Raw genomic sequence first — 72089 nt, 5'->3', positions numbered from 1 at the left:
GAGTCAAATGCCCATCTCTCTTGGAAGCCCATGGAAGGCTGTTAGTATATAACCATGAGCAACGGGGTTGCTCTGTCTTTACAAAGAAGTAGACAGTGACATAACTGAAATGATGCTAAACTATCATAAAGCCACATGAGCAAAGAAGTCTATCATCCTCCTTCTCTCACTGTGTCTTCTCCGGGGAATATCCACGCAGTGTGTTATGTCAGTAATACAGCAACATCATCACTAGCTAAGTTAGAGAGAAGAACATCTCACAGGGATGGATACTTTTCTGAGAAAATGCCATCAGGTTGTTTTCTCACTTGATTAACTACAGAGTATCTGTACACAAAGCAAGATGCTCAAGTCCTTTTAGATAACTAGCTGTGTTGTAATCTCACACTGACCAGTATGTCATTACTTACTAGACAGCTTCTACTCGATCCCTCTTTGAAAAACAGATGTTATATGCAATTAATATAATACGTGCTTATGTATGTATCTTTCATACAAATTTTGTGTGAAAGTTATTAAGCCAAGAGACTTTAAACGACTCCACTGAGGCCATTCAGTAAGATATAAAGCAGAATTCAGGCTCTAAGCAATCTAAATAAGATCACATTTCTGTTGGTTTCTTTGTTTTAATTACTGTCGAGTATTTTTAAATATTTATTTTATTTTTAATTATTTATATGTGTGTCTATGGGTGGGTATGTATATGTGTAAGCAAAGATGTCTGTGGAGTCTAGCAGAGGGCGTCAGATCCCCTGGAGTTGGAGTTGGAGGTGGTTGTGATCCATCTGGCATGAACTGAACGCAGGTCCTTTGCAAATGCATGCTCTTAACCATGGAGCCATAGCTCCAGCTCCCAAAGCTCATCTCTTTTTTTTTTTTTTTTTTTAAAAGATTTATTTATTTATTATGTATACAGTGTTCTGCCTGCAGGCCAGAAGAGGGCGCCAGATCTCATTACAGGTGGTTGTGAGCCACCATGTGGGTGCTGGGAATTGAACTCAGGACCTCTGGAAGAGCAGTCAGTGCTCTTAACCTCTGAGCCATCTCTCCAGCCCGCAAAGCTCATCTCTTAATCTGAATGACAGGTCTCTAGACTCACAATGGCAGATATCAGAGACCACTCAAGATAAGTTAGGAGGCAGCAGGCTGGGACCACTAAGGTCATTCTTCACTGGTCTAGTTGCCTCAAGTGTACTTTACCAGTATAGACAGACAATGAGAAGGATGCACACACTCTCCACTGCACTGTTCACCTACGTACAACCCCAGTGACTAATATAGGATAATAGAGCACAGAACCCAAGGATAACAGCTTTGAACTCCTGCCCATCCCAAAGGCACAGGAAATGGACTCCACAAAGTACAGGATTCTTCCCATATGCATCTCAGGACTCCTCAAAACCACGGGCCAAGGTTCTTTCTCCTTTTATGGCGTAGTAAACTGAACTGCAAAGAAGTTTAGTAAATAAATGAAATACTCTCTGCTGGGGCTCTAATTTGTTCTTGTTCTGCAGGATTCCATCACTTCTCACAAAGCCCCTGACTCTTTGTGGGTCTGTAAGTCCCCCATTAAATCACACCCATTGGCACGGGCAGCCTCTAAAGTGCCAGTTCTCAGGGAGTGAGACACAGGTATATCAGAGCCAGCCCAATAACTCATCCAAGACCCCTGCAGGCTGAGGACAGACAGAGCTATTTCCTTGTTACGAAGGGAGCAGCACTCAGTGTTGCGCACACACCATGGCAGTTAACAAATATTAAACATTTATACTTGACTTGAGAGACTCTCTGGGTAATTTTGCCGGCGCTCTCCCCTAGCTGTTTTTCTTAGATTAAAACTTTTCGTCAACATTCCAAGGGCATTCATTCACTGGTGCCCAGGGGCCCCGTAATGAGAGGGAGCGCCACTTTGGAGTCAAACTCTGCCAAGTCTAATACTAAAAGTAGGTGAATGAGACTTGACTGCCTCCTAAATTGAATGTCTGTGGAATGTTTTGGACCTGAAACTGAGCCCAGAACAAGGTCTGCACGGTAACACTCACTAGGTGTCACTGTTTGACAAACCGTCTTGCCAGCGTCATTAGGGAAATGTTCATTTTGGCACGAATTGTCTATGGAAAATGCAATTAGGAAAAAGCTGTGCAAGTAGCCATTAGAAACTGAATAACCTGCGTTATTCCTTTTATCCAGATTACACTTGGCTCCTAAGCTGATCTAAAGCTCTGCTGGCAATAGCTTGCAGACGGTCATGGTAGCCTCTGGGGTACATAGTCTGCTTAGAGGGTGGCAAAAGCAGGCCAGGGCATCCTGGTTCCTTACCCATTTTTTCCCTCCTTACAACTTTTATCACTTTCTGCACTGTGCTCTGTGGCCACCCCTAATTAGTGAGCCCAGGTCTCCCTCCTCAAACACAGGCATGGCAAGACAGTCTACCCTGGAAGAACTGCATTCTAATATGAATTCTTGATTTGAGCCACTTGGCAACAGAACAGTAAAAGATTTTGACTTGTCTGGCATGACAATGCACCCCTCTCTCTCACAAGGCAGAAGCAGGCAGATCTCTGTGAGGTCTAGGCCAGCCTGGTCCACATATTAACTTCCCTGGTCATCCGGCTCTGCATAGTAAAGCGCTCTCTCTATACACACACACACACACACACACACACACACACACACACACACACACACACACACATACATGTGTGTGTATGTATGTTTGAATATATGTATGTATGAAATTCTTGGGTCTTTGTTTATTTCAAGACAGGATTTCTCTATGTAGTCCTAGCTGTCCCAGAATTTGCTCTGTAAACCAGAGCTCAAACTCAGAGATCCACCCGTCTCTACCTCCTGAGTGCTGGGATTCAAAGCATGCACCACCATGCTTGGCTATGAAATTCTTGCTTTATGAAGTGTACTCTGCAACAAATAAATAAAAAATAAAAATAAGGTATACCTTGCCCTACATGGTCATGAGAAGAACAGGGATGAGTGAGTTTTTGGTGGAACACATCACTGAACCAGCTGATGTAAAAACAAAAGCAAAAGAGCCAGGGAAATGATCATCTCAGAAAATGGCATCAAGGCAGAGAAGCTGGTGAGAGCCGGTGCTTTAAGAGGCGAGGGCACAGAGTGGGATCAAGCAGGGAGCAAGTTCAGAAGAGCTGGAGAATAGTGAGATATGAGATCAGAACAGAGACACCAGGGGGTGAGGGTGAGCACCAGTGAAGACAGACACACTCAGAAAACTGGCAGAACAGTCCAGGTGTTAGAAATGAAGCAGCGTAGCATGTATTTTAAATGTATAACTTCAAGTGACTTACCAATCTATTTCCTTTTTTTTTTTTTGAATATGGGAAGACAATGAGCGAAGAAGAGTTCTTCAAATGACTTTGATGTGAGCATCTGGCACTATTTTCCGTGCTAGAAATGACCAGAGGGTAGAGGAAAATAGTGTGGAGTAGCTGGGAGGCAGAGGCATAGTCGGGGTATGCCAACTTTCACATCTCCAAGAGAAGACCCTGAGCAGCTCATCTCATCTACAGATCGGTAGGGTACCAAAGAAATTGGTTGGTTCTTTCATCCATCGCCTTCAAGCACTAGATAGTACAACAGAACAAAAGTAAGAAATTCTGACTTGCCTGGCATGGTGGAACATGCCTTTAGTCAATGTTCCCAAGGGGAAGTTTAGGCTGGGCATACAAATTAAGGAGCTGTCAGTATAGGACTATACTGTGTGTGTGTGTGTGTGTGTGTGTGTGTGTGTGTGTGTGTGTGTTATCTGTGTTGTTTCTAGGTGTGTTTTTGTGTGTTTGTTACTAGAAATCAAGCTAGAGATTTGAGGATATTAGGCAAATATGCTACCATACTGCTTTATCACCAGCCCTAAGAGACTAATTAATGAAGAATAATTATATCACTATGGTTAAGCATCCTGTTGCTATTAATTATTATGTCATGGCATTATTCTCTTAAAAAATGACGGGACTAACCCCAAATATCCTCTCTGTCTCCCCACATCCTTCCTTCTTCCATTCTCCATTTGTTCATCCTCTTTCCTGTGATAAGACTGTGTTGGCCACTCTTGACTGTCAACTCATGGTATCTACAGTCATCTAGGAGACACACCTCTGTGTGTATTTTGAGGGTGTTTCCACAGAAGACTAACTGAGAGGCAGTATATTTTCTCAGAGCACCTTCCAATGGGTACCCAGATATAAAGAGATCCAAGGAAGTGTCTCCCACCTGGCTTCGCTTCTTCATAAGTAACTACAGTGTGTTGCCATGGTTGCTGCTGTTCCTGCCTTTCAATGTGCACTGACCACTGGCAGCTCTTTATGAATCTTCCAGGCTGTTAGCACAAGGTTGGCATTGCTGAGGCCCTCAGCTTCCAGACTGAACAACCACAGGGTCTAGCTTCTTCAGCCCGCAGATAGCCTCTACCGCATAAGCCAATCAAATGAACCCACCTTTATGATACATATGTTCCATCCCTTCTGTTCTTTTAGATAACCCTACCTAATACAGTTACAAAGTTCCTGGCAACTTAAAAAAAGATTATAGTCAATATATAAGCAATATAATTCAGCTTAAAACACACAAGTGCTTAGCATGTTCTCTTTCTTTCTTTCTTTCTTTCTTTCTTTCTTTCTTTCTTTCTTTCTTTCTTTCTTTCTTTTTTGTCTGCTGACAGAAGTCAATTTCAACTCCACATCATAAGCTTTTCTGAGCAGTGCTGCAGTAACCATGGGGATACAGCTACTTTTCCTCATGCTGTTCTCTTTCTTCTAGGTCTGCCCTCAGCAGCTGGATTGCTGGATTGCATAGTTGTTCCATTTCCCATGTTCTCAAGAATGTTTGCGTAGCACAGGTGACAGCTGTAAGTAGCTGAAGGAACCTGAGGGTTCCTATCTTAGGTAGGAAATAAGCATCACATGTGGAGCAGTTGTTCTGAGGTAGTCTCCAAGGCCAACCCCCAAATAAGTAAAAATATAGACATTTTTTATGAATACAATGCACTTCCGTGGGAATGAGTCCTATTAACAAATTTTCATTTTGAGGACATTTATTTTGCTTACAATGGAGAATCTGGAAAAGACATCCCAACAAATATTTAACCAGAATGTAGATAGGTTAATTTTCCAGTGGTAATGACTTTGCAATCAATAATACCCTTACAAGGGGCTGGTTTGGGAATAGCAGGTGAATATGAAGGGAAATTTTGTATTTCCTTGTTCCATATGTGTTTTTTTTATCATTTCAAGGAATCAAGATGCATAAAACAAAGTTCTACAGGGTGTGTTAAAACGCATGGTATAACCAGACATATTTCCAAACTATGGTGGTGCATGTCATCCTGACCATTTTAATCACTTTGCCAACTTCCTGTGAACAGTGCTTTATGGTCTTCTCACTCCCCCCCATTTTTTATAGTTCTTATAGGTTGCCTATCCCCATTCCATACCAACAAACCCTTACCCAAAGATATGCTCTGCCACCCATGGCACCTGTATAATCAGCTCAGTGTCTTACCCAATCTGAGTTCAATACCACATTTTATAATCACTTCATTCAAGGCCGTATTTAGTATCCATTAAGTCACAGCATCTAATGGTCCCCTTAATCTAATCTTTTGGCTTTTGCCTGGAAAATGACAAGGCTTTGGCAAAGCTTCCAGTTTCTCCACTGGGCTGATAGATTATTTTCTATTTTAAGCAGTCAATTTAGAAACAGTTCTTAGAGAATTTGGCTCTTTCTAAAAGGCATCATCAAGAAACTCTCTGCTCTGTTTTTAGTCATTCTTTTGTTCTTGTCAACTGGACCCTGTGCTGTTTCCACAAAAACAAGTCTTCAAATGTCAAAATGTAAACAATAAACATTGACTGTGATGAGATTTGGCTTCACCTATCTTTCATGCTATAAATTGACTTAAACATTTTGGCTACAGGAAAGTAGTCTGTACACTTGGCTGCTGATATGGAAACTGGAAGGTGTATTCGCCAGGTACAGCCATACAAGCTGGACTGGAGAATGACATGATTGCAAGATTGGCTTGGGAACCCTATAGCCTGAGCAATGGCATCACTCATGCAGAACGGACCTGGCCTGTGATCTAGGTCTTCAAGCCAGTAGCTTGGCTGCCAAGAGATGCTGCACACAAGAGGCAGAGTGCTCACTTAACCCTTCAAGCAAAAGCACGATGCATGGATGTCTGGATTCTTATTCCATGACAGCTAGAAATGTAGCACATGTATTAAAAAGCCAGAAATTATTGCATGAGAGTAGATGGACAATTAAATATTGTGTCAAGGACTAGAAAAGAAATCAAAAGGCATATGTGTCCATCAAGGAAACAGAATGATTGTGATGGGACAGGGGAGGTTGATTTTAAACAATTACCGCATATAATTGTAGGATCTGGGAAGCCCAAATTTTGCAGAGCAAATTGGAAAGCTAAAGGCCTTGGTGGACTATTGTTGCAGTTTTGAGTCCAAAGACAGTCTGGGTGCAGAGTTTCTCTTTATGGGGTACTTCAGTTTTGTTTTGTTTTGTTTTTTCCTCTAAGGTCTTTAACTGACTGGATGATGCCAACTCAATTATAGGTGATAATTTACCTTATTCTATCTACTGATTTAAATGTTTAGTCACATCTAAAAAAGACCTCCACAGTCAAGTCTAGACTGATGTTTGACCAAACATCTGGACCCTGGGTGCCACAGCCCACCCATGTTGACATATAAAAAGCATAACGAGCCTTATTCTAATTCTTGTATTTATTCATTTGAAAATATTTACTGGGTTCCTAACCAAGGCAGCTTTCTCTCCTAGACATTCTTGGTGCGGAAGTGGAAAGATGTTGATGGGGCCCTTGCTCTCACAGAGCTCAGAGCTCAGCCAGGAACATAAATTAGAAAGAGAGAGAGAGAGAGAGAGAGAGAGAGAGAGAGAGAGAGAGAGAGAGAGAGAGAGAAACCCATAAATAGGGCTTTACCTACTGAAGAGTAATTTGAGCATAATTCTGAGAATAGTAAGGGATAATTATCTTGATATTCTAAAAGCAAGTGTATACTTTCTCATGTACAGATGCATATAATTCAATGTATAGAATATTCAATCATTTAGTTTAATATTATTAAATACTTGAATGTCTCAGAATGTGCTAAATTTTGCAATTCTTAAAAAAAATCCTCTTTTCTTTTAGATTTATTTTGTGTGTAAACATTTTGCCTGCATTTTTGTAAAACTGCTCCACATACATACCTGCTGCTGTCAGAGGTCATAAGAGAGTATCAGATCCAAACAAGATGGTTTTACATCACCATAGGGGTTCTGGGAATCAAACCCAGAGCCTCTGTGAGAAAAACAAATGCTCTTAACTGCTGAACCACCTCTTTAGCTCCAATTTTTCAATTCTTAACACAACATGGATTGCAAATGGTGTAATTTTCATCACAAAGGTATGAATGATGACAACAGTACTCATCTACAAAGAACCAGTTTTCTCCATAAACACATCTGTTTAAGTGTTAAATTGAGCAAAATATGTGAAAATTGGATTGACTGGAAAATAAACTGAAGATGATTGTTTATACCATAAAAAAATCTATAAAGATTTGTAGTGCAATTATTTTGAAGAGCGGTGTCCTTAATGATTCTGAAATACAATTCTACTTGAAAGAGTGTGATTGGCAGACAATTTTAAAGATTTTATCAGTTGCATTCAGAGGGGTACATGTGCCCAGCTCTCCGTTCTATTTTGAAAGGATGGTTTGTCTTTCCGAAGACAGATCAGGTTTAAGTGGTTTTATCATTTGAACACAAACTAATTTCCCTCAATAAATCGGATCTTTATAATGGAGTATTGATTAATATGGTTTTTAGGATAAAGTGTTTTTTCTCAAATGACCACCTTAGTGGTCACTATAGAGACAATAATTTAGTAAAGCTGTGTCTTATAATCACATCATCTGTATTCCAGCATCAGTGGAGTCTAAAGGGATAGTTTAGACTGTGGTGGAATGAGGAGAAGTTGGGAAGAAGGAGGACTTTACTATCAGAAAGACCCGAAGGACTTCACTCATTGGGGAGCATGTGTAGATTATTGAATACATCCTTCCTTCGCTGACTTAACAAATACCTTTACATCTGGGGAAAGATAGAATGTAGGAGTAGGTGTGAGCAATGAAAGTTAGTACAGAAACACTTATACTTTGGAAGAGGTTATCAAGGGACAGTAGAACAGGGGCTAGAGGGAGGGGAAACCCAAGGAGCTTATTGACATTGACTTCAATTCTGGCTACTTATTGCTGATGAGGAGCTAACATCAAGCTCCACTTTCTCTTCATTGGTGCCAGTTGGTCAAGTGGTGATCTTTGAGTCTGGGTCTGGCATCTGTACTCCCACATCAAGAAGATGGCATTCATGTGAAGTCTGTGTGGCATGCTGAAGAGTGGTGTGGGTGAATCAAGTTAACCGACAGTTTAGGAAGGGAGTAATTGCTTTTCAATAGGAGTTCTTGGTGCCCTAAGAGTTCACAGCAATAAACTGAATCAGCTGGGTGGTGACTTTCCAGAAGTCGCTTCTCTGAAATGGGATCAAGAGTAGAACTAAGCCAGGTGGCGGTGGTGCATGCCTTTAATCCCAGCACTCGGGAGGCAGAGCCAGGTGGAGCTCTGTGAGTTCGAGGCCAGCCTGGTCTACAAATCAAGATCCAGGACAGCCACGGCTACACAGAGAAACCCTGTCTTGTAACCCCCCCCCCCCAAAAAAAAAAGAGTTGAACTAAGCATGGGGTGTGTAGTTCATGCAGTTGGAACTGGTTTTGCCCTGGAAAAATGAACTGAGATGTGACACTTTAGCAGAGTCAAAGAAGGGTCCCGACCACAGAGTCCAGAGGTATTTAGGGGTTAATGTTTTTGAGTAGATTCAGTCTTCTGGGTAGATCAACAGAAGATGAAGGTGATGGAGATCCGTGATTACTGAGAATACCAAAAGATAACACCTGGATCTCACTTAACTCTCCTTCAGCTCAGAAGAGGCCCCCGGGGATGTTCTTTAACCATCATTCAGTTTGCAGGCTCTTGGATTTCCAAGCTGATGATGGTGCAGGAAACCAGAAAGGAGGACCCAGAGCCCCGGGAACAGGGCAAAGACCCAGTAAAGAGAAAAGCCATCAGCATCCCCAACAACAGGCAAGCGCCCAGAGGGGCCACCAGAACCGTGGGAGTAGGACACCGCATCCCCATATCAGGGCATCATCCAAAGGGCTACAGGCACCCTTCAGTGGGGCAGGGTCTGGCATCCCATTAGAACCCCTCAGCAGCGCAAACGTCCCATCAGGAGTGGGAGAATGCTGAGAAGATAGGCTGGAAGGGCTCCCCACAAAGAAACCCATGTCAGCTTACCTCTCAATCACCAGAATTCAGCACCATTCATTTTAAGTAATAGACAACGGGTGGGAAAGGAGGATGTGCAGAGCATTGCCGTTAGCAACTTCCAGCTCTTTGAGCTTTAACAAACAGTGCCTGCCTTGCTTTGCTTTTTAATGACATCATTGGCATAAGTTCCCAGAGAGTCAGGTCAGGATCTTCAAGGCCTGTAATCACTGGACTCTCAGTTGCCTTGTGTTAAAGATTCAGTGTCTAGTACTGAGGGTAACATTAATCATAGTTACATTTTTTTCTGAAGATATAATGCTTTCGGCCATTAGCAAGTCCACTTGAAAAACAGATACGTTTTCAGGTCTTACTGTCAGGGTAAGCTATGATAAATAAAGAAGGGGGAAAACCACTGAATATCTTAAAGGTAATAGAAATGATTCCTGATCTGGACAGGAATTTAAACTTCAGACAACTTAACTACTTAATCACTGACCTTGTACATCTGACTGAACAGCTTACTTATGATCTGATTGACAAGAATAAATGTAGCTCTCCACTGAGAGACACACTGAAGGAGTTCATTTTTATTTATCTATTTATTGTCTATATGCTTGTTTATCATCTGCCTACTTATCTATGATAGGTAAGATAGGTATACTTATTCTAAGAAATTGTTCTCCTGGTTTTTTGGGGGGTGAGGTGGAGAGAGATCAGGCTAGTTTCAAAATTTACAGCCTAGACTGGAAGGTTGGTACTCAAGTAAGAACTGATACTATGTGTGTTAGGTCATGCTGATTGTCAAGTGGACAGGATCTAGAATCACCCAGAAGACAAGCATCCAGGCACACTAGTGATTATCTAGATTAAGTTAATTGAGATGGGAAGGCACACTTTAATTGCTCATGGCACCATTCCAGGGACTGAGATCCTGAGCTGAATAAAAAGGTGAAAGCCGATAGGATGATAATTCATCACACTTCACTTCTGACTTTGGATGCAATGTGACCATCTGTGTGATGCTTGCTCCCCCATGGTAGAAAGCAGAAAGGTATATAAGGCATGAGGGCCAGAAACTAGAAGCATTTTGGCCTGGTTAAGCATTTTGGCTGGTTAAGCATGTGGCTGGTTAAGCTTTCAGGCTTATAGCAGCAGTTCAACAGACCCATTCTGGATGAGGACTCAGAGGCCTCCAGTCTGAGGAGACAAGACCAGCTGAGGATCTGGCGAGGTGAGATAGCTGTGGCTTGTTCTGTCTCTCTGACCTTCCAGTATTCACCCCAATAACTGGCCTCGGGTTTGATTTTAAAAATAAGAACTTTTAAGATTCCTGCTACAGACTTTGGATGCAATGTGACCATCTGTGTGATGCTTGCTCCCCCAGTCCCACAATGGACTGTATCTTGCCACCATGTGTAATAAACTCTTTCTCCCCCCAAAAGGAAGTGATTTTTTTTATTTCATGAGTTATACCATGCTACAAATTTGAAAGTCCTCACATGAAACAGGCTTTAAAAAGATTTTTTTAATATGGTATTATTGTACAAATATTTTGGACTAAGCATCTTATAAGAATCCTTTATTGGGCTGGGAGTTTCTTTTCTAATGCCTCAGTTTTATTTTCTAAGTACTTATGCAGCCATCCAAAATAATCTTTCCAGTGTTAGTAGCAAAAGGTCATCAGCATCTACGACCAATGTCACGTTTAAATGAACAGCCTAAAGTCAGGATCAATCTACACACTAGGTGGCTCAGGGCCCAAATCCACTTCATTAGAGGGAGGTGGTGTCATCCAATGCAAAAGAAATCTGTTGCATTTTTCCGATTCGGCTTCTAGAGGCTGTCAGTGTAGGAGTGTGTGTAGCGAGAACTGTCCATCTGATTTACTCATTTGTGTAGTTTGTAAACATGGGATACGTCCTTGCATCGACCTACTGCTTGGTATTGTTAAATGGCCTTATATTCACAGTGACCAAATAGAATAATTTGGACTCTCAAATAATTTGGACTATACTATAAAACAAGATTGTTTGGCCCCTAGACTCCGTTTGTAAATCCCTTGTATTTCCCAGGAGTCTATTAGAAGTAAGCAGAGTAGAGAGAAAGAAACAGTGACAAGGATGAGAGAGAGTCTGGGAGGGAGAGGTGGGAGAAAGGAGTACACACTGGAACATGTGCTGATAGGGTTAAGTGTCCTTCTGTAGTTCAAAGCTTACCGAAGATAAATGGGATTATAGTTCACACTGGATCCTGCTCAGAGCTTAGGTTTCTTATTGAGGATGAGTTTTTCCTTAAAAGGGCTGTTAGGGTGGGTTGAATGGTACCTCTTGAAATGCCAAGCGTTAAGTCTCCAAGCATAAGTACCCTGAAATGTGGCCTTATTTGGAAACAGGGTCACTACAGACCTAGATGGATAAGATGCATGGATGCATAGACAGTCCGTGAGTACACAATGGGACCGGAGCTCCTATAAAGATGGAGTCGGGGAGAAATTGAAGTGGATGTGGAGAGGGAAGGAAATATGGAGAACAGAGAGAATGCAGCCACTTGCAGAATGCAGCCACCACAACATACCCTGATACCCAGGAGAAGCTAACCGCCACCAATGGCACTTATTCCAGCTCACGGAGCTCTGCAAAAGCTGGTGTCATAGGAACCGCCTCATCTCGTGAACTTGGTTAGGGAGCAGATTTTCACCCATTTCCTAAATGTTTAGATACACTAGCACACTGAATATACTCAGACAGGGATAGTAGAGCCCCAGGCTCTACTACCGGGAGCTCATAGGCACTGTTTCAGGATGAAAGTAAGCTGAGGGAGGGTCAGAGGGATGGCTCAGCGGGTAAATGCACTTGCAGCCAAGCCTGACAACCTGAGTTCAATCTCTCAGACCCACACGATGGAAGGAACAGATTTAAGTCAGTTGTCCTCTGCTGTATACGCATACCTCTATCTCTGTATGACACACACAGTAAATAAATCTAATATTTGTTTTTAAAATATCACAGCAGAACATTTGCATTACCCAGTTGGGAAAAAAAGCTGGAGGTGAACACCATCGCCAAGCTTGTGAAGCTTCATCCAAAGAGGGCACAGGAGTCAGCCGGGCACTGCAAAGGCCACAGAACTTTTCTCAATGAACTAACGGCTTCATCTGTAGTTTAAAGTTCAGGAAAGATAGGAGCCACAGCCTCTGCTGTAGGTAGAATTGTTCGTAGGGTTTGGCTTACACAGAAACTGGAGCACAAAGGCCCGCTCATTCCTCTCGCTCAGTCATTCACATTCTTCTTCCTTGTGTAGGTATAGTTTACTCTCTTCCCACTATGGCTGTTGCATCCATATGGTAGGCTCCATGCCAAACACAGTTATCATGTAGGGAAAAGGGACCAGGGTGAAGCAGGATCCCATGAAAATGAAGACTCAGTCAGAATCACCACTAAATGTATCTGAAGCAAAAAGAAACTATTTTCCATTTTCACTCCAAGGCGTGAGAAACTGTCAGCAGTGTTTGAAACCATCTCAGCTGGTTTGAGTAGACAACCTAGAATTGTATAGCTGGCTGGTATTTTTTTTTTTAAAGTCTTACCATAGGTTTCCAATGAAGTCACATGTAAGATTCCTAGTCAAGAGACTGTGAGGAGGTAAAAGATCTGATTCTGCAGAATCTTGAGTCTGAACACTTATAATATGGCATGTGCTCAGAAAAAAACAATTCATCTTATAAGCCTATGCAACATAAATAACAATGAATTCAATATAGTGTGTGTTCTTTCTGCAAATAAAGCAAATGCTCACTTATCCACTAGAGGACAGTGTTTCACAAATTTTCACTCTTTTTTTTTTTTTCCCCAACCTGGACATTTCAAATGGTCAGTATCTGGCAAGTAATGATGTGTGGTGTGTGTTTGGGGGAGGAGAAGAGGAAAGCACTGAGGTAATTCTCATTGCTCCAAAAATGGTTTTACTTGGAATCATGAAAACAATATATATGAAGTCTTTATTTACAAAGCACATTTTAAGAACATTTTGGGTGCATTTGTTCATGTACATGGCACTTGGGCAGGCTGATCACATGTAGTTTATGTGTAGCCTCAGACTGTCATTGATCAGAATATGACAGAATGTTAAAGATCCATGTTATTTACAGACCCTCGGAAGCTCAACACTCAGTCTAACTGCATTATGCTTCCTCCATATTGGGTGGGTGGAGGAAAGACAACAGATTACAACTCAGTAATATTAGCAAACCAAAGAAATTTGATGTATAAAGAAAGATGTTGAAGAAAATGCACAGGTTTTAGTTGTTATCCTTGGACAGGAAGTAAATTTGAGGAAAGTTGAAGAAATTTTTCATAACTAACTCTATTTTTTTTTTGCCATCAAACTTATGGCTTTTATTTTTTCCCTTTTTTAAATTTTATTTTATAATACAATTCAGTTCTACATATCAGCCACAGATTCCCTTGTTCTCCCCCCTCCTGCCCCCTCCCCTTCCCCCTAGACCCACCCCCCATTCCCACCTCCTCCAGGGCAAAGCCTCGCCAGGTTGATCTCAGTCCTCGGGGGAGGCTTTGCCCTGGAACTCTATTTTTGTATGGTTGGATTTTGGTATATGAAGACTAATAATATAGGTTATGTGTTTAATGAAATTATGTGCATAAATTTATTTATGTGTTTAAATAAATTATTATGTGAGAAATGTCCTTCATTTCAAAAAGTTGTTTTTGGGCTGAACTTTAGAGTTCTTTGCCTTTCACAGAATTTGTTGCAAAGGGGCTCTGAAAGAAGCATTTTGTTAGTCACTGATACTGGATTTCAAAGTTGGGAGGAGAGAATGAAGTCAGCCTTTTTATTCTATTTGTTTAGTTAGAGAAGATGCAGGATTTCATTAGGTATCTAGTGAGTAGATACTTTTACCATCCACTTATTCTACATAAAGTGTTTTTTAACCTAGAATTAAGTTAATCACCAAAGTAGAAACTTATTTAGAATTAAAGTATTCATGAGATACAAATGAAAACAGTTACTCAAGCTTGACTTGTCTTTATTTTAGTGGAGACTATGATGCAGACAGCTACTGGGTCTTCATTCCACACGGCCTGTTAAAATGAAATGTCACCTGGAAAGATGGTTCATTTCCTCAAGCCACTGAGTTCCACGATGTGAAATCAAAGCACATATCCCCTCTACCCACTGTTATGTCCTTATTTTCCAATGCTTGCTTTCTATTTCCTTAGAAATGTTCTTAACCAGCTTAGCTTTCTGGAGGAAATTAGGAGGCTAGTCATTTGTGTCGTCTATCTCCCAAACAGTGTGCATGAACTTCCAAGATATGCTTTGTATGTTGAAGACTAGAAGGGAAGTGGGCCTGATTGATCTTACCCCTTCTAAGAAGTTTCCTTTCTAACTCAATTATTTAATGTCTGGAAGAGCTCTTTTAAAAAAAAAAAAGATTCCAAAGTGTATATTTTCTGTGGCCAAAAGCCTTAGCTATTTGGAACATCTACAAATGGTGGCCTGAATTACCGCTAAAGAATGAATAAAGAGAATATGATTATTTCTCATATTTTCATAGTTACCTAATATTAACTTTTCTCCTGATCCTTATGACTTGGATCTGCAAGTAACACGCACTTTGTTTGCTGGGACGGAGCTGGGTGAGTGAAAATGGCCAAAAGGGAAATCTGTGGCTTGGGAAGTTCTGTGAGCTTGATGGCTTAATAGCAGTGTGAGATAACAAGTCTAGACTATACAAATTGAAATGCTATTATATGCTTTAGGATAATGGGACTATCTGGAAAGTCCATTTGCCTAATTCATTTCAGCTCAAGCAAATGCCAGAAAACAACTGCAGGGTCCTAAGACATGTGCATGGATTCTGTCACTACGGGACACACGAGGCTTCAAATTAATAAACGTCACCTCTTGGTCTTATCTGTTGAAGCCCACAAATGATGCTCTTCATTTCTTCTTCACTGTATCATCGGGGATAATTTGAGCCAAGTGAGGCAAGATGAAGTTACCCATTCAGCTGACCTATTTGAGATCAAAATTGTGCCAGAAATGGATCAGGCAATGAAGTAAAAGAGCTCAAACTCTGTGCCAGGCCTTGGGGCAGAGTAGCAAGAGTTCATTGATATATTGCATCTTGGAAAACACACAAGCACCTAAAAGCCGAGCAAGGGGGAAACTGAGGTCATTGTAGGCTGACAACTGACAGGGCTTCCTCCACAGTTCCCATTCTCACAGAACTTCTTAAAACTACACCTGCTTTCAAATTCTCCTGGATTTCTCAACTCCCACTCAACGAAATGGCTTTCACTCTTGTTATGCTGTGAACAGTTTCATTGGTGTGAATTCCCTCATGTGTCCCCTCTATAAACATAACCCTATGCTTGATGACCGATTTCCTTTTTTAAAGGAAAACTCCCCCTTTCCATTTGTCTAATCATATAAAATGTGATTTTTTTACTCATCTTAATCCCTGAAATTTTCAACTAGTATATATTAACTTCACAAAATAATAGTCTTTACTGTGGTGTTTGTATACACATATATAATATGCTTTGATTATATTTAAGCCCCACCTACCCAATCTTCTCACCCTCCCTTGGTCTCCTTCCTCTTCTTTAAGACCCCACCCTTTTATTTTTATGCCTTTAAAAAAAACCTAGATTCGGAATATGATTTTTAATCTTTTCCATATCATAAAATAATCCCCTTGGAATTTCCCTGCATCACCTAGAAACTTACTCTCTTATCACCAAACCACACCAAAAAAAATTCCCTTCACAAAAAAAAAAAAAAAAACAACACAAAAAAATGCTTCCTTCAGTGATCCATATCCTTAGGATGTAATCCACATACCTAATGAGGATCTGTATCTCACTCAGGGTGCTATCAGCATGTCCATAGTGATCCAGATCCTCAGGGTTCCATTAGCACACCCACTGGTGATCCAGGTCCTCAGGGTTCCATTAGCACACAATAAAGCCACACTTGCCTGTGCATCAGAAGGTAGGGACTAGATAGGTTTCTGTACTCTACCCAAAAGCTTTTCACTCACTGAGCTTGGAGTGGGGGCATGAGCATATCTCTAAATCTCTAAATGTTAACTGTGAGGCCTGTACTTTGTGACTCAGTCCTCCAGATGGCATGCTCTATACTGTTTATCCAGTTTGCTAGGATTTTATATCTTTTATGAAGATAATTCACTTGTGCCTATACTTCTGTTACTCACTATCAGAGATCTCCTAACTTCACCTCCACCCTGAGGCTGACTCCACTAACATGCTACCTCTGCTCCATGGGATAGAGCCACCGACTTCAGTATGCCCAGTAGGATACACATATGGACCCCTTCCAAATGGGCCTCCTATTTGCATACTCATTCCTGATCATCACTAGCATCTGTCCACATGAACAAGCAAGAAATTTGCAATCATCCCTGACTTCCCTTGATTCCTACCCTCCTTGACCCATGAATAATGGCAACAGGTAGACTCTAACCTATATTCCTCCAAAATATTCTCCCACTCTCGTTTTCTCTAATTTCTCTCGTCTGTTATATCCACAGATACATCCAAACTGGGTTCCCTGCTTTGGTTCTCATCTACCAAGATCTAAAATTCATCTTCCTAAAATTCATGTGTCTTTCTTTTACTTAGCCCTTAAAAAAAGTTTCTGATGGTGCTGGATTTCCTACAACAGCAAAGTATGATGCCTTTGCATGGCATTCATGGGATCTGTCCCCTTCCCATCAATTCATGACTCCCCCTTTGTTTCCAGGAACATGGTTCAATGACCATTTGCTGTGCCTAGAAGCTATCACATGTAGCTCATCTGTGTCTCTCCTGCTGGCATCCCTGCTTCTGCTTCACCCCTCCACTCACCCAACACTTGCTAGCATCTAACTCTTAGCAGTCCCAATTGCCTCCTCTTGGTCTCTTCTGCCATTTTGTTTGCTACCTTGCAGAGGTTGTTTTTTTTTCTACCTGGAATTTAGAGCCTTTGTATATAAGATAGTCCACCTGGATGCTCCTTGAAGGCTTGAGCTATTTATCAGTCTTATCTGAAACTCCAGTAGTTCACAGTCCTTGGCATCTGGGACACCTGGAGAAATAATTAGTGTAAATGAAGTTCTCTGGCCAGATGAACATCAGAAGAAGAAGGAGGAGGAGGAGGAGGAGGAGGAGGAGGAGGAGGAGGAGGAGGAGGAGGAGAAGGAGAAGAAGAAGAAGAAGAAGAAGAAGAAGAAGAAGAAGAAGAAGAAGAAGAAGAAGAAGAAGAAGAAGAAGAAGAAGAAGAAGAAGAAGAAGAAAAGGCAGATGGCAGATGCCCATGAGCTCCCGGTCTCCAGCCTCTGTGGTTTCAATTGTGCACCTTCATTTCTTGTTTCCCAGCATTGCCAGAGCCCAGGTGCATGCTCACAGGATGCTAATGTGTCCTATTGAGGACTGTAGCGAAGGTTCTCAATTAACATAGAACATACTTGCTGAAACCCTAAAACATCAAACTTTTTTTTATCTTTTCTGTTGAGATAAAAATCCTGCTTTCTGGTAGAGCCAGGGTGTTCTGTCTCTTACATGTCCGTGAGTCTACAATAAAGACCTTCCCAGCTTTCCACTTCCATTTGTCAGGTGACTTAACCTGTCTGTGCCCCAGTCGCCTTTCTAAAATTTATACAGTGGTCTAAAAATTGTTCCTCAACTAGACACTCTGTGTTAGTCTCTCCCATTCTTGTTTTTTTTTTTTTTTTTTTGTTGTTGTTGTTGTTGTTGTTGTTGTTTTTCCGAGACAGGGTTTCTCTGTGTAGTTTTTGTGCCTTTCCTGAAACTCACTCTGTAGATCAGGCTGACCTTGAACTCACAGAGATCCTCCTGGCTCTACCTCCAGAGTGCTGAGATTAAAGGCATGTGCCACCACTGCCCGGTGTCTCTTCCATTCCTACTTGTAGCAATTTAAAATGGATTGCATATTATGTGATCATTAAAGAATAACTAATTTTAATGTTGGCTTTCTTGTAAAACTGTTTCAGAGGGCCATAGTGTAGAAATCCAGAGATTAAAGTGTCCAGCATGTGTGCGTGTGCGTATGTGTGTGTGCATGTATGTGTGTGTAATGTGGAGGGAGTAGTGTGTGCTCTCTCTGGTGTGTGTGTGTGTGTGTGTGTGTGTGTGTGTGTGTGTGTGTGTAGTGTGCTCTGTGTGTGTATGGTGTTCTCTCTCTCTTTCTCTCTCTCTCTCTGTAATTGTTATAGATACAAAACTGTTTTGAATATTTGGGCCTGGAATTGCTGAAAAGGTTCTTTAGAAGTACCTTCCTCATGTAAACCAACTTCTGCAGGAAAAAAAAATCTCCTTTGCTGGTACACATAGGAGATGGCAATGTGCCCTCATCACGTTCTTAATAAATGACCCAAGAGTAAATATGTGACTATATTAAAATTTGTGTTAGAACTACTTTATCTCCTCATTAGTAAAATTTATATCTTTCCATATCAACGAAAACATTAAATTGCAACTAGAAAAGAAAAAAGGATTAATTTGACACCCAAATCTAAGGTTGTTCAAACTCTTTGATCCACCCACATACAGATCTTAGTCAAAATACTTTTCTATTAAAATTTATTTTTATTCTGCATTTAGAAAATTTTCATTCTTTCTTTCAGCATTCCTGGATCTTAAGATAATTCCAAAATCCTACCCTCACTTTACACCCTGAAATTTGAGATTCTAAAGGGAATGTGAGCCACCAAGAGGTTAAATGGCTTTCTCAGGACCACACACCAAGCCAAGGTCAGAGCTGGGGTTAGAAATGGCAAGTTTCTCCATCCCTTCCCTAAGTGTTCCTCTCTGTTTCTTTAGGTGTAGGGACTGTGCCAGTCAGCAATGAGTGGGACTTCACAGTGTGACAATAAGATATTTAAAGAATGACCTTTTGTAGAAAGCATTTTGTGCCCTTTGTTTAAAATAACAAAAATATTCCCAACAAAAATCTTTTTTCTCTCCATTTGCCTGGCTTTGGACATCTGTATATTCTAACATTGTAGGTTACAGCCTCAAAGACTGTGGGTCCTTGATCAATCCTTCAGCGACATTCTTTTCCCACGGGTATCTTGACTGACAATTTGGTAGGAAAGCTACAGTTTATCTTCCACTAATAGTGCTAGGCTATAGTCATGGGAGATGACGTTTGAAAATATATACAACTAAACAAGAGTTTGCATCAGATTCAAAAACAACTCCCAACGGAGCAGGTTGCCTATGACCTGTGAAACTTCCTTATGAATGTAGTCTGTGCACAGAGCACAGGGATGGGGCCCCACATCACTAACCTGCTGTCAGAGCAGAACATGGTGCTCATGTGCAGAGTGCTTTATGCCATTGTCCATCTCTTAGCCCTCAGAACGTGAGCATACTGACTGACATCTGCCAAGAAAATGTTTTAGAAGACTGTATAAAATACATATGATTAAATTTATTTTTGAAGGTATTTTATTTTGATGCCTTCATCTTTTAATCTATGATTTCTAAAGAATCAGTTTCCTCTCTTTTATTACCTACTACATAGAAATTGCTACGTTATCAATGAAGTTTTATGCTATTTTATTATTTAATGATTTTTTTCTTTTACTTTTTCCTCCAAATTAGGAGTGGGGGAGGTTGTTGACGTGACTACATGACATTGTAGTTCAAATAATGACTGTGAGAGGCACTGTGCTAAATATGTTAAAACTGTTAGCCTATTTCCTACTTAATGAAAACATCATTTCTCCTTATGCCATCAATTCACAAAGCTGTCACAGGCAAGTTCATCTTTACTGTTTTAACTAGTATAGCCCTTCATGAATTAGTCCCTTTGACCTTCTCCTCTTCCTTTTATTTCACTTAATTGATAATTTACCAGGCATTTGATAAGAATAGGAAGCATTTAGACAGAACTGCGTGGTTCTCACACCAGTGGTTCTGCATTCCTGATCCTGTATTCATCAATCCCGGTTTCCTGCTGCCTCCTCTGAAGATTCAAGGGAAGCTAAACCACCCACAATGTCTCTTAGTTTTAAAGATTTCATATCTATGAATGCTTCAATTTTTGTTTACAGCAATGGTTCATAGCACGGTATTTGTGCTTTAAGGAGTGATATCATGTATGTATGTATGTATGTATGTATGTACGTACGTATGTATGTATGTATGTATGTATAGTACTTAGACTTAGCCTTGAAATTAGGAGATCCAACAATTACCCCAAAAGGTAGGGAGGAAGTTGGAAGGTGTGTCAAAGCTAAGTGGCAAAGCAACTCATCCTTTTTATCATTATGATGACGATGATTTTTGTGGTAGAATTTCTGCCTTATCAGCTGTAAAATATCAGCATGAACCTGATTTATAATCTTTATGGTAAAGATGCTACATCCTTTAGAGGCTGACATGAAAATAGTGCACGTGGCTACTTCTGACACGGAGGAAACAGTGGCCAAGTGTTGATAGTGCTTTAGTAGTCTTGCCAGCTCGGAGTGAAAAGCACTAATGTGCAGGTCAAAGTTTTATTTGGAAGAACTAAGTTCTAAAATATTAGCTTTAATGGAAGGGTGACATCATTGGAGTTGTAAATAAGAGTATGGTTTAATTGACTCATTAGTAAGCAGTTAATCCAGAGACCTTTGAGACACTGCTGGGGATCCCCCTCGGTCTGAGTAATGTCTGAACTCACAGCGGTTGTCCACAGAGAGCTTGTGCAGGTGGGTAGCAATATTTAAATCAAAGGCTCTTCTTTCTACCTGTCTAAACTTGGGCAGATCCTTACATGTTTTGAGGAAATGGGGAACATTGTTGTGAAATAGCAATGGTAGTTGAGTCCTCTGGGAATTTATGAGACAGAGAAGCCATGTCCACAGGAACTCAACTGGAAGCCCAACAGAGGGAGAGGCCACTGAAATGTCAGCTGTCACTGGTGAGCAGAGGGCACTGGTCTCCAAAGACTTTTCCTGGAGAAGTTGTCTCTTTTGTTTTTGAGGTAATAAAGCCCCACATATACCATAGAACTTTAGCACTTGTCCAGCATTGTTCTAGGATATTATGGAGCATGATTACTGATGCTTTTTCTGTTAACTCAGACTAAAGATGTAGTGCAGCATGCAAGCAAAAATAGCATTCACTTGAGATATTGGTAGAATATTTCAGGACAGCTGGAAGTCTCCAAATCAAGGAACTGAAAAGCTGCCAAGCTTTGGCTTACATTCATCAGGATCAATGAGGCAGTCTTGGCCATCCTAGAAATATGCTCTGTCTAACAAGAGCAATGCAACACGTTTTTAGTTAGATCACGATTGATGTGTGGATCTTCAAATCCACATGAAGGATACGTTTATTTTAGTGTGAGACATTCCGACTAATCAAGTGGATTTGTAGGACTCTATGTTTGTAGAGAAACTGGTCTTCTTTCCCAACTAATGACATCATTTGCCTTAGAAGGTGCTTGGAATCTCTTGAGCTTTTTTCCCTCACCCTCTGTCCTATCAGTCTTTCACATACATTCAGACCACTGACAGGGGCAAGGAAGGGAGAACAGGAAGTGTGGAGGCCCACAAAGGTTTCCCAGTGAGGTCTGAGCTTGCTTTACCCAGCAGAGCTGCATTAGAGGATTGCTTGACCATGTGCATGGTTTCTAGGTGATTGGAAGAGTCTGCACTTGGCTGAGCGAGGAAGAGGTCTTTTGCTCCACCCCTTGGCATTTCTGTAAATAGCTCTTTAGAAGAGACAAGATAAGGATCCAGATCGTCCTGAGGTTATCCTGTATTTCTATCTGTTTCTTTCCCCTCTATCCTTCTATCTAAATCTCTTATCCCTCTCTCCTCAAGAGTACCTTGGGGTAAGATGTGGGAGCTGGTCTGGTCTCCCAGCTGGCCTCCCACAGGTAAGAGTTGATAGCGTAGATTCCCCTACTGTAAGAAGAAGTAAGAATTACAGAAAAATAGCAACATGTACCAGTCCAAAATGATCAGTTCATGTTGACTGTGAAAGGCTGGGACCCCATACGAAATGTTGTATGCTTTGAGTTCCCCTTCCCACTGAACCAAAAGGAAGACATACTCCCATGGACATGGATATATAATTTACTAAGCTGAACAGCAATGTCTAAGTTCACAATCAACTGTGGTCAGAGGAAGTAGGAACGATACTGCCATTTTTTAAAGCCACATCTCAGGCTAGGAAGGTAGAACGCTACCAGAGCATTCAGATGGCCCTGGGTTCAATCTTCAGCATCAGAAGTCAGACCTTCCTAGATAAGCAGAGAAAGTGGTGCCCAAACTATTGGCTATGTTGTTCTGATTTGGTTTCCAGGTTTAGAGCCTAGCTTTCCTTTTTGTAATCTCCAGGGTAGAGCAGATTTGTTTTAATGCTAATTTATTGTCAGCCTTAAACTGATGTCACAGCATTGTTAACTAAGAAAATATGAAAAAGAGCCACTGTGGCAGCTGTTTCCAAGGTGTTGCCAAATATCAAACGATGGTGTCATGTTCATCCAACAATGTATTTTTTAAAGACAATTCTGTCATTTTTAAACAGCTTTCACAGCAATAAATAGAATATTGAAGGATGCTGCTGCTGTTACACATTAGGAATGACTCACGTGTGTGGAGCTGTGGATGGGGGATTTTACAGATCTTCTAAAATTGCATTCCCATGTCATCACTGTCCTTCATGGTTTCTGTATCTCAGCAAGCTTGCTCAAAGGGTCTAGAAGTTCCTACAGTCCTACCTGATGCCTTTCCCCACCCCCATGCCTTGCTATAATATTCTAAACTTGCCAAGGAAGGGGGGATTGCTCATATTATAACAAACACACAAACTTGTGCTGTGGGATGGTCTGTATATCAAATTGCTCTGATTGGTCAATAAAGAAAACACTGATTGGCCAGTGGCCAGGCAGGAAGTAGGTGGGAGAAGGAGAGAGGATAATTCTGGGAAGCGGAAGGCTGAGGCAGGGAGACACTGCCAGCCACCGCCATGACCAGCAGCATGTGAAGACGCCAGTAAGCCACCAGCCACGTGGCAAGGTATAGATTTATAGAAATGGATTAATTAAGCTATAAGAACAGTTAGCAAGAAGCCTGCCACGGCCATACAGTTTGTAAGCAATATAAGTCTCTGTGTTTACTTGGTTGGGTCTGAGCAGCTGTGGGACTGGCGGGTGACAAAGATTTGTCCTGACTGTGGGCAAGGCAGGAAAACTCTACCTACAAATGGCGCCCAACGTGTTGGCAAGAGTTTCCACCTAAAACCTGAGAAAAAGATTCTAAAACAGAACTAAAAACAGCTTCCTAATTGTCTCTCTCAAATGAGCAGCAGCTGCTGGTTTGAGTTACTGGCAGGTTCCTGGCGTGTGTGCTTGACCTGCAGTATGGCGGGAATGAGGCCTCTGCAAGTGGCACATTAAGCTACATGGTGGATTTAGCCTTTGCTAGTACAAAACAAAAAGAGGTTTCTGGGCTACACGCTGCTTTGATAGAAGCATAGACCCACTATTTCTAAAAATTAATGGCTCCCAAAGCTGGCGGAAAACGTACCAGTGTCATGTTGGGAAGCTGAAGTGGGCGGAGCCAGCAGCCACAGCACCTTTTCAGTCTTAGAAGGCTGCAGTTTAAAGCAATAGGCTCAAGGTAATATAAAACATAAGCCACATAAAGATGGCTACCACACAGAGAATCTGGATTATGTTCTCTTTGATATTCGTAACTGAAGAAAAACATTTGATTGCAAAAGCTGTAGAGTTATGCCAAAATGTATATTTTAAAGGTACCTTGACTTCAAAATTTGGATGTAAGTATATGTTGCTTTGGAAAGGAGGCTCTGTTTTTGTTTCTACAGAAAGCCAGAGGCTATGGATTTGTTCCAGATTAAGATACATCAGGTTTGACTAGCCAAGACCACCTGAAAGGTCTCTGATGACACCATGTCCCAGATGATCCAACATCCAAAATTGTTTCAAGGCAACTGGCTCAGACGATACAGCATCACGGACTACTCCATGATCCTAAAATTTTCTTTGTGTCCCCATAAGATACAGCACCCCCCTCCAGCAGAAAGTAGTAAGAGAAGCTACGCCCAAATTCCCAAATATACCAAGCTGGCTTTGGAGATGTGTAAAAGTTAAAACCTTCCTTATTTTTTTTAAAAAAAAAAAAAAAAGAAAAGGGGAAGTGCTGTGGGATGGTCTATATGTCAAATTGCTCTGATTGGTCAATAAATAAAACACTGATTGGCCAGTGGCCAGGCAAGAAGTATGTGGGACAAGGAGAGAGGAGAATTCTGGGAGATGGTTTACAGCTTGTGCTCTGGCTAATGGCTCAGCTCTCTCTGGTATAGCACCCCAATGGCTTCTTAGCACCAGACAGAATTCCCTCACCTCTAAAACTGATTTTTTTCTCACCTCTGGTAGACACAAAGTCATTGAAATTTCATATAAGAAGTTTTGCTGAGAATGAAATTGATGGGTCTAACTCCGCAATGTGAAAATCTAATTTTTTTCTTTTTTTACTTTGACTGACATGTTAAGTGTGTCCTCTACTGAGCATAATCCCAAAACAACATGAAAGTATTTTTAAGTAGCAATCAATATAAATCAAGTACCATTTTAGATATCTTTGTGATGGTTTATGTTCTCAACTTGACAGGATCCCAAGTCACCTTAGAGACAAATCTCTCTGGAACTATTGATGACTGGTTTTCTAGGTTAGATTAATTCATACATGAGGATTCACCCTAAATGGGCATGGCACCCATCTATGAGTTGGGGTCCTGGACTCAATAAAAGTTGAAAACTAGCTCAGCAGGTGAATTTGATGTGCTCTGCATCCTGATTGTGGATGCAGAGACCAACTGCCTTATGTGTCTGCCTCCATGGTGTCTTCAACATGAGGGAGTTCTCAAAGTAGAGGACAAAGTAAATCATTTCTTCTTTAAATTGCTTTGATTGGTATTTTGTTGTGGTAACCTGGAAGGTCATTAATATAATTGGTATTTACCACTGCAATTTTTCAAACATATGTTAAAGATATTCTTCCAACATAATATCAAATAATAGCCATATTTATATAGAACTAAGGTGTCCAAATAGTGAGATTCAAGTCTTTCCAGTATTATACCTCCTTTCTAATTTCTACACATGAGCTATGTAGACCTGGAAATTCCTGCCATCCAATCCTCTTTGTTCTGTATAATTCAATCTACAGAATTCTAGGTCACTGCAAGTTTAAATCCACTTCTGAACAATTGCATCCATAGCTGAATCTAGGGATTGTGGGGGTATCTCAGAATTTTGCTGACTTGCTTCTCATCATTGGTCTCAGTTCTGTTGTTACTATTTGAAGAGGTACCTTCTGGGCTCTGGAAGATGTCTCACTAGGTACTGTGCTTGACAAACAAGCATAGTGACCTGAGTTTGATCCTCAGCAGTCACATTGAAAAGTTTCAGGAGCTCTTGTGGGTGCCTGTAATCCTAGTGCTGGGGAGGTAGACCAGGATGCTGCCTGGGGCTTGCTGGCTAGTCAATCTGTCAATCTGGCCAAATTAGTGAGAGTCAATGAGAGACCCTGTCTAAAAAAACATAGGGTGGAGAGTGATTGCAGAGGACACCTGATGTCTCTGGCCTACACCACACACACAAACACACACACACACACACACACACACACACACACACACACACACACACTACACACACCACACAATACACCATACACACACAGCACATACATACAACACACACACACACACACACACACACACTACACACACCACACAATACACCATACACACACAGCACATACATACACCACACACACACACACACACACACACACACACACACACACACACACACACACACGGACAGGCAGATAGACAGAGACAGAGAAGTATCTATTGACCAGTCCATCAAAACTGGTCTCCGTTTAAGTTTTGACCCACTGCCTTTTACTTTTATCTCTAAAAAATACTTTCCCTCCCTTTTTAATTAGCTCTTTCTTCCATCCTCACTGGGACATCAGTTCCTTTCAAATGGAGATCTATCTTGTATTAGTTCCCCAGTGCCAGGAGCAATATGATTTACAAGTATTCTGTTGAACAAACAGGCAGATGGGTGGATATTTATGGAGAATATGGAGAATTCCTCTAGAAGCTAACAGTTGGTGACTGAAATGCAACCCTGGATTCTGTGAGGCCACCATTGGTCTGTGCTATCAAACAATAACATGAGATTCCTTTCACAGACTTTGCCTTGGGGAAACTTTCTGGACATGTGTTAAGGAACATTATTCAAGCAGTCCTGCAAAAGCCATTGCTATATTCATAGCAAGACTGAGACCAAACATATTCTTCTCTAAACCTACATAGAGGACAAAATTTTCTAGCTTGTCTGTATCAACAAAAGAGAACTTCTCTGGAGCATTTGCTTTGTCTTTCCAGACGTGGAACCTCACACAATTAATCATACTTCTGTTTTTGACTTGCTTGCAAGGATCCTCAAAGACAAATGACAGTCACACTATATTGAGCATAGTTTCTGTGAGCCAGGGCTGCAAAGGTTCTGCCTGTTCTAGCCTCATTTTCTGCTGAATCTCCATTTCATTCCCTGACTGCTTTTCTCTCTCATTTCTTATTTATTTGCCTTTTTCTGCTGTATGATTCTTTGTAATCGCATTGTTTGGAGCAGGCAAGGTGGAAATATGTTTTAAAGTGATATCCCCAAAGGCACTATGTTATTTTTGGATCTTATATTTAGACTGTGTAGGTGGGGCCCTGAGTGACACAGAGCCCTTGGGACATAAGCAGGTGTGCTGTAAAGATAAATTGGAAAGCGTCTCCTTTTAGTGACTTGTTTTTTTGGCTTCAATATTTAAGATGCACCATATGCTTGGACAAAATCATCTTCCTAAGAAAAACATTAAAGTTACTTTCTGGACATTGAAGTAAGCGAAAGCAAAACTCAAGACTGCTTTGAAGGACAGGCCTGCAGGGCAGGAGGCGTAAACACAAGCCCAGATGTCAGATGGTTCGGCACAGCAATGTGAAGAAATACTCATCTTTCTTTATTTACACTTTGCAGCAAATATTTTGCAAAGAGAAAGCAAAGAATGTTGATGTTCCACCACCGAGGCTTTAAACATAACAAGGTCCCCGGCTCCAAAACGTCAGGATTCCGTGAAGCATCCTCTGAGCTTGCAGAGCGACAAACATCTGGCAGTGTGCTCTCTGCTGCTCAGAATTATGGTTCCTAGGACCATTAAGGAAGGAAGAAGGCCCTGAAGTGTATATCCACTTCTAAAGTCTTCTCTAAACTGTAAATTTCTACATTAAGTTGTCATCATGCTTTTTTTTTAAACCAGAAAAAAAGAATGTGTGCATTTATACACATGCAAAGAGAAGCAAATACTCATGCACACACACACACACACACACACACACACACACAGGCACGCATATACACACACACACACTCCCCACACCTCCATGCCTACCCCACACAGACATACCTATGCACACATGTATACACAGACACAAACACGGCACACACATCCTACGCACCCCATGCACATCCACACACATACTTCCCACCCCTACCCTTCACATATATCCACATACATAATCCCCCACATACACACACACTGATACACATACAAACACACACCTTACATACCCACACACAACCCACACACTCATAGACACATGCACACTCAGACATACATAAACACCCCACTCCTCCACAACACACCTGCATATCCCACAAACACACATATATACACACATGCACACACATACACAAACACAGAAACAAAGAAACACGCACAGAAACACAAACACACACAGGAGTACCAGATTTTCTGCCGACTAAGTGCTTAAATTTTCTTCAAACTCTATTTTTTGATCACAGAACTATCTTCTACTCTGGACATTTGATAGTATGAAATGTCCTTAGTAGAGAGTTCACTCTTCTGAGAGTAGAAAGCAATCATCTGGATGTTGCTGCCAACTTAAGCTTCTTATTTCTGATTTTCTCTATAAATCACAGGGCAAGACAGTAAGCCATATGCTTAAAAAAACATCAAAGACAGATTTGGCTGTGTGTAACCGCCAGGACAAGCTTCATCCTACCTGTCAGAAGAGGACCAATGCTTAGATAGTACACACCGATAGACTGTGGGAAACTAGGGGAGGGAGGGTGCTCATGAATCACTGCCCAGTTACATCCTCCAGCACGTACTCAGCCAGCAAGGGAAGATAGCCTGATGGCATACATTTCACAACAGCGGTGAATATCTTATTTCATCCTTCCAACTGGATGATCATGCCACATTACATTTCACGGATGCTGTGGCTTTTCACTCTGAAAACTTGTTTTCTTCTTCTTCCAGATCCAAAATTTAAAGGAATTTAGCAAATGTCCAAAGAAAAAGTGAGGTACTAGGCTGCTGCAAACCAACCTATCAAATTGGGGTCTTTGTATATGAGATCAAAGAAACTGGGTGATAAGAAGAACAGTGCATACTCCGGGCATTTTGGAAGATTAGAAAAGATTATGCATCACAACAAAATTTTATCACTGTTTCTCGGTGAGAAGATATTCTTGGTCTTAAGAATAAGGACACTGACCTTTTGAAAACATTACAGAAATATGAAACATGCTCAGTATAAGTTTTAACTGAAGAACTAAAGGTATTAAAAACAACTGGAAAATACCTTGGAATGTGGTTGTATGCTTATTATAATACTTATCTTCTTTGGGGAGAGTTAACGAGTATGACCACAGAGCACAATGAGATTAACCCTTTTCTATTTTTTTTTTGCCAATGTGTGTTTAAGAACAGTTTTATTTTTAGAAAAATGTACCGCTCTATGCACTCTTTTATGAGGGAGTCAGTATGACAGTATCATGCCATATTATCTGTCACTATCTGCCTTAGCTGATTATTGCTCTTCCCTAAATTATGCCTTTGCAAGTAGACAATGAATTAGGTGATCATGAGCATAAGCAGAGTTGACTGACTTATATGAGGTCAAACCTAGTAGTTCCTCCTCTTAGTCCCATTTAGCTCTAAGGCACTCCCCCACAAGCCAGGGGGAGCAGGACAGCATAGATGCATGATGGCATCTAGCACCTTAGCTTTGTTCCTATTTAGTTTTGCTGTTAGAAGTTACACAGATTTTGTTTGAATACCATTAAATATAGGGTGCTGTTATATCCCCAACTAAAATTAGTAGGCTTTTAAATAGGAAAGAAATTATGCACACCAAATTCAAATCTTGAATCAAATCAAACACCCTAGACAAAAATCAAACTTCGGGACTGAACATGAGAACCTCCTATGTCACACGAAGCAGGAAGGAAGACCACAGGAATCTAAACAGTCAGTCTTCCTCCTGTACTTAGTCTGATTCCTCCTAGAGCATCATGTGGACATGATGTCTTGAAACACCAATGCCTTGCAGGATAGGACTGGTGCTTTGCAACTATTTCCTATGGAAATTCTGACTTACTCTAAGAAACTTGAAAAATCAATGGTAGTAATGGTTACATTCATTATGTCATTTAAACTAAGAGTGGGTGCTAATAGGGTATGCATTGTTGCTATTATAGGGCTGTAGCTATGTGACAATGTAACAATTCATTATTTATCGTAAAAACTAGACAAAGTTTATCAATAGTAACAGAATGAATGTGGTTTAGCTTTCATTTTTAAACCTATGCTCTAGATTTCCTTTTATAAAAATAGCTATTTCTATACCAAGCTAACTTTATGTTGGCTGACCTGTGCTTTCCAAACAGATTTGGAAGTTTGGGACTCATCTGGTATTGCCTCCCGTCATGTTGGTCTCACGCAAGGCAACTTCAGCTTTCTCTATTGCAGTTCTGCAGTCAGACCGCCACCCCATTGCTGGCTCAGCCTAAAAGGCCATTGTTTAGAAATGGCCATTGCAGAGGAGGAAACCACAGCCAGAAGCAATGCTGACATACTTGGGCCCTGGCCAAAGAAGACTTAGAGAGGACTTTTTCCCCCTCTTCATCCACAACATCTTTGAGATCAGAATGCAAACTGGAGAGGCAGACTCCTTGGAATTCAGGAACAGATTTGGCAGTTGAGGCTACAGGAATTTTCTGCTTTTTATAGAACTGTTTTAATGCTTTAATAGAAAAGAAGCACTCTGTTTATATTGGGAGACTTTCAAACACTTTTGTTTCATGGGCTTTTTATTGTGTTTGGAAAGCAATAACCCTCTCCCTGGGGTCACTTTTATGGGTGACAGAGCTTCAGCTGATTGTACCCAGAGATTGCTAATACTGTCTTTATTTGAAAAGGTGAAGTGTTTCACCAAAGTTTAATTTTGTTTCTATGATTAGAATTTCAGAATCTTAAAGACTGGGGGTAGTACTGCCTTATTTTACATTTAGGTAACAAGGATCCAAAAGCAGTTAAAATGCTCCATTCAGACAGGATCAGAGGGCCAGAAGCAACTCTCTGGAATGCTGATCTCACTGCTACCCCATCTCACCTCCTGCTCCCCATCTGGCTTGTCTTGTGCCTTCTCCACCAAAGGCTGAGGGGCACTAAGTGGAGTCACACACTTTACCTGCCCCCTATCCTTCAGGGTGTGTCCACTCACAACCATTGTTCTGCCCTGCAAAGAGTTTCAATCCAAAACGAAGGGAATATAGACATACTTTACTCTATCATATTAACTCATACTCCCCCACCACACATAATCATGCACTCTTTTTTTTTTGTAAAGTTTGGGGAAAGTTCAAAGTCCTCACACAGAAGTGCAGGGTCTAGTTTCTTTCTCTCCAAGGACATGTCTGCTTTCCCACTTCCCCGGAAGCCCTATTTCCAGTCAAGCCTTTGGTGATTCACAAGGGAAAATAACTTTCTGCCACAAGATGCACCTTCCTGTGCCCCTCCCCAAGTTCCCTTCGCTGTGAGCCACCCCCCCACCTCCCCACCCCCTCCCCCCGCCCCTTTCACTCTTCTCCAAAGATGCAAGTTTACAACTTTATCAAACTTCCTCCAGGCAGGGAAGGAGCCTATCTTATTCACTTTTCTGTCCTCTGGACATAATCGCTAGGTTTCTGAAACAAAGTGAGGAGGAATATTAAACCTGCCTTTAAGTATGAGAGGTGATACTGTTTAGCAGTTAAGAGGGTTAGCTGTATGCTCAGCTTCCTGAATTAAAACTTGGCTTCTTTAGTGTCCAGTTTTGGTTGAAGGTAGTTGGACTTTTGTCTTTAAATCCCTTGTGCATCAAACAGGAATCGTCATAGTGTCTGCTTCTTCGGCTGTGTTGAAGTTAATATTTGACTGAAATAGTGTTGCACGTACAATGGATGCTAGGATTACTAACACAACATCCTAGTTATCACCATTGGCATCATCACCTCTGCTGCACAAAGGAGCAAGTCTTTTCAACATAGTTTATTGAGCTGTAAATAGCTGCTACAAGAGAGCCATTTCCAAACAGCACCTGGAAACTGAAGCAAGTTAAATTCCCGAGCAATCTAGTCAACAAATGCTTTAAATATGAAAAAGTGCACTAGATTATACTCAGGAAGTTAGAACACAGGATAAATAAAGAGCCGTGTCTTCAAGCTCTCCATGTAATGGAAAATACAGACACATGCGCTGAAAAAAAAAATAACACTTTGGAAAACAAATGGAGACCACCCAGATGAAAAAAAGCAAAGGCTATTTATTTAGAGCTTGCCGAAGCAAGAGGGTCGGCCACCGTCACTTGTGCTTAGCAAACACAGAGTCAGGCAGAGAGTGAAAAAGCTTGATGAAGAGAAGAGGGGAGGCTCAAGTGTGTCTGAATGAAGGGTGCTGGTGGGGAAAGCTACAGCTTAGTTATACAGAAGCAGCACACCCCATGTGGTTGTGGTGGGAGGGGTCTATATTAGACTTCTCTGGTTGATCAGAAGTTGGAAGTAGGCATAAGGCAGCTCCCAGTTATTCAGCTAGTCAGGGTCTATGTGGGTTTGTCCAGGGGCTGTTGTATGACTTTGCACACCTTAACCAGAGAGAGCTGTCTGCATTCCTACAAGTCTGTCTTAGAGATCACATACTAACTATCTACATCTAGGTGCCGAATTCGTTTCCTGGGGCCTGCTCCAGGCGGTGGCTCACAGTCCTATTTTTACCTTCTAACGATTGTACACTATCTAGTTTCTTCCTTAACAGGAATCATTGTGAACCTGACGACCAAGGTGAATTCAGCTTGTGTGCATTATCTTCTGATCTTTATGAGTGCCATTTTCAAGAAGAACTCAAAATTTCAGAAGCCTATATTTCTGCCAGTTTCTACTGCATCCCCTCAGCTCCATTCTGTACCAAGACACAGCTCAGAGAAAGGATGACAAGGAAGAAACCACTGTTGCTTTGTTCCAAACGCTCGTTCAGTTGTCCTTGTAGAAACCCAGACAAGTTACTGAAACCTCGGTACCTCAGTGTCCTCACCTGTGAAGGAAGAAGAGGCCATAACCAGTTGGTAGTTCCAACCTTCCAAAATTGACAAAATTCCTTCATATTAATCTTCAATTTCACCAGATAAAGTTTAATATTTAGTACTGCACAATATTTTAAATAAAAAAAAAAACAGAAGAAAAGATCCACCGACAAGGCAAAAATACTTAGACCTAATGTATACAACCCTTAATGAAATGTAAGACTTTACCGAGAAATTATTTTTAAAAACTTGCATGCACAAAACATCTTCTAAGTCAGGAAAATGGTAAAGTGTCTGTTTGAACTAAATGTAAAACTACTGTACAATCTTCATGCTTTTGGGGGGGATATTTCATAGTTGACATGGTGTCTTATTTTTCCTATTTAAAATTGGGACAAGTTTGTTCTGAAGCTCTCATATATATGTATATATCTATATTATATACATACATACATACACACATACATTTGAAGTCAATTCAAAATATCTGGAAAAAAAAAGAGAGACAGCAGTGTCTGATCATCTCAGATCAGAGAGCTATAAAGGTAGAACTAGAGGGAGAGGATGGTTACAGGCAGTAGGTGGTTAAATGAACAGCATGATAGAAGAGATGGTTGTGTATAAAACTGATCTGAGTAACCGCAAACTTGACGTACTGTGGTGTACAAACTGTTGGACAAGAGAGACATACGTCACCACGTCGAACGGGGACAAGAGTCGGATGCTACGGAAACAGCGAGGCTGGACTTGTATTTCAACATACATTTCAGAGAGGTCGAAGTTTTAATCGTGAAGATATAATTTATTCCAGAAGATAAAGAGAGGCCCAGGAAGATTAGCCTCACTTGGTTTTTCTTCTTTGCTCCATCGAAAGCTATGCTTGAAGCAAAGACTTGAAACAGAGTGCAGGACGATTGGAGAAGAGCAGAGGTCGTGGGAATGAGGAATGGGGGTGGGAGAGGAAGGACAGGGGAAGTGGGAGGGTGGTGAATGAGATTAATGTATAGGATGCATACATGCGTGGGAATACTACAGTGGAACTCATTATTTCGTGCAATAATTTTATATGCCAATAAAAGTCCACCTGATAACTTATGCAATTACAATATTTAAACAAAGGTCATCAGTACTTCTACTGAAAAATCACAGAAAAACATGAACTGACTTTGTTACCTTGAAAGAGAACTTTCCAACAAAGTTACAAATTAAGGTTGAGCATTTCTTTCCTTTCCAGAGGACTGGAATTCAGCTCCCAGCACCCAGACAGCTCACAACCACATGTAACTCTAGCTCCATAATATCATGTCCTCTTCTGACCTCTGCAGACACCTTCACCACTACACTACACACACACACACACACACACACACACACACACACACACACACACACACCACTTTAAAATAAAATCGGTCTTAAACTAAAAAAAAAATGAAAATCATAAAGACAGATAATAGACAATATATTAAGATTTTTAATGGGGTCCAAAGCTGCCACAAATAAAATTTTCAAACAGTGAAATAACTAGGGCAAAAGACTTCCAATTCACATGAAGTCATGTGTTAGGTTGCTTATAAATAAATGTACTAGTTTGCTTATAGATCACCATGGGAAAGCAAAAAGAAAAGAAAAGAAAAACAATTTTAAAAGTAAGTATATGAGCCAGCAGACTTTGCTAGTAGTTACAAGCCCTTGTGGCTATTATAGAGGACCTAGGTTCAATCCCAGCAGCCACACGATGGCTCACAACTGTAACTCCAGTTCCAGGGGATCTGACCCCCTCTTCCAGCCTCCATGGGCATCCAGCATGTTGGAGGAGCACAGACATACAAATCTCTATAAAAAGGAAAAGTGCCATCATCAACAGGTAATATGAAAAGGTTAGAGGCTTATAATCATGTGGGGGGAAAACACTTTAAATGTAGCTGCTGTTCACTCTGCAAAGAAAATTTTTTTACAGCTTTGTTGAAAAATAATTCATGGTATTCATTTCGCCCATTTAAATTGTGTGATTGTTGGCTTTTAGTACGCAGGGACTCATGAAATGATCACACAATCTAAAATATTTTACCACCCCCGAAATGAACCCTATGCCCATTAGCACCATGCCCCCCCCATCTCCTTCCTCCCATACAGATTGGCTCCAGGCAGCCATTAGTAGGTTTTCTGCTGTAATGGACTTTTCTATCATGGCCATCCAATAGGAATGGGGTTGCATCTAAATAAATGATCACAATGTGATCCCCTGAGTCTAGCTTCTTGTACTTAGGATCATGCTTGTGAAGATCATCCATTGTATAGAATACACTATTTTATAGTCAATAATGCTTCATGTATTGTTTATGTAAGCTCATGGGCATGTCTGTTGTTTCTAATTTTGGATGCTATGAATATTCATGAACAGAGTTTTAGGGGGAAAAGGCACAAAAGTGGAACCATGAGTAGGTGTGATACTTGAGGAACTGCTAAACATTTTCCAAAGCAGCTATTAGAGTTTTTCATTCCCATGTATGTGCATGCGTGTCCCGTTTGTCTACAAATTAGCCAGTACTTGTCGATCTTTATATTAGAGATCTCATGCAAAGTGTTTGTTGAAATGAATTGTTACAGCCTGCCAAAGGATCACATTTCTGCAATTCCAGAATTCTGGAGGTAAAAGATGTCTAGCTAATGACTACATGGTAAAACTCATCCTCGAGAAACCAAACCAGACCAAACAAACCCATTATCATTTTTTTTTTCAGTTGGACTGTCTTTTTATCACTGAGTTCAGAGTTCTTTATATCTTTTCACAAATCCCTTGTTGGATAAATGATTTGAAAATATTTCCCCTTATTCTGTGAGTTGTCTCTGAGTTTTAAAATAGTTTCTTTTATGCATGCAACTTTTAATTTTGGTGAAGTCTATGTTTTTTTTAAATTATTTGTGTCTAAGTTGGAGTTTTCTACCTCAAGTTTATAAAGATTTGCCCTTGCCAGGCAATGGTGGTGCACACCTTTAATCCCAGCACTTGGGAGGCAGAGGCAGGTAGATCTCTGTGAGTTTCAGCCTGGTCTACAGAGTGAGTTCCAGAACAGCTAGGGCTGTTACACAGAGAAATCCTGTCTTGAAAAACCAAAAAAAAAAAACACTGAACAGGAACACTCAAAAACAAAAGGTACATTAGGAAAGGTATCATGGAATTAAGTAGGTGGAATTGTAAAAAAAAAAAAAAAAAAATGAAGAAACAAGAGGGCCATGGTTTTATGATGTCATCAGGGTGATGACTGAAAAGGAGTTGTGAGCCAATAGTCAGATGTCAACTGTGGCTTTGAAAGGAATGGCTGGTCCATCAGAAATTCATTATACATCTTTCCCCACAAATGACTTGTTTCAAATTATATCAGATACTAAATTGACTTAGCAGAGATATATCCAAATACTTGAATATACAATTCTGTCAAATCCAAATATATCATTTCTATTGCTTTATTTTTGTGCTTAAACCAAATTTAGCTTTTTCAGTGGATAAAGGAAAGTGTTTATATATTTCCTGGCAAATATTTATATCTCATTATATGTATTAGCTAACTGCTAACAAAGCATACAAGAACACCAAACAGATGCTTCAAACTGAGATAAAATGTTTCCCACCAAAAGGTAATTTATCTTGGAATAAATTCTATTCTGTGAGTAGAGAGTACTAAAATCAGACTCCTAGTCTCTTGTGAAAAGTTTTAAAGGCTACATTATCCCCTAAATAATAACTGTCTGAATGTCTGACCAGAATGTATTCCATCTGGTTGGTGGTTTAAGCAAGTAGAGACGTAATACAAGTTGTAGCAAATTAGGAACATTAAGCCACATAAAAATGTCATTTTGAAACTGTTAGGACATTCTCAGAAAACTGTGACTCAGTGAAATATGATGTGGAAACACCCCACCATAGGGGGTGGGAGAACCCCAGCTTCCTGCTCAGAGGCTTACACAGCAACTGAAGTCTCACTGCCTACACTCTGTCCCCTCGTGAGAAGATCACCAGCCACCTGCCTCTCAGCAGACAGAAACACCAGGCTGTGAGGCCAAGTCCAGATCCCCGTGCAGTCCTTAGTCCCAATAATGCTTTCCTGTGTGCCTGAAATTCAATTCCGCCATCTGCTCCAAAGGGCTGGAGATCCAGTCAACAACACCACTCGGTGGTGCTGAGTGGGCTCATGAAAGTCTCAGCTGGGAAGTGAGTTGTGTGAATAAGGTTGACTTACAATCCACCAAAAGCTTAAAATATGTAACAGAAAACTAATCCCTTTATTTTGCTAAAAATGAATAAACACTGTTTTGTAACCTCTTTTCTTCTATTTATTTTGTCTAAAATTAATTAACAGGTAAATAAAAACCATTGCTTGAATTGCAGCCTGCCTTGCATAAATTTTAAAAACTGAAGCCATGGGCTGAAAAGGTTCAATTACTGTTGGTTTTTACCCACCTGAGCACTGTCTTATTTAAATTAAAAAAAAAAAAACACTTGGAAAAAAGTTTGAGAACACACTGAAGAGCTCATGATAAACCCCAAATGCACCCATACTCTCAGAATCAGGGTCCAGATCTCACTTTCCAAAATGGATACTGGATTTCTGAGCAAACCAGATGGCTGTGGTCTGCACACTCCAGTCTCTCATTGTCTTTCACTTCTTTATTTGTTTGTTTGCTTGTTTGGTTTTTGTTGTTGTTGTTTTCTTTTCTTTTCTTTTTTTTTGGGGGGGGGACAGGGTCTCACATGTAGCCCAGGCTGTTCTGGACCTCATTATGTAGACCAGGATAGCCTTGAACTCAGAGAACTGCCAGCACCTGCAATCCGAGTGCTGGGATTAAAGGTGTGCATCACTATGCCCGGCTTTTATTACCGTTCATTTCTATTGCCAGAAGCTTTCTTTGGATTATATCAGATACAGCAGCTGAGAGGAAGAGAGCAAAATTTTGTGCTTAAGATAGCATGGCAGGGTCATACCACACCCTATGGGCTGGTTGACATTCATTCCATAGGCTGGATAGAGACCATTGGTTTGGCATGGATGCTTGGTGGTAGATTTTTATATATGTGTGAGCCCTGGCATCAGATATCAGAAGTCATGGGCAGGAACATCTGCTCTCTCTTTAGAAGTGAGGGGCATCAGGCTCATATCTACTTGCAACTCCTTCTAATAGCACAACCAAGAAAGGATCCATCAATCACCCATAACAATAAAGTTTATATACATTCTGACCCCCAAGGAAGTGTGGCTCATTCATATCATACCACTTAGGAGAAAAAGTAGAGGAAATCTGGAGAAGGAATGTTCAAAGACTATCTCAAGTTAAGAGGAAGGAAAATGGGTATGTCTTTGCATCAATATGTATAGTTTTGAAGGGAACAGTTTGCTACTTAATAATTTTATACCCAGTTCAGTAGTCTTTCTTGTATAAATGTAAACTAAAGGTATTCTCAGAAATATGAGAACCCAGAGACCATGCCTAAATAGACCTGTTTCTTAGTGAGCTCTCAGCAATAGAACATAATCAATACTGTCTTAGTTAGAGTTTCTATTTCTGTGAAGAGGCACCATGACCACAGCAACTCTTAGAAAGTAAAACATTTAATTGTGGTGGGTCACTTGTAGTTCAGAGGTTTAGTCCATTATCATCACAGTGGGACATGGTAGCATGCAGGCAGACATGGTGCTGGAGAGGTAACTGAGAGTCCTACATCTTGCAGGCAACAGGAAGTAGTCTGAGTTACTGGGTGGTATTTTGAGCATAGAAAGCATCAAAGCCTGCCCTCACAATGGCACACCTCCGCCAATAAAGCCATACCCAATCCAACAAAGCCTCACCTCCTAATAGTGCCACTCCCTATGAGATTATGGGGACCAATTACATTCAAACTATCACAGACACAAAAATTAAAAGATGTTTTAAAATTATGATATGCATGATGTAACAATAAGCATTGAAGTTAATTCAACATTAAAATTATGTCAAAGAGTAAACATTTTGTCACATAACAGAACATGAATGCCTAATACAATTCTTCCAAGGCAAAATGCAGTAGATACTAATAATACTTGAACACAATCTTGAAGTTTGACATCATAAACAAATTAATGAGTAGTGAGCCAATGCAGTGAGTTTGGCTTGTGAGAGCAAATTACTGGGGTTCAGAGCTGATCTGAATCTAAAGTATAAAATGAAATAAACCCCCTCCTCCTAAAGTTGCTTTTGGCCATGGTGTTTATTACAGCAACTGAAAAATAACCAGGATGGTACGCTAAAGCTCCCCTTTTTAACCTTTTCAAATAAAACACAACAATAAACAATTACTCGGTTTTTTTCCAAATAGCTTCCAGTCAATTTCTGAAGCCAATAATGAGCAGCACAGGTTATACTCAGGACACCCCAAAGAAAACCTACCCATGGCTCCAGGAATCACAGAGAGCAAAGCATTGCCCATCTCCCACTTGAACTCAGAGAGAAATCAATCAGGCACAAAAGTTATTCAGCAGAGAGAATGTCTGAGAAATGAGTCCCAAGTTCATCATTCATGGCCAAGAGAAGTTTCAGAAGAACCTGAGATGACCTAGGAGAGACTGTGGATAATTGAACAAGGAGATTCTGGAGAAGTACAGAGACCTAAGACTGAAGACCACATCCAGGCTCTCACAAATGCTCAAACGCTGAAGCCAAAGGCCATGCCTAAGACCCACAATTTAGCAACAGATGCAGCAATATCAGTAGCATCAGCCAGTTCATAGATCCAGCTGGGGCAAAGGGTCTTAGTTTAGACTGCACACCAAAATGTTCATTTATCTGGCAGTTAAGTTACTGGTCACCTACTGCAAATTGGGCAGGCAATGAAACACAGCCATGAGAAAGAACAAAAGGTCAAGTTCCTATCACAATGAAGGACATATTTTAGTGAAGAAAGTGGCCTATTTCTCTTGATAGCTAAAATATAAATAGTAAAATATATCTCCCCAAAATTATGAGAAAATGCAGTGAAGAGCAAATGTTGGTTTTTGTTTTTGCTCTTTTGAGGGGCCCTGCTACCCAGCTCCCAAATAAATCACACAGGGAAGCTTATTCCTAGTTATAAGTGTCCAGCTTTAGCTTGGCTTGTTTCTTGACAGCTTTTCTTAACTTCAATTATCCCATGTATCTTTTGTCTCTGGGCTTTCTATTTTTCTTACTTCTGTAATCTTACTCTCACTATTACACTGTGGCTGGCTGTGTAGCTGGGTGGCTGGCGCTTAGCATCCTCCTCTCCTCATTCTCTTGCTCTTTTTTCTTTTCTTATTTATTCTCTCTGCCTGCCAACCCCTCATATCCTTTCTCTTGCCTTGCTATTGGCCATTCAACTCTTTATCAGACCATCAGGTGTTTTGGACAGGCACAGTAACACAGCTTCAGAGTTAAACAAATGTAACATAAAAGAATGCAACACATCTTCACATCATTAAACAAATGTTCCACAGCATAAACAAATGTAACACATCTTAAAATAATATTCTAAAACACATAAAATCATATATGCATAGGAATTGCACATTAGAAGAACTCTTAGAATTTACGGCAATATTGTCAGGAAGGATACACCACACAGGAGGGGTGAAGAGTGTGATATCTGAGGGACAATAAGTGTGTTAAACCTGGATTGCTTATGTAATCAAATAAGTAGCTGCAAGGAATTCTTTCAAAACTGGAAGAGGTATCACTATCCTGAATAGTAAAAAACAGTTTCCCTTGCTTTGAAGGACTTGGCTGACAGTTTTGATTCAGTTATACATCTAAACAATATTTGAGGAGTGAGGTGAATGGACCTGGTTCATCTGCCAGCATGAGAGTTTGGTAATAAAGTCACATGTCAGTATTTAATTTGTATTTATTGATGCTGAGTTGCCGTTGCCAACAATGTGAGTCAGGTTGCATTAGATCTGTACCTTATCAGACCCTTTTAGAGTGGCCCTTTTTTTCTTCCATTTTATGCTCACCCTAACATGGTCCTAAAATCCACTGAGTACAGTCTGTTGTGAAGTCCTCGGGCCAAAGGTTCAGAATGGTTTCATTTTATCTTCTTTATCTGAGTAACTCTCAGCACTGGTAGACTTGCAGAATCAATCTTAACTGAGATCATTTAGGAAATACAAATTGTCTCTCTCTAGCCTCAACTAGAGGCCAAATCCACAGCTCTAAATACAGCCTGGGAGTTTGCATTAAAAAACGAACAAACAAAAACCTCCAGATGATCCCCATTATGTAGGAGTTCCTAACCAATGTCTAAGTAAAAATGGGGAAGGGCAGAGCGGGGAATGTTGCTGCTGCTGTAGCTGCTGCTGCATGACTGATGTTCCTTGCCTCCCACCCCATCTGCATTCTCATCATTTACTGCATTAACCTTGTGTGCAAACAAGCACACAAGCAAGCAACAACCACAAAAGCCCAAGTCCTTGAAAACAAGTGTTCTGATTAGGGTTTCAGTGAATCTTCAATTGCGGTGAAGAGAAACCATGACCACGGCAACTCTTATAAAGAAAAAGCATTCAATGGGGTTTCAGAGGTTTAGTCCATTATTGTCATGGTAGGACATGGTGGCGTGCAGGCAGACATGGTGCTGGAGAAGGAGCTGAGAGTTCTACATCTTGATCCATAGGCAACAGAAGTGAACTGTGTACCACCCTGAGCCTGAGTCTAGCTTGACCGAAGGAGACCTCAAAAACCCACCCCAACAGTGACATGCTTCCTCCTACAAGGCCACACCTACTCCAACAAAGCCACAGTTCCTAATAGTCTGCTGCTCCCTTTGGGGGCCATTTTCTTTCAAACCACCACTCCAAGTAATCCCGGGTTCACTGTGCTTATCTTATCACACCAACAAGAGAAGCTGGCAGTTATACAACGAACCGTGCATGAGAGGAAGGAAGGGGAAAAGTCCTGATAGGCCTTCAAAGGCTTTCACTGTCCTGGATAGGCAGGCACACAAGGCTTTCCTTATCTAGCAAAGAATGAGGCAGCACTTACATGCAATGCTGTGACTATGTTGGAACACTTTCTGTCTGGAGTTTTACTTGATAGTTCCTCTTTATATCTCTGTCTCTCTGTCTCTCTCTCTCTCTTTCTCTCCTTCTGTGTGTGTTTTTTTTATCTCTCTCTCTCCATTTAATTAAAAGATAATTGTATCACACCCCCTTCCCTTTCCTCTCTCTGGCCCCTCCCATATCCAAGTCAATCACTGACTTTTTTTTTTTTTTTTTGGCAATTTGCTGGACTGTTTTCTCTTAAAAACTGTTATAATGAGGAATGTGTACAGTGTTGTCCTTATGGCATGTTAGTAAGGGACAGAGGTTAAATTAAGAACTTCCTGATGACCTCCCCATGAAGGAAATCATCCCCAACATCCACCTGATTCATTAATTCTTGATGAACTCCCCACGGAGTAAATCAACCCCACCATCTGTAACTGGAAGTTTTCCTGTGTCCTGGCATGCTGGTGTTGGGACAAATCTCTCCCACTTGCATCCCCCAAGTAAACACACAGAGGCTTATATTAATTATAACTTCATGACCATGGCTCAAGCTTTTTGCTAGCTCTTATATCTTAAATTAGCCCATAACTATTAATCTATGTATTGCCACTTGTTCCGTGGCTATACCCGAGTCCGATTACATGTTGCTCCTTGGGCGGCTGGCTGGTGTCTCCTCACCTTCTTCCTATCTCTTCCTTTGAATTTCCCGCCTGCCTCTAAGCTAGCTTGCCATAGGCCAAACGGCTTTAAATATCAACCAATTAAAGAAACACAAATTTGAAGCATACAGAAAGACATTCTCCCATCAACCATCCACCTGATTCATTAATACCTGTAACGATGTCCCAGAACTGCAAGGATGTAGATAGTAGATAATAAGTAAGTAAATGTATAATGATTCACTATGCACAAGACTTTCTCAATTACAAGATACGTATTTGCTGTCTTTTCAAAGTATGTAGCTAGTTTCACAGAAAAATCAAAAGCAAAAATCTAGAGAAAAGATGAAAAGTATGTCTACACAGGAGCCAAATTTGGATCAATTGGAGCATAAAAATAAATAACAACAGTGGTGAATTATAACCTATAAAATAAAAATACATAATTCCATCACAATATAAATATTTAAATAGATAGAAAGGTGACTGGTGAGGATGGAAGAAACTTCAGTCTTTTGAAAGACAAGATTCCAACCAACAATCTACAGGACACAATGGGATTAAAGGACCATTCATTTCTGTCATCTTAGACATTACTGATTTGGGCAATAATTAGTAAATGCTGGAACTACTAGATAAAAAAACTTAAGAGTTAATTAACCTTTTACTCTCAAATTGTAGTGCTCCAAATTATTAATTATATCTATTATCTTACAGTGGAAAACTTGGCAGACTTAGAATCAACCGAGTACTCAAAATCAACATCATCATAAAAAGGAAAGTCCACATTCACCATTTAGGTGTTGTAACACAGAAAAAGACACTGCTATCCCCTCTAAACACACATTATGAATACAGTCATGAAGAAATATCAAGAATATTTTATTTTAATGATATCCCATAGAAATCAACTACACTTGTTTAAATATAGAGGTCAACGACACTTTCAGGAAAGTAAAAATGTACCCTGGAGTTAAGGAGACTCGGGGGACATTTAGTGGCAATGGATGGAATATATGATCTTGGATTAGACCCTGGACCCCAAAAGCAATAGTTTAAAATATGTTATCAGGACAATTGATTGCACTTAGAATAGCAGCCATTCACTTAGAAGCTATGAGTTGGGCTGGTGTTGTCTTTCCATCTTGGTTAAGGACTACGAACTGCAATATTTATACATAGAAAATAATTCTATTTGAACTTGTCCCAGTGTTGTGACTTGTGCTTAAGTTTAGCTGAAATTTAACAAACCTTTATGGACATCTTGTGAAGTGACACTTTTGATGGAATGTATAAGTTCTAGAAAGCAAAAAGAAAATAGTCCAATGTGAGAAATCAAGGTAAGCCAACACCATGTGTTTATATTTGGATATTGCTTTATATTTTCATCTTTAAATAAGTGTCAGATCTGTCACCCTAGTTATTACATATATTTAAACTAAAATTTAGTTCCATAAAAGGAAATATAGAGAGGAATATGGGTGACCACAGTGAAATTGTTACCTTTGTAGATGTTTTTATATCTAGGCAATATATCAATAAGAATTATCAGCTCCTGAAAAAGGGAGCTAAAATATTTTTTCTTTTAAAATATATAGGGATAAATGTGTAGATTTAATCTAAGAATGAATACTTACCCATAGAAAGTTCCCTGTATTTTTTTCCCTTTTCTTGGGGATGGGGGGAGGTACCTTTATTTCAATGCCAGGATGCTCAATAAATTGGAACTGTTCAAGGGTCACTACTGTCACTGGAATTTCCTGAGTTCTAGACTTTAAATCTGAAACCCAACATTATTGAAAAAGTGAAAAAGATGTATTTTTTTCTTGAGACAGGGTTTCTCTGTGTAGTTTTACTGCCTGTCCTGGATCTCACTCTGTAGACCAGGCTAGCCGTGAACTCATAGAGATCTGCCTGCCTCTGCCTCCAGAGTGCTGGAATTAAAGGCGTGCACCATCGCCACCCAGCAAAATATGTATTCTTATAATCATAAAATGCTTCTTGTTTAAGTTTATAATGGTTTAATTAGGTGATCTCAAAAGAATTTAATTCTTAGAGCATATCTGGTAAGATAAAAATATACCAATTTTAACTGATATTCCATTTCACAGATGGGGATTAATATGTTTAGCTCTTCAGTATCTGCCCTACCAGCAAGAAAAACTCAGTGACTTTAAGATCCTAACTTCTAATTCAAACCAAAAACTTGGAAAGATTAAACTATTTACAAGTTTTTCACAATGCAGTTTTTGGGGAGAAAAGGGAAGCTAGGTATTCACACCTTAACTAGAAGATCATCCACATCACTTTTTCTCTAGAATACTATTGGCTGAAAAGATAGAAAAGTCATTTTTTTCCACTGAGCATGCTATAAATGATCATATTTTTCTAGATGGTAAAGTTGCTTAAGGTATATTTTTCATCTTATAATACACCACAATATGTAAATCCACTTACTACACATAATTTAGCAGAGTCCTCACTTTATGTTTGTTTATACAATGCTTTATTTAATGTGTATTCCTTTGATAGATGTAAGCACATGAAGATTGGAATCATCAGTTTTCCTGCCTCCATCTCCTTAGTACCTATTTCAGTGCCTGGTACATGAAAGCTATTAAGTATATGATTGAGGAGGGAAGGAAGAGAAGGAAGGAGGTGCAGAAGCAGGGAAGGAAGGAAGAAAGGGAGAAATAGAGCAGGGAGGGGTGGAAGTGAGGATAAAGCTAAAAGAGACACCCACATATTTAGAGAATTGTGTGAATCACCCTACCAAATGTCAGGGACAGGCACAACCCCAGGGCAGTTGACAGAAATGGGAAGGAAGAGCATTATTCTCAGGGAAGACCAGGAGTCCAGTTCCATCCACACTGGACTTTAAGTCATTGGAGGATTCAAATGATAACCTTGGGCAAAAAGATGTACTTAGGAGTTATTGGTAAAATACACAAGAATGTAGATTTTTAAAAATCAAGCATCAAAGAAAGTTAGATTAAGAAGAAGATAAATACTTAGCTAAATACTCAGCAAAAACTGACAATGTGAATAAAGCAAGGTGGAAAGAAATCGGTGCAAGAGAAATCAAGAAAGGGAACCATTTCAAGAGTGATGGTTCATATCATGAGGCATGCTTTTCAAAGACCGAAAATGGGGGAAGCTAGGAGACCTCCTTGAATTTATTTTGTAGAAGCCAATAGTGCCCTTTGAAAAGGTAAAACAAACAAACAAGAAAACCAACCCCACTAGAAACTGATTAAGTGATTTAGAGATGTTGTTGTGCCTGTGGGACGGACCTAAGAAAAACAGAATGTTGAGAAGTGAGGTGAGGAAGAGGTGAGAAAGCACACACAAGAGTGTGGAAAAATGACTTTGAGCAACTTAGTTCCCATGGCTCAGTAGACTGAAGGAGGCAGCGAGTGGAAAGTATAGCCTTGCCAGCCTATTCCAACCCGAAATAGGTAGAGACTTAAACATATTTAAATGAGGATGGAGATGGCCTAGCCTATTGAGATAAGTTAGGAATACAAAATAGGGAAAGCAAGCAAAGGTATAAATGTTTTGATAAGATCAAACAGAATGGGATATCAAGAAAATATTGTGGCAAAGCCAGACAGAGAGAAAATTCTAGGCATACAAGAAGGGAGAGGGGCCCTCACTTAGGAATCTGGCTGAAGCCAGTGTGTGCTAACAACAAAATCTCTACACCCAAGGCTTAGGGAACATTTCCAGAGGACCAAGATGCCTGCTCCTAAATCTAACAAGTTAAAAGCTGAAGAAATAAAAGTTCAGCATCTCTGCTTAATGCACCAGAAAAAATAGGCCCTAGCCAAACTGACGTCCCTAAAGCTAGAGAAACAGACAGGTGAATGCGGAGAGTCAGAGCTGTCTAGACCAAATTCTTGAGAAGAAACTCATGGAAGTCAGAGCTGTGGTTAGAAAATCCTAACTCACTGAGTGACAGCTAGAGACTAGAGTCTCTAGTGACAGCTAGAGACTCAATGTGGATAAGCCTAAGAGTTTAAAGCTCCCAGGAAAACCATTCACAAGAAGGTCAAGATGCTCCTGGGACTTCCACCCCTAGAAATGCTCCTGGATTCCTCAGTGAATACCATGGAAACTCCCTTCATCCTTCCGGCAGAAAGAAAAATAAAAAAATAAAAAAAAAAAAAAACATTTTTTTTTTAAATGTGCCAGAGCACTGTGTTCCCTTTAGGGATGTGGACCCTCAGGAGGAACTTCTGTGTGGGAGAGGGAACATTCACGATTCTGCCTTCACCATCTTTCCTAGGGCAATCATTCTGCTTCACTGAGGCTCACAGCTCAGGGTGCCAACAAACTGAGATCTAATCACAGAGCAAGAGAACCACCCCCCACATCTGACTGCTGCATCCTTGGTCTGTTTACTGTGGCTTCCTTTATTCTGTACACATCTCCACCTTGTCCCTTGTCAAAAGAATTATATAACACACTAAAAAGGCAAAAACCAAACCAGAACACCCAACAATATATTTTAAAGAGATTGAACAAGGGTTGGAACTGGGTTCAGAAAGGGCATGCATGTTAGAATGATGGACAGGTGTTTTGGACTGTGACCCATACACTGAGGAAGATTTAGTGAAAGAAGGAAACATTCTTCCATTGTTGATCACAGACATAATCTAAGCAAAACCATAAAAATGCCAGGAAGTGAATGGAAAGAAATGGCAGCTGTCGGGTACGACAGAAATGAAGAGTACGTCCAATGATCAGGTTGGAAATAGCTGAGAACAAAAGTTTCTAGATCTGAGAAGCAATGAGAAATAATTTTTAAAAATGAGCTCCAGAAACTGTGAAATAACTACAAAAGACACAGTATACACATAGCAATAGCACCACAGGAAATAAAGAACTCTTGAACAAATCATGACTGGAACTGTACTACATCACTATCAAACATCATAGCTCCAGGATAAAGCCAATGCCATAAATCTCTCTCTCTCTCTCTCTCTCTCTCTCTCTCTCTCTCTCTCTCTCTCTCTCTCTCTCTCTCTCTCTCTCACACACACACACACACACACACACACACACACACACACACACGAACAGACAGTCACATATATTAAAACATGGAGAAATCAAAGATAAAGAAAAAATCCAAAGAAGGTGAAGGGGAACTTCACCTACAGGAGAGCAAACATGACCCTCAACAGAAACCATGCAAGCAAGAATGAAGACCTTAAAGTTTCTACAGTGAGACTGGGGGAGGAGACTATTAACTCAGAATTACGACCCTGTGAAATTATTTCTCAAGACTGAAAGAACTAACCCACCATTTTTCCAACCCATGGTCACACATCAGGTCCTGGATAAACTCCCTGGGTTACAAAACAATACAGAAGTCTTAAATGTGAGAAATGGATTTGTAGGTGGGGACTCACAAGGATGAGAAGGAAATAAGAGAGGTCTGGGAGGGATACAAGGCAGGTGGGGTCTTGTTGCAGGATATTTGATTGCACTGTGAGTCCCTGAGACTGTGTTAATAAAATCAATCTTGGATCAGGGGTCGAGCCAGCGACTAGTTGACAAGAATTAGACACAGAGAGTGTGGAGGACCCAGGAAGACAGAGAAACTCACATGAAAGAGTAGGCAGGGATTTAGAGATTCACAGTATTTTTGGTTTAGGACAAGTGGAGAGATGTTCTCTTGCTGGGTCTCAGACCAAAGAAAAGGTCAACTGGTTGCTTCTTGGCCCCTCTGAGCTATCAGATTTTCACCCCCACATCTGACACCTGAACCTTTTTTTGGTAGATAGAATGATAAAAACTATATTTGGCAGCAGCTGGTACAGGCAGGAACAGAAATCCTGGCAGGCCATTGCCTGAGCATTGGAACACTGAATTTGGGGCTGGTGGCTGCAGATGGTAGTAAGAATATCAGTAGATTCAGATCCAGCCACTAAGCAGATGGGAAAACAACAGGGTCTGAGAGTGATTTGACTGTATTACATATGTGTATGAAGTTGTAAAAGAATACATTGAACTAATAAAGTAGCAAATGAGAAATTAAAATTTCCTCAAATAAAAACGAAGAAAAGTTGTTCACTGCAAGTGTAGCTTAGAAGAAACACTAAAAATGTTCTTCAAAGTAAAAGGAAAATTCTGTTCAGATCTGTAGAAAAGAAGCAAAAGCAACAGAGAATGAAGAAAGTTATAAGGAGCTTCTGGTTTTTCTTTCTGTTCTTAATTTATCTAACAAATAGTCTTCAAAAATGATGACAATCTATTTGATTATACATATTTATGCATAGATATGCATTTAGATACTAATATATAAGTAAAATCAATGATAGACGTGGCCCAAAGAGTAGGACGAAAGGACTGGTCATATTTTTTATTATAAGTCACTTAGGTGGCTTATGCATTTTGTTAATTGAAAAACAGATTTGAAAGAGCTGTAAATGCATACAGCATTCTCTAGGCCAGTCATCAAAAACAGTTTTTATTTTTGTGGGACTTTGCTTTTCTGAGACAAAGTCTTATTCTACAGCCCAGGCTGTTCTGGAACTCATGACAATCCTCCCATCTAAGCCTTCCACGATGCTAAGACTATAGACATGATCTACCATACACATATTTTGTTGTTATTGTTTTAAAAAGGTGTAATTGTTATGCCAAGGGAAAAATATGGAGTCTTATAAACTGTTCAGTTAAATCTCCAAAAGAGAGTGAAATTTTATAAAATAAAAAAAAATTACAAAGAACAGGAGTGGTTCAATGAAAATTGTAACTAATGACAGCTCATTTATAATAATGACCACCTCAAATGCTGATGTAATTGAAATGGTGAAAACACACACTTGAGTCTATTAAAAGGCTACAAGAATGGAAAAGGGTATAACCATGTTGAGACTAGTGAAAAAACTTGGAGGCAACTATATTGCCATCAAAACAGACTTCACAGCAAGGGAAGTTATTAGAGATTAAAAGGGATCAGAGCATTATGATGATGCAGATAAAGATGTTATATTTGAAATGTACACAGCTAACAATGCAGCATCAATATAGGTGAGGGAAAGTGGCTAGAACTACAAAGAACTCAGCGCATAACTATTCAGCTAATTTGTTGATAAATAAGCATGATAAATGCCACAGAGCAAGGACAGTCTTCTCAGTGATTAGTGCTGAAATGGGACCTATACTTGGAAAAAAAACAATCAAGGCACAAACTTACAACCAAGACAATCTTTTGTTCTCCAACTGTGACATCCTAACTTTTCTTTGGAATATTTAGATCACTCACATTTATTATAGTGAATGTGAGAGTTTGGTTTAGGTCTCCTTTCCTGGTGTACAATTTCTCTCTTTCTCATTGAATTTTGTTATTATCGGAGTACAGAAAGTCAGAAGAGACTCTTAACCTCTTTATGTGATGGATTTTTTTAAAATGCATCAGTGTAAATGACCATGACGTGGGTGGAGTTGGAGGCAGGAGAGAGGGGAGTAGAAATCACATAAACACAGTATTCATATATGAAATTCTCAAAATAAATGTAAATATAAAACAAAACCTCAAATAATAGTTAGTCCCCTCCCACCAATTGTATCTTTTTTTACTGGTTTGTGTCTATTGCAGTGAGTCGTCAATCTAATGTGTAGTTGAGCAAGACCTGGGCTTTGTTACAGCTGGAGGTTTAGTTAGCCACTGGCTGCAAGTGCTTCCAGGGTGGAAACGGACTTTTCTCTTTACTGTAGCTTGAGACTAAAGTACTGGACAGACTCCAGACTGACATCTTCTTGGCCTCAGCCTCCTCCTGTAAATTTCTACATCTGAACCAGAGGTGGAATTTTCCATCCAGTGTGGTTTTTAAATTATAGAGTTTAGTAAATCAAAATGATACTCTTCCTATATTTATTGGCCAATCAGATTTTCCATTCCACCAACTGTTCCTTGTATCTTTAGTCACCATTCTTCTGATTGGTTGTTTTATTTAATTTTTTAAAATATGTTCTTTAAGAATTGTATTTATATTTATTATTTTTACCATCACACTTGTCCTTGCCAGGCTGCCAAAAATAGTTTTACCAAGCTAATTTTAGAATTTATGTGCTAGTGTGTAGACAGTTCTGGACATACAGCTTCCCCTGGTGATCTCCCTCCCATGATCTTTCTTCAGATATTTCTACTAATGATATTTGTAAATCATATTTCAGTGTAAGCATCTCCCATCCAAAAGCGTCGCTTCACTCCTTCACCTCACAGTGTAAAACAGCTGCTGGGCTCCTCCTTGTCGCTGCTGTCCCTCCTTACTTCATGCTACCCTCCTCTTTCCTTTCAATTAACATGACCACAGGGTTTGCATTGCTGGTCTGTTCAAAGCCTGAAAGTCTTGCTTCTTTTTTTTTTTTTTTTTTTTTTTCTTATTGCTTCCTCTCTTTATCCTCCATCCCCATTCCCTTTCCTAACAGATATACATTGCCCTTTAACTTAGGCCCCTCTGCCTGCATTCCATCATGTATTTACATATCACTGAATTAATGGACAATATACTTTCATTTCAATGAACAGTATTACAACATAAACTGCTGCACTTCCATTTTTAACTCAAAGATGCATTTTGACATACACCTAGTTACACTTCTATAGCCAAATCCAATATGATGCCTGCATTTGTTACATCATATACACATGTGTCCTTTATGCATTGTCTGGATGTACATGCTTCTCTTTGTACCTGTACATTCTCATTTGTATCAGTCTGTCTTGATCATCTGTACAGCACTTAAAGATGTATTTTTTAAATTCATTGTTTCCTTCCTGTCGATCTACAGTGTGAAAGCACCAGAGTACAAAGTAGAAATCACCTCACTCACTGCAAAAGAATGCCAGGATATGAGAGACACTCATTGTATTGATATGCTAAACAGATGAAATTTTAACAAAACTTTGAACAATCATTAAAAATAACCTAGAAATATAAACATCATATAATGAGGGGGTCAGAAGACAAGTCTTCTGCCTTTTTCATAGGCATGGCCATGTGCATGTTCCCTGCAAGGAATACATATGCTGTGCTTTTAAATGCTGAATAAATGCAAGTACATATTAAACTTATGTAAATTATAACGATACTTACAATGTGAATGTTTTACATCATCTGATTCACCATGGTGTTTGAATTGCAGGAGACCACATATCTGCATCCCAGTGAATTGAGCCTTATGTTTCTAGTTTTTTTCGATAGCATATTTATATTATTATTATAATCATGACATATTCCTTCCTCCAGGTTCTCCTGTGACTTAAGCATATGAACTCAGTTGGTTTGAATTCCCCATTCCCACCTCCTCAGTGCCATCTCCCCCACAACACATTAGTGCCACAGCAATCTACATCTTCCAGGAGTCTATGTTTTCATGATCTTCTAAGTATCTGATTTTCAACTACATTGGCACAGGCATAAACAGAGTGATCTCCAGGACACAAGTACATAATGTGGTAGGATTTGCTCCTGCAAATATCCATACTCTGAGAAACTGTAATCTGGCCACCAAGAACAGGGTTTCTGCAGCAATCCTTAGGGAATTTTATACCCCCAAAGATAGAATTCCATTGCCAAAATAAGCCATGGAGCTAATTAAGGTTTTGATCATATTATGTGCTTTTACTCCGTGAAGTAATAAAGCTAAATTCAGTGCATTATTTTCTTTCTTTCCCTCAACATTGTTTTTAATATTCTTCTATGTTGGTGTCTTTTATAAGATGGGATATCTTAGTCAGGCTGATTTACAAATAAGCATCTATTTTTCACAGTTTTGGATTCTGGTTAAGTTCAGGATCAGGGACTGGTAATGGTGTCTGCAGAGTTGGGGTGGGAATTGTTCCCTCTTGTTGCATCCTAATCAGACAAAACAGACCAACGGGGAAAAGGAGAGGAATGAACACTTCACTCTTGTGTATCAGGAGAGTGGAAGAGAAGAAACCCAGCCAGCCCCTCGAACACTTTTATGAGGGCCCTAATCCCACACTCACAGGCTCTACCTTGGTGATTTAATCAACTCCTACATGCCAGATGAGTCCTTTCACTCACTGGTGATTAAGTTTCTACACATGGATTTGGGGATGCACTCAGACCTGAAAGAGTATGTTAGTTTCTCTAATTACTAATCTTCATGGCACAATGCTGTGTGAATTAGCATTTTTTTTTTTTTTGGTTTTTTAAGACAGGGTTTCTCTGTGTAGCTTTGCACCTTCTGGAACTCGCTCTGTAGCCCAGGCTGGCCTCGAACTCACAGAGATCCACCTGGCTCTGCCTCCCGAGTGCTGGGATTAAAGGCGTGCGCCACCACCACCCAACCCTTTTCTATTTTAACAGCACGCCTATGTATATGTGAGTTTCTCTAGGTTGTTTACCCACAAGTAAAACTGTCAGATTATATGTTATACATATTTTCATATTTGGAGACAATGCCAAACTGCTGGATCAATTTATGCTGCCACCATCAAGTTCAGGTGCTTGCAAGTGCCCACATTGTTTATAACTCTTGATATTATTTCATTTTGTCCTCAGTCTGGTAGACATATAAAGCTTATCATTTGATTTTAGTTTGCACTTCCCACTTACCTAAGTATTTTCTCACGTGTCATTTTTTACATTGGGACTTTCTTAAGTTTTTCTTTCTCATCACGACTATTGTTGATAAGCATTCACAAGCTGAGAAACGTTTTTCTCACATTTTTCCTAACAGTTCTCTTTGTTTTGCACCATTTGCTACTCGAAGATACAGCAAAATATGGATTCCTTCCCATTTAATCTGCTTTGAGTTTGTATCTGTATGATAAAATACATGAACAAAACCGATTTAAGAGAGTGAGAGTTTATTTAGCTCACAACTCCAGGTTCCCATCCGTCCTATCCGGGAAGAGGAGGAAGATGTTGAAACATTGAGTCATACGCAGTCAAGAGCAGAGGGAGAATGGATTCATGACTGTCCATACTTCCCTCATCTTCATCACTCTTACGTAATCCAGAACCCAAAGCCCAGGGAATGGAGCTACCCACAGTGGGCAGGACTTTCCACACTGCTTAATCTAACTAAAATAATCCCCCACAGATGTGCCCATAGGCCAAGCTGACTTAGACTCCATCACTGGGACTCTCTTCCAGGGTGGTTTTATATGTGTCAAGTTGATAAAACTGATCATCCCTGATGCTAATGTATGCTCTCCTTAGTTTTCAGGTAAATGACTTTTCACCAGCTTCTCAACTGCCTTTGCACTTTTCATATCTGAGGCTATTTATTTTGCATTTGGATACTTTTTTCAAATTTTTGTTTATTGGATATCTATATGCGTGAGGTGTGTGTGTGTGTGTGTGTGTGTAGGCTATCACAGAATGTCTTATTCCCTGCTCTATTGAAATGTAACAACAGGGGTCTTGGAGTATGATGCAGACGTTCTCATCTTAGGCCTTAAAGTGCTGCTGGATGTTCCTGTCACACACCACTTCCACTGACTAGTGGCTCCAGGTCCTTATCTCACGACCAAAGAAGAAATTCACAGGCAGTGGAATGGCAGCTGAATCTGCCAAGGATATTTTATCATAGAAAGAGAAATTTTTATTATAGATTTAAAGAATCATATTTATTGTAAAAAAAAAAAAAAAGACGACAGTTTTATGTTGGAGAGAAAGCAGAGCTCCAGGGATTCGATTAGCTCCCACATGGCACCAGGCCCCCAAGGGGGAGATTGCCTATGAGCTGTTGGTCTAGGCTAGGAGCTTTTTATAGAACTTATGGCAGATACTGGACACAGATGGTGGTAATTTTTAATGAGACTGACTAACTCTTTAGGCTTACCAAAGGTCAAGTCAATTAGTGGTTCCCATACTCCATGCATGTTAGTGTGGTCCACCCAGAAAGATCATTACATAATGTCCATGTGTTTTTCGCCCAATCAGAGGAGTAGTCATAGACTGAAGCCCCATTCTCCTTACCTGGGCCAGTTTACTGGTCCATGGCCTTGCCTGGCATTGCCAACCTTTAGGTCCTATTGATCTCCCACCTTGGCAAGTTCTGCCAGCTGTTAGCTAAAGTATGTTCTCTTTGTTTCTGTTATGTGAGAATCTATCACCTATCACAGCTAGTAAGACGTAATTGTGGGTTTCTTTGGTTACCTCATAGTTCCTTTTCAGTCTAGGGAGGTCTCTTCTCTGGAATAGATGGAAGCATCTCTCTGGAAGCCATCTTTACTCATTACAATTAGCTATGTGACAAGCAGGGGGTGGAAGGACAATGGTGCCTTGTGCATGTTCTCTAGGAAAAGGGGGCTCCCTGGAAGCCAGCCAGCCGGCCAACACTGGCTGTATTCCCAGAGACCTGTCCCCATTCTTATCTGTGAGACTTGGCTATCCTGTAGCCTGCTTCAAGCTTTCATTTCTCATCCCCAGCACTCCTGACTCAGCGGTTTATGCCTAGCTTCTGTTCTTACCATGATACTATCTCTCTCTGCCTTACTCCCTTCAGACGGGTCCTCTGACTGAATCTGGAGCTAGGCTGGCAGCCAATAAGTGCTGGCGATCCTATCTTCCTGTCTCCAGCCCCATCCCACTGGGGTTATGGGCTTATATGTAACTATACCGGGCTTTTGACATGGGTCCTGGGGATTCAGTCCAGGTCCCTAAGCTTCTGCAAATGCTTTTACCTACTCACCACACCATCTCCTCAGCGCCAAATATTTTCAGAGATGTCATTCAGTTAACTAAACCTTTCTTCTGACATATTTCTTTTTGGATTAAAAATATCCTTAGTGTCATTGATTCTCATTTATCTTTTATTTGTAGAATTTTATTTTGCCCTGAGACTTATATATTCATCACCTCACATATATGTGTGTATGTTTTTGTATATAATTTTCTAACTAGCCTCTTATTTTTTAATACAAGAGATCAAACAAAATTTTTCCTCATATTTTACCATACTTGAAATACTTCTTTTCTGCTGGTTCTTCTTTATGGTGTCTTATTCCTTTTGAGTGTGGGCTGCTCAGTTTAGGGTTTACTATGGAACCCAGCTAGGGCCTGGCATGTGGGTAGGTTCTTACAGATACTTGCATTAGGTTCTCCCAGGTGATCTTCAGGGTAACAATAGCTGGGGGTCACTCCATCACATTCTTAGCTAGATATTTTAGACTACCCATGAAGTCTGCATATTTATGTTTCAAATGTATGTGACAGGTGACCTATGGTTACAAATTTCAAAGTTTGCTGTTATACTCAACACCTATTTGGAATACAATACTTAATAAATAACTATGTTACTTTTTTTATTTCTTAGAGTGCAGACTATAAGATGTTATGCCACATCACGATTAGAGGTGATCTCCCATATTTCCTGTTGTCAATACCTCCTCGTTGTAGCATTTTCTCTTGTGCTTGATCTAACCTCAATTTTTGGTTTACCATGACTCCTGAATAAGCAAAATCCCCCGCCAATGTTGCCTTTAAGAGACATAATCAAGTGGGTGAGCTGGGAATTAAAATAAAAAAGTGATGAAGGCCTACAACTTGAAGAATCACACTTGCTTGTCCCTTTCTGCTACAGCTAGAACCTTTAAGATCGAATTCTATGGTGTTCTCACAATGACAAACTGTGGACGTGTTTCTCAGTGTATCTCCTTTGCCAAGCGTTACATGACTGTGCTTACAGACACTATTAACTGGAATTTATCCAGGCAAATTAGAGATGTGATTAGGACAAGAAGGACATCTCTGACAAAGAGAAGAGTGCATGCAGTCTCAGTGGGGAGGGAGGGTACTCTCAGAGAATTAAGGAAGGCCAAGATATTGTAGTATAGAAAGTACAGGTTGTGGTGCCCCATGGGGAGGAAAGAAAGAGACAGGAAGGAGCCATCTTGTGAGTCTTTGCGGACCTCATCAAGGGAGACTAGAAAGTGGTGTTTATGCATGTATGAACAAGCTGTGTAGGAGGGAAAACCTCAGGCAGGGGCAGTCCACAGCAACCTGAGTAGCAGCTGATGCTGGCAGACAGTTCTCAGACACACAGCCTATGTAGCCTGAGAGGACAGGGGACCTTGTGACTGGGGTTGCTGACATTTAGCTATCTTTTGTTTCACATGGGAAACAGGCTCAGAGACTTTCAGTAACGTGCCCGACTCTGTTATCATGCTTATCACATTCTCTTGGTAGCTCTATGTGGTACAAGGGCTCTGTTTAGAAATGGCTTGGCTGTGTTAAGATTAGGCCCTTGGGTTTTCCGCCAGAGCAGGGGAAATGACATTAAAAACAAGGAGATGAAAGCAAATGGTATTAAAAGCATTAATAGCAAAGAGCCTTTCTCCAACACAGAGAACTCTCCATCAGCCTCCACATTCCTAATGTCTTGCTGCTGCTGCTGCATTTGCTGCTGACTTCAGACAGTCAAGGGTGATGGTTACAAGTGTGAGAGCAGCTTTCTGATAGTGAGGAGACTCAAACCCAGAGGACAAATTCAGACTCCCAAACAGGGGTCTGCTGGTACTGCAGCACCCTCAAGAGAAACAAAAGCTCTGGTTCAATGAAATCCTCTGTAAAATGAGGTTGACAGCCAGAGCACTGAGGTGGGAAGGAGGCAGCCACCTGCAGGATTATAGCATCAAGCAGGGAACTTCCTTGTGAGGTCTGGTTCCCTACTGCTGAAGAGGGAGAGACCTGTAGACATGATTATTTGTTGACCCATTCCTTCCAGATTTGACAGATCTCCCCTGATAGGTCTCATTCTTTCACCTCATTTGCATATTTGGACAATCAGAACCCAGTTGCTATTCCTAAATATAAAATGTCTTGGGGCTTCAGAGTACAGGAGGGCTGACCCTTAAGTGTTCCTGCTTTAGTCAGGGGTAGAAACCTGCAGATTTCTTCACAAGAGGAAGAAGGTTACCATACAGACTCACTAGGAACAGACTCGTCCAATCAGAGGCAAAGCTTCCCATTCCTGAAACTCCTGCCTCAGGCAAGGAGCTGGCTCAGGCATCCACCACTACAACCTTCTGAACTGGATTTGCCAGCTCAGGCAGAGAGACTTGTCCCTATCCCAGTCTCCAAGACACAGCACTTCAGCTGCAGAAAGAAATTTGTTCCTGCAGCTACTTCCAGTCTCCTAAGATCTGTTGCTCCAGGGACCTGCTGCTGCAGAAACCCGAGGCTCAAGGGATCTGCTGCCCCAGAGGCCGGAGACTCTAGAGATCTGAGGCTCCAGGTTTCCAGACCTTTTGAAGGGATGAGATCCGAGGCTCCTACTACTCTGAAGACTGATCAGAAAGGACATGCTCAGGACACCTGAGACACCTCTGCAGCTGTAACCTTGGTGACAATCTCTTGGCTTGTGCCCTGAAGCCCACCAGAAGCATAGGGCTGGAAGACTGGCAACTTTTCTTGTTTGGCATCTGATTAAATTGTCACTGGACATGGCAAAGAAAATATCTCCTTTTCTCCTTACTGTCAATCCATGCCATTCCTGTAGGTGGGCTGGGGAGTCGGACAAGGTCCTGGTGGGGGAAAAGAGGCAATCTGCACAGACTGCTCAGAATTGCCCTTTATGATGCTTCTGTTGGTGTGAAGAGTTAAGGAAATAAAAGAGACACTATATTCCAAGAGAAGAAGAACAGAAAAGGTGCTGGGAGTCAACCAAAGGCAAAAGGGAAGCTAAAATCCTGAAAAAGTAGAAAGGCAATGTTTAAAAAATAAAGCAATTTGAAAGATCCACCCCAGCTCTTTTTTTGGGGGGGGGGATTATGAATTACGATGAGCTTCTTTGTTTGATATTCATATCAAGTGCCTTTAGTAGCAATTCATAATTGTATCTGGATCTGTATGGTTCATCTTATATTGATGTCTAAGTCATCACACTTTATGTGAATAGGATGTTCATTCAGCATGCTTTCAAACCAGTTGCCATCAATATATTTGAAAATTGCTTTCTCCCATGTTAGTCTTCAATGAAACTACCTTCAGAATTATCTTAATTCCAATAGTTTTTCCATTATTTTCCTTGCAGATCTGTAGTCATAATTGTTTCTCTGGTCCCGTGAAGCCCCTACAGTCCCATGGCTCACTTATAGAATAATCACTCAGAAGCTTATATTAATTATAACTGCTTTGCCATTAGCTCAGGCTTATTACTGACTAGCTATTACACTTAAATTAATCCATAATTCTTATCTATGTTTAGCCACGTGGCTGAGTACCTTTTCTCAGTTCTGCCTTGTCATCTTGCTTCCTCTATGTCCGGCTGGTGATTCCTGACTCAGCCCTTCCTCTTCCCGGAATTCTCCTTGCCTACTTACCCTGCCTATACTTCCTGCCTGGTTACTGGCCAATCAGCATTTTATTTATCAACCAATCAGAGCAACACATATTCACAGCATACAGAAAAACATCCCACAGCACAGATCTAGTTTGAAAACTATAATGCATACACATAACATCATTGTCTTAGTTAGGGTTACTATTGCTGTGAAGAAAAATTATGACCAGAGAAACTTGGAGAGGAAAGGGATTATTTGGCTTACACTTCCGCATCACTGTTCATCATTGAAGAAAGTCAGGACAGGAACTCAAACAGAGCAGGATCCCTAGAGGTAGGAGCTGACACAGAGGCCAAGGAGGGGTGCTGCTTCCTGCCTTGCTCCACATGGCTTGCTCAGGCTGCTTTCTTATAGAACCCATGGTCACCAGCCCAGGGATGGCACCACAACAGGCTGGGTCCTCTCCATCAATCACTAATTAAGAATACATCCCATAGGCCTGCCTATAGCCTAATCTTATGGAGCCTTTCTCAACTGTGGCTCCTTCCTCTCAGATAATTCTAGTTTATGTCAAGTTGACATACAACTAGCCAGGATAATTATCTTTCCTTACTCGGTTTTATTATATATATATATATATATATATATATATATATATATATATATATTCTATGTATATAGGTAAATATACCTGAATATATCAAACACATATTGGATATGCAGATACTTTTAATGTCATATGATTTGTACTTTTCTTGTTGTGTATTTCTTAGCATCTGCAGTACTGTACTAGAGTGTGACATTGACAGTGACTATTCTTACTTTCCTAGAGTTCTGATTTATGGGACTTCATAGAAAAAACATACTGGATTGTTTGCTTGTTTTTAATTATTGTTTATTTAGTTAACTTGAATATTTAATTTTATTCTGTCTTTTTATTTTCCTGTCCACCCTTACTTTGATCAGTATTAGAAATTTAGAATTCTTTTCATTTTATATGATTTCTTATTATATACAGGTTATATAACTTCATGTACTTTATTTAGCCATTTCATAAAAGCTTGTCTGTTAGAAAATTTCACCTGATGTTTGTGTCAAAATATATTGATCATTCCTCCCACTATGGTTACAGATCACATAAAGTTTTGAGGATGGAAGAAGACCCTAGGTAAGTTCTGATGCAGAAAACACAGAAATACCCATGACTTTTTATGCAAGCTTCTAATGAGCTTTCATGAGCCTGGGAAGACCAAGGGTATAAAGGAATAGCATTTGAGTTAGGCATCACTGTTCTGTTTCCATTTGTGGTTTTTATTAGGGTGGCCTTAAACCTAACCCAAATGCATTTCTCAGTCTGTTTATCACTCTCTTCTTTGTGAAAGTTTAAAAATCATGACAGTTTTTAGAGAATTGTCAAAAAAAAAACCCAAAACACCAAACATATACAACAAAAAAAGCAATCTTAGTTGAAAAACATACTGGACCAAAGAAAATCAATCTATATGACACATTTTCATCCTGAGCTTTGGGCCACTCCTCATTAGAGAAAAAAAAAATTTTTTTTTGTTTTTGTTTTTCGAGACAGGATTTCTCTGTGTAGCTTTGGAGCCTGTCCTGGAACTGACTCTGTAGCCCAGACTGGCCTCAAACTCACAGAGATCCACCTGCCTCTGCCTCCCGAGTGCTGGGATTAAAGACATGTGCCACCACCGAGGAAGAAACTTAAATCTACAAGTCCTAGGCTACTGCTGGACAGAGTGGTCCAAACCACACTACAAAACCACTGGGAAGTCCTTGATCTACTGTTGAGTGTGACATGGGTTGTAGATGTACCTGGTATTTTTTAGGGGGCAATTAGAAGGAGCTGTGGGACATTTCTTCCAGGGTTCTTGAGGACAAGACTAGGGAGCCTAAGGTATGAGTCTCAAGCCTTTTAGGGAAATTATTCATGTGAAATTCTCCCTTGAAAGTCACTGAACATGCTTTGTCTCTTCACTCTATTTGGTATGTCTTCAGACGAATTGTATGTTACTTGAACAAAGTCATGATTCTCTGTTTTAATGGTAGGTGAAAGTGAGACATTTAACAAATAAGTCTTAGTGAGGGTTTCTCTTGCTGTGAAGAGGCGTCGTGGACACAGCAACTCTTGTAAAGGAAAAACATTTAATTGAGTGGCTTACAGTTCAGAGTTTGAGTCCATTATCATCATGGTGGGACATAGCAGCATGCAGGCAGCCCTGGTGATGGAGAAGGAGCTGAGAATTCTACATCTTGATCTGCAGGCCACAGGAAGTGAACGGGGACACTGGACATGGCTTGAGCATGTGTAAGACGTCAAAGCCTATCTCCACAGTGACACACTTCTTCCAACAAAGCCATACCTCCTCATGGTACCACTCCCTGTGAGCTTATGGGGGACAATTACATCCAAACTACCACAAAAATCCTGAACCTGAATGGCTATAGGGACAAATCACAAGAAGTCTAGAACATGAGGTGACTGTTTACTAAACTTCTGTTTTCATGATATGAGCCTTTAAGTAGTAAAACCATCTTTCTGAAGGGGAATTGTTCCTCTCCTCCATCTGTTGCACATTTAGATAATTTGGGGTGGCCTAAACCTAGTTCTGTTGTTAAGAAAAAAGTGTGGAGACCTGGGACCTAGAATTCCAGACAGAAAGGACCTTATACAACTCCCATATGTCCAAGAAGAATTTTCTCTGCAATATGTATCCAAGGATATGAGCTGGAAGACCACAGACTTCTCCATAGCACTGGTAAAGACAATGCAATGAATGTGAACCAGAACAAAATATTGTCTTCTCACTGTTGCTGAACTCAAAAGCCTACAGAGAATAAAATAGGTTCTAATGGCAGACTATCTTTCTCATACCAGGCATTGGCTTCCCACAGCCTCCTCATAAAGAAACTTATAAATTAGTGTCTTTTCTCTAATGTTTACTTATAAAAATATAGTGACATAGCTGAGGTCATAGCTCATGGGTAGAATGCTTGCCTGGCATACAGAAATCCCTGTGTTGATTCTCAGCACCACATAAACTGAACTGGTGGCATACACCTATAATCCCAGCATTTAGGAGACAGTGGCAAGAGACTCAGACATGCAAGTTCATTCTTGGCTTTACAGCAAGTTTAAGTCCAGACTGGACTACATGAGAATCGATCCCTGACACCCACCAAAAAAGAATATACATAGATATAGATGATAAAGGTATAGGTTCATGTCATGACAAACAGGGGCTCATGGACTCTTGCTTCTCAGCATAACATAACCATGAAGTGATTTGACTGTCTCCTAATTTTATGACAAGTCTTTTCTGGACATTAACTTACATATAATAATGTCTCTAACCAAGAAATGCCAAGAAATAGGCAGTTCATTAATAATCCAGTTAAAACATTTGGTGAAGGCTGTGACTCCTTCCCCTGGTGCAGATCAGGAAACTGCAAAGATAATAAACCTTGACGTCTGGTCTAGGTTACCTGGCTGAGGCACACGCCTGAGTACTGTTCATAGGTCACTTGGGTCTCTTCCAGGCCTTTACTCATTATGCATTCTACCCCAATGGAGAACTTCAATGGAGTAAGTGAGCTCAGAAAAGGAGAAAGAAATGCCAGTTCATGCTCAATTAGGTCAAAAATTTTTAGCTTTTTTTCTCTGCCTAAAAAGGCAATAGTTAAAAATTGAAATCCTGTTTAGCCCAATATACAAAGTCACTTTGACTATAAAAGTACACAACAGGCATTATCACCTCATCCAGGAGAAGATGCAAGACAAAGGAAAAATAAGTTCACACGTTGAAAGGCACAGCTCACGGAGAAGCAATTAACATCACCCCACCAGATACTCCGTTCCCTTCTTTCTTTCTTTTTTTTTTTTTTTGAATTTTTTCTTTTTTTTTTCTTTTTTTATTATTATTATTATTATTATTATTTTACAACACCATTCAGTTCAACATAATAGCCACAGAATCCCCTGTTCTCCCCCTCTCGCCCACCCCTCCCCCCAGCCCACCCCCCATTCCCACCTCCTCCAGATCAAGGTCTCCCCCGAGGACCGGGGTTGACCTGGTAGACTCAGTCCAGGCAGGTCCATTCCCCCCTCCCAGACCGAGCCAAGTGTCCCTGCATAAGTCCCAGGATTCAAACAGCCAACTCATGCAACGAGCCCAGGACCTGGCACCAATGCACAGCTGCCTCCTAAACAGATCAAGCCAAATGACTGTCTCACCCGTTCAGGGGGCCTGATCCAGTTGGGGGCCCCTCAGCCTTTGGTTCATAGATCCTGTGCTTCCATTCATTTGGTTATTTGTCCCGGTGCTTTATCCAACCTTGGCTTCAACAATTCTCGCTCATATAAACCCTCTTCTTACTCACTAATTAGATTCCCAGTGCTCCACCAGGGGCCCAGCCGCGGATGTCTGCCTTCAGATTCCTCAGTCCTTGGATGGGGTTTATGGCACCACTATCTGGGTGTCTGGCCATCCCATCACCAGAGTAGGTCAGTTCCTGCCGTCTCGCGACCATTGCCAGCAGTCTTTTGAGGGGGTATCTTTGTGGATCTCCGTGGGCCTCCCTAGCTCTCTGCTTCCTCCCCTTCTCACCTTCTCATGTGGTCTTCATTTACCATGGTCTCCTATTCCTTGTTCTCCCTCTCTTTTCTTGTTCCAGCTAGGATCTCCCACTCTTTCCCTCGACTGTCGCCCTTCATTGTTCCCACTCATGACCAGGCTATTCATGTAGATCTCGTCCATTTCTCCGTGTCTTTTTTTGGGGTCCCGTTTTCCAGGTAGCCTCACTGGTGATGTGAGTAGCAGTCTAGTCATCCTTGTTCCACATCTAGCATCTTCCTATGAGTGAGTACATACCATATTTGTCTTTCTGGGTCTGGGTTACCTCACTCAGGATGATTTTTTCTAGATCCATCCATTTGCCTGCAAACCGTGTGATGTCATTGTTTTTCTCTGCTGAGTAGTATTCCATTGTGTATATGTGCCACAATTTATTTATCCATTCTTCAGTTGAAGGGCATCTAGGTTGTTTCCAGGTTTTGGCTATTACAAACAATGCTGATATGAACATAGCTGAGCAAGTGCTCTTGTGGTATGATTGAGCATTTCTTGGGTATATGCCCAGGAGTGGTATATCTGGATCTTGGGGGAGATTGATTCCCAATTTTCTAAGAAAGCGCCATATTGATTTCCAAAGTGGTTGTACAAGCTTGCATTCCCACCAGCAGTGGAGGAGAGTTCCCCTAGTTCCACATCCTCTCCAGCATAAAGTGTCTTCAGTGTTTTTGATCTTAGCCACTCTGACAGGCGTAAGGTGGTATCTCAGAGTTGTCTTGATTTGCATTTCCCTGATGATTAGGGAAGTTGAGCAATTCCTTAAATGTCTTTCAGCCATTTGGGATTCCTCTGTTGAGAATTCTCTGTTTAGTTCTAGAGCCCATTTCTCAATTGGACTGTTGGTCCTTTTGATGTCTAATTTCTTGAGTTCCTTATATATTCTGGATATCAGTCCTCTGTCAGATGTGGGGTTGGTGAAGATCTTTTCCCATTCTGTAGGCTGTCGCTTTGCCTTGTTGACCGTATCCTTTGCTCTACAAAAGCTTCTCAGTTTCAAGAGGTCCCATTGATTGATTGTTTGTCTCAGTGTCTGCGCTACTGGTGTTATATTTAGGAAGTGATCTCCTATGCCAAGGCGTTCAAGACTATTTCCTACTTTCTCTTCTAGCAGGTTCAGAGTAGCTGGATTTATGTTGAGGTCTTTGATCCACTTGGACTTAAGTTTTGTGCACGGTGACAGATATGGATCTATTTGCAGCCTTCTACACGCTGATATCCAGTTATGCCAGCACCATTTGTTGAAGATGCTTTCTTTTTTCCATTGTACACTTTTGGCTTCTTTGTCAAAAATTATATGTCCATAGGTGTGTGGGTTAATGTCAGGGTCTTCAATTCGATTCCATTGGTCCACATGTCGGTTTTTATGCCAATACCAGGCTGTTTTTATTACTGTAGCTCTATAGTAGAGCTTGAAGTCGGGGATTGTGATGCCTCCAGAAGTTGTTTTATTGTACAGGTTTCTTTTAGCTATCCTGGGTTTTTTGTTTTTCCATATGAAGTTGAGTATTGTTCTTTCCAGATCTGTGAAGAATTGTGTTGGTATTTTGATGGGGATTGCATTGAATCTGTAAATTGCTTTTGGTAAGATTGCCATTTTTACTATGTTAACCCTGCCTATCCATGAGCATGGGAGATCTTTCCATTTTCTGAGATCTTCTTCAATTTCTTTTTTCAGGGACTTAAAGTTCTTGTCATATAGGTCCTTCACTTGCTTGGTTAGTGTTACCCCAAGGTATTTTATGTCATTTTTGGCTATTGTAAAGGGTGATGTATCTCTAATTGCCTTCTCAGCTCCTTTGTCCATTGTATATAGGAGGGCTACTGATTTTTTTGAGTTGATCTTGTATCCTGCTATGTTGCTGAAGGTGTTTATAAGCTTTATCAATTCCTGGGTGGAATCTTTGGGGTCACTCAAGTATACTATCATGTCGTCTGCAAATAGGGAAAGCTTGACTTCTTCCTTTTCAATTTGAATCCCCTTAATCTCCTTATGTTGTCTTATTGCTCTGGCTAGAACTTCAAGTACTATATTGAATAAGTATGGGGAGAGTGGACAGCCTTGTCTCGTTCCTGATTTTAGTGGAATTGCTTTGAGTTTCTCTCCATTTAATTTGATGTTGGCTGTTGGTTTGCTATATATTGCCTTTATTATGTTTAGGTATGTTCCCTGTATTCCTGATCGCTCCAAGACTTTTATCATGAAGGGGTGTTGGATTTTGTCAAATGCCTTTTCTGCATCTAGTGAGATGATCATGTGGTTTTTTTCTTTGAATTTGTTTATATGGTGTATTACATTGATGGACTTTCGTATGTTGAACCACCCTTGCATCCCTGGGATGAAGCCTACTTGATCATGGTGGATAATTGTTCTGATGTGTTCTTGGAGTCTGTTTGCCAGTATTTTATTGAGTATTTTTGCATCAATGTTCATGAGGGAGATCGGTCTGTAGTTCTCTTTCTTTGTTGCATCCTTGTTTGGTTTAGGAATCAGGGTAATTGTAGCCTCATAGAAGGAGTTTGGTAATGTTCCTTCTGTTTCTATTATGTGGAACAATTTAGAGAGTATTGGTATTAACTCTTCTTTGAAGATCTGGTAGAATTCTGCGCTGAAACCATCTGGTCCTGGGCTTTTTTTGGTTGGGAGACCTTTAATGACTGTTTCTATTTCCTTAGGGGTTATTGGACTATTTAAATAGTTTATCTGGTCTTGATTAAACTTAGGTATGTGGTATCTATCCAGAAAAATGTCCATTTCTTTTAGGTTTTCCAGTTTTGTGGAGTAGAGGTTTTTGAAATATGACCTTATAATTCTCTGGATTTCCTCAATGTCTGTTGTTATGTCCCCCTTTTCATTTCTGATTTTGTTGATTTGGGTTCTCTCTCTCTGTCTTTTGGTTAGTTTGGATAAGGGCTTGTCTATCTTGTTGATTTTCTCAAAGAACCAACTCTTTGTTTCATTAATTTTTTGTATTATTCTCTTAGTTTCTAATTTATTAACTTCACCTCTCACTTTGATAATTTCCTGGCGTCTATTCTTCCTGGGAGACTTTGCTTCTTCTTGTTCTAGAGCTTTCAGATGTGCTGTTAATTCACTAGTGTGCGATTTCTCCAACTTCTTTATGTGGGCATTTAGTGCTATGAATTTCCCTCTTAACACTGCTTTCATAGTGTCCCATAAGTTTGGGTATGTGGTGTCTTCATTTTCATTGATCTCTAGGAAGTCTTTAATTTCTTTCTTTATTTCTTCCTTAACCCATTGGTGATTCAGTTGAGCATTATTCAGTTTCCATGAGGTTGTAGGTTTTCTGTAGTTTTTGTTGTTGTTGAAATCTAGCTTTAAACCATGGTGATCTGATAGAACACAGGAGGTTATTCTGATTGTTTTGTATCTGTTGAGATTTGCTTTGTGGCCAAGTATGTGGTCGATTTTAGAGAAAGTTCCATGGGGTGCTGAGAAGAAAGTATATTCTTTCTTGTTAGGATGGAATGTTCTGTAGATATCTATTAGGTCCAATTGGGTCATGACATCGGTTAAGTCCTTTATTTCTCTGTTAAGTTTCGATTTGGGAGATCTGTCCAGTGGTGAAAGTGGGGTGTTGAGATCTCCCACTATTAATGTGTGGGGTTTTATATGTGGTTTAAACTTTAGTAATGTTTCTTTTACATATGTGGGTGCCCTTGTGTTTGGGGCATATATGTTCAGAATTGAAACTTCATCTTGGTCGATCTTTCCTGTGACGAGGATGTAATGTCTTTCTTGATCTCTTTTGATTGATTTTAGTTTGAAGTCTATTTTGTTGGATATCAGGATGGCTACCCCTGCTTGTTTCTTAAGACCATTTGATTGGAAAGTCTTTTCCCAGCCTTTTATTCTTAGGTAGTGTCTATCTTTGAATTTGAGATGTGTTTCTTGTATGCAGCAGAAAGATGGGTCCTGCTTTCGTATCCATTCTGTAAGTCTATGTCTTTTTATAGGTGAATTAAGTCCGTTGATATTAAGGGATATTAATGACCAGTGATTCTTCATCCCTGTTATTTTTGGTGGTAGTGTGTGTGTACTTCTCTTCTTTGGGGTTTACTGTTGTGGCTTTATCTATTGCCTGTGTTTTCAAGTGTGTATCTGACTTCCCTCGGTTGGAATTTTCCTTCTAGTGCTTTCTGTAGGGCTGGGTTTGTGGATAGGTATTGTTTAAATCTGGCTTTGTCTTCGAATGTCTTGTTCCTTCCATCTATGATGATTGAAAGTTTTGCTGGGTATATTAGTCTGGGCTGACATCCATGGTCTCTTAGTGTCTGCATTACATCTGTCCAGGTCCTTCTGGCTTTCAAAGTCTCCATTGAGAAATCGGGTGTTATTCTGATGGGTTTACTTTTATAGGTCACTTGGCCTTTTTCCTTGGCTGCTCTTAATATTCTTTCTTTATTCTGTACATTTAGTTGTTTAATTATTATGTGTCGAGGGGACTTTTTTTGGGGGTCTAGTCTGTTTGGTGTTCTATAGGCTTCTTGTATCTTCATAGGCATTTCCTTCTTTAAGTTGGGAAAGTTTTCTTCTATAATTTTGTTGAATATATTTTCTGTGCCTTTGAGTTGGTATTCTTCACCTTCTTCTATCCCTATAATTCGTAGGTTTGGTCTTTTTATGGTGTCCCAGATTTCTTGGACATTTTGGTTCATGACTTTGTTGGCTTTAGTGTTTCCTTCGACTGATGGAACTATTTCTTCTACTGTATCTTCAATGCCAGAAATCCTCTCTTCCATCTCTTGCATTCTGTTGGTTATACTTGCATCCGAAGTTCCTGATCTTTTACTCAGGTTTTCTATTTCCAGCATTCCCTCTGTTTGTGTCTTTTTTATTTTTTCAATTTCCCTTTTCAGTTCTTGGACTGTTTCCTTTGTTTGTTTCATTGCTTTTTCATGATTTTCTTTCAGTGCTTTATTGTTTTCTTCCAGGACTTTAATGTTTTCTTCCAGGACTTTATTGTTTTCTTGGAGGGCTTTATTGTTTTCTTCTAATTTGTTTGCCCTTTCCTCTAGTTGTTTACAGCGTTCTTCCAATTTTCTTGTCTTTTCCTCTACACAAGCCTCTACCTTCTTCATGAAGTTACTCATAAGGCTACTTTCTTCTGCTTCTTCCAATTTTTGGTGTTCAGGTCTAGATGCTGGAGGCGAGCTAGGTTCTGGTGATGCTGTATTGCTCTTCATTTTGCTGTATGTACTTCTGCCTTGACGTCTGCCCATCTCCTTGTGGTTCCTTCTTGGTCTTATCGGTGTACTTGTTTCACAAAGAGCTGACAGACTCAGGAAGACTCTCTCTCTTGTCCAAAAGGGAGTTCTCTTGTCCAACTCTTTGGTCCAGAAGGGAAGTCAGGGGCAAGCTCTGGTCCAGAATGGCAGTCGGGGACAGGCTGGGAGCTGGGGGCCGGTCTCTAAGTCTCAGGAAGTGGCTGGGGTCTTGGGCAGATGGGCGTGGGAGCAGGGCGCGGAGATTGCAGGGGCTTCCGGGGGGGCTGGAAAAGGGGATCCCTCCCAGTGGGGCTAGAAGGGGAGCTGTCCAGTGGCCAGAACCTGGTGCCAAGTTGGGCAGGTCCTCCCAGAGTGGCTGGTGCCCAGGGATGGGGTCCGGGTTGGACCCGGGTACTCACCTCTGGTCCAGAAGGGAAGTCGGGGGCAGGCTGGGAGCTGGGGCCCGGTCTCTAAGTCTCAGGAAGTGGCTGGGGTCTCGGGCAGATGGGCGTGGGGGCAGGGCGCGGAGACTGCAGGGGCTGTCGGGGGACTTGGAAAAGGGGATCCCTCCCGGTGGGGCTAGAAGGGGAGCTGCCCGGTGGCCAGAACACAGCGCCAAGCTGTGCAGGCCTCCCCAGAGTGGCTGGTGCCCAGGGATGGGGTCCGGGCTGGACCCGGGTACTCACCTCTGGTCCAGAAGGGAAGTCCCCCCTTCTTTCTTTCTTATTCATCGCCGTTCGGAGAGACATTCTCACTAGCCTCCGTCTCAGTTAACTCTATGATATGCCGTCGCAGTCATTCTCATCTGCGGCTGAAGTGTCCCGGGACTGCAGTTTTTAAGCACATGTAAGTAAGTAGTGAAACACAGAACATGAATAGCATCTTTAGCCTAGACACCATAATAGAGAACATCTGACCATTTCAAAACAGAAAACCCCATTTAGTTTAGTAACCAGACAATGGTTTTACTTGCCTAGCAATTAATTCAATTCTGTTCACTCATCTACGATGCGAAAAACCAGCACTCTGAGCATACAAATCTTGTTTATGTACACTGATCATTATGTATGCTGGTCACTACTTAATCATGAAATAAAATCAATACATGAAAATAAATCTGAAAGCATAACTCAATACAATTTGTTATATAACACGAATCTTAAAAGGCCTTATTAATAAAAACAAACCTGGAACCAGATATTGGGGTGAACTCTGGAAGATCAGAGAAACAGAACCAACCACAGCTAACCTCACCTCGCCAATTCCTCAGCTGATCTTGTTTCCTCAAACTGGAAGCCTCTGTGTCCTCATCTGAATGGATCTCAGCTGAGCTGCTGCTAAAAGCCTAAAAGCTTAACGAGACTCTAGTTCCTGGTTTTCACTCCTTATATACCTTTCTGCTTCCTGCTATCACTTCCTGGGATTAAAGGCATGTGTCAATCATGCCTGGCTGTTTCCAGTGTGGCTTTGAACTCGCAGAGATACAGATGGATCTCTGCCTCCAGAATGCTAGAATTAAAGGGGAGTGTGCCACCATTTTCTGGTCTCTATGTCTATCTATCTAGTTCTGTTCTCTGACCCCAGATAAGTTTATTATGGTGCACAATGTATTGGGGGATACAATATCACCACATTGCTACATAGTAAATATTGTGGGAGCCCAATGAGGTTTCCTAGTGTGATCTGAGCTTACTTTACCCAGGAGGACTGCATAAGTGGATGGATTAACCACATGCATGGTTACTAGGTATTTGGAAGGGTCTACACTTGGCTGTGCTAGCGGTAGGTCTTTGTTCCACCCCTTTGCCATTCCTTTAAAAAGCCCTTTAGAAGAGACAGAAGGGGCTGGTGGATAAGGATCCAGGCCCTCCCGAGGCTATCCTGTGTTTCTGTCTTTCTTTCCCCTCTATATTTCTATCTAAATCTCTTATCCCTTACTCCTCAAGAGTACCCTGGGGGAAAAAGGTGGGGTTGCGCCCTCCACAAAATATCATTAATTTCTTTAACAAAATATCATTAATTTCTTTAGTTAAATTACAATATAATAGGTTTTATTATAGCATTTTCTCCCCCTGCCCCACCTCTCTCTCTCCTCTCTCTCTCTCTCTCTTTCTCTCTCTCTCTGTCTCTCTCTCTCTCTCTCTCTCTCTCTCTCTCTCTCTCTCTCTCTCTCTCTCTCACACACACACACACACACACACATCTTTCCCCTTATCCCCACTTCCCTTACTCATATCCTCTTTCTCTCTTGGATTATTCCCTCTGTCTGCCTTCATTTCAAACATATTCCATTATGCTCTGATTGCCTCCCCATCTATATGCACTTCCTACCCTTTCATAATCCTCTTTCATAGAAGATTTCTAATGTCTTTGAGTCACGAGTCACATTGACATCTTCACTCTAAGTCATCTTGGGCATGGGATATGATCTTCAGTTGGTCCATCCTGGCTTGTGAGACCATTCTTTTTGTTGGTTTGTTTGTTGTTGTTTGTTTGTGGGCAATGCTGACCTCATCTAGTTATTCTGGGTTGTCATCTGAAAACAGATGATTTATTTTAATAATTCAGTATTTTCTCACATCTCTGAGTTCATAAAGGCCAGTTTGTACCAATGATTGGCTCTTCTTTATAGGACAAAGACTCTGAAAATCAGTGTTGCCAATAATTTTAAAAAAGCAGCATAATATAACATAGGTTTGGAGTCAGAAACTTGAGTGTCAGCTAAATAGAGGCCAGGAGAATTGGAGAAATGGAGAAATTCAAGCTCCCATTTCAGCTCCTCCAACCAGGCATCTGTTGCTTGACAATGATGATTCTCACTCTAGGAGTTCCTCACTGCCTCATAGGTTGGGATAGCAGAAAACAGGCAGCTACTGTGCCCACACGTTTGAGTAAGGTTTAGTCTTTCTAGATAAAAAAAGAAGGCAAGTGCACATGTCGAAACAAGACCTAGTGGTAAGAGTGATCAACTTCATCTGACCTCCATACAACTACAACAGAAAGTCCTGTAAGTTCTTTGCTTATAAATGTTGTTTTATCTCAGCTTCAATTGTTTGGTTCAATTATATATCACCCCCCACGTTTTTTTAATAAATGTATGTTAGGAATACAAAAAAAAAACCTGGTAAAATCCATTGTGATAAAGATGTCTATTTTATTTCTCATGAGTTCATCCTATAATGAATATTAGTATCAGCAGTTGACCTCAAAATGAAGAAAAAAAAAACAAATGAAGAGAGAATAGACATAAAATTATATGTCATACGTCTTATAGACAAACACTTAGCTTCAAGGGAAGAGAGGTAGAAAGGGAGGTGGAGGGAAGAAGCAGAAGAAAAAAATCTAAACACACATATACACGACCCACTG

The sequence above is a fragment of the Peromyscus maniculatus genome, chromosome 19, assembly GCF_049852395.1.
Source record: "Peromyscus maniculatus bairdii isolate BWxNUB_F1_BW_parent chromosome 19, HU_Pman_BW_mat_3.1, whole genome shotgun sequence".
NCBI lineage: Eukaryota > Metazoa > Chordata > Mammalia > Rodentia > Cricetidae > Peromyscus > Peromyscus maniculatus.
This window is presented reverse-complemented; position numbering follows the sequence as displayed.